Here is a 72089-nt window from a genome sequence, read left to right on the forward strand (position 1 = left end):
AAAATCCCAAATTCGGAAAGAAGATTAGAAAATTTAGACCACTGCCTTGGTCTGTTTCTTGAAGTCTTCTAGTTAAGGGTGGTATGAATCTTGTTGACTAATCAAAGTACATTGTTGCTCCCCTCGTTGAGTTGTTAGTGAGAATGGTTCAAGTGTTGGTGATGGTCCACTGAACCACCCAGGCACTGTTTATATAGGCCATGGTTGCTGACCGTTTTAGTCGAAGGTCATAACTCAATATGATCGTTATATGATTGTTAGAGAGAAACTATCCATTATTGGTAGTTTCTGACCGCTACGCATGTGGGACAACCAGCTACTGCATGCTAGCCATTTAGACTAACTGGCTAACCATTTTATAACTGTGCCCGAGCCCGTGTGCACAATGGAACACGTAAATGCCGGTACTCCATGGATTAACCAAGCAAATAATAAGGTACTCCACACCCCATATATAAACATAATTTTTTCTTCTCTCCTTTCCGATATAGGACTATTAACAAAAACATCAAAACCACAAGTTTTTCAAACAAATTTTTAATTACACATATATTTTTATTATTAAAAGTATTTTTAATCAATATTTTTCACAAGCATTTGCATAGGTGGTATACAAGTACTCATTTTAAACCATCAAGTGTAGATTTATCATTAACTGATAATATTATCATCTGAGTACTGCATTGATGGACATTTATTGAGTGGTTAAAATTGAAAAATATCTATGGTCCTATTTCCACAAACAAGTGTCTACAAATTTGAGGTTAGGATTGTTCAACCAATCTTATCTTGGGATTGTTGCTCGCTGCACAATTTATTTAATTTTGTTAAAGTCTCTTGATATACATTCATACACCATCCTTGGCTCGAGCTTTTAGATAAAGTGATTATTTAACATGATATGAAAGCAAAAGGTCTTATGTTCGAATCCTGTGAATAGCACGTATGCCTCCCTAATATATTCTCTTACAATAGTCCATTTATGATGTGAGTTATGAGTGTCCCTCCACCTTTGCGTGGAGCTCCACCCCGTGCGTGCGGGAATGTTAGAGTCCCTTGATATACATTAATACACCATCCTCTAACCGTTTAAGCTTTTAGGGAAGATGATTATTTGACTGATTTATTTGAGTCTCCAACATTCTTTTGGTGTCTGCTTATATATCAAGCACCATCGACCGCCGGAGTATCATATAACTTCTTTTGTATCATTTTTAGGGAATTGAAGAGTCTTAAAAACCTATTTTACATGCATGAAACAACCAATAAAAACTCTAATGAGCCACATTATCAGAAATAATGTAAAATTACTCCAAGAAAATGTAATTTCACATGATATTTCATGCTTAATAGTTGATTTTTGTATTTTCACGCCATCCCGGTGACACCTTGTTAATGGGTCCGGTGAAAGATTACACCATGGTGATCCCACACATAAATCTATGGATGGTATCTCATTCCTATTGTTCATTGTGGCGTGCCCCACTTCAGTTGTAGATCTCAATGATTCTTTTCTCCCTGTTCTAGAATCGAGTATACTACTTGATGGACATATTATAGATTTTATATTTACGGCAACGGTTCGATCCCCCATAATGTTGGGTAAGCTCTGTTTTGTTGTAGTGACCCCACTAGCATGGGTTAAAAAAGCGTTGCAAAGGAATCCATTAGGGATACGTAGAAACAAGAATAGCTTTCGAGCGTAAAAATATGATTACCCATGAATATTATTTGAGCCAAAAAATAAAAATTTTAAAATTTAAACAGTCTTTTAATGAATTTATTTTAGTAAATTTCCCTTATTTGGGAAAAATGATCACGGCCTGATGGTGACCAGACAATATATATTGTCAGCTGCCTTTTAAAGATAAGAAGAATACTTAGATGGGGTCTCTACAAGGAAATTCTGTGACATTTCCTCATGGTACACAAAGCTAGTATTTTTTTAGTTAGAGTCTGATCATTACACCATGGCCCACTAGATCAACAGCTCAGATTACAGAATCCTAGTTTTATATAAGAAAAACCAATCATGTTAACCATTAAATCTATCATGGGTGTGAGGAAAAAAAATAATTTATCATAAAAGATTAATAATATTTTAAAAATTATTTATTTAAAAAAATCATTTTCAACATTCAATGATGTACTCATGAGATAGGTCACACCAATATCTTGGACCAGATTGACAGTTATCCGTTGCTTGCCACGTCATGGCCCACGTGATGAATAATCAGCATGATTTTTGCATTAGATGGTCTTGATGGTGGGGCCAACCATTCAAATGGGTTGAAATTTCGTACAACCATGACATGTGGACAATTAAACATTGGTTGGAGGATTATAATATCACTATCGTCCAAATAATTGTGTTAGACCTTATGTGAGAGATCCTTGTAAGTCAAAAGATGTGGGCCCACCAACATTAGTCAATCAAAAGAGAAAATCTAATTTAAAAGATTTACCAACTTAAAACTCCTATATTTCTCAGAAAAGACATTTATAAATCATATCACTCTTACCAACTACGGGATGTAAGCACATTCATTTTTAAGTTATTATCTTTCTATCTATCTTTTACGTCGACGGTACATGTATCATGGCGAAAGTCACAATGACTCTTAATCCGTGGGCCATCAGGGAGATAAGTCCTGTCTTAATTAATCATGGCCATAAACGAATCTCACCCAAAGAATCTACTGTTAGGACTAAAAGTTAAATTCTTTGGAATGTCGGATTTTACCAAATAATGCCTGGACAAATTGAAATTACCGACTGGTGATTGAGGACAGAAATTACCTAAACATCCTGATTTTAATTTTAGTTTTTTTCATTAAAAAGTGGTAAATCAAGATTTGTGGGGCCACCAAGTATATGTCTAACATCCAACCTGTCCAACAAATGTATCATACTGTGATTACCAGAAGGTCCAAAATTCTGGCAGATCAAGTACTGAAAGGATGGGCAAAACCATTAGAAACTAATATGCAGCATTCAAAAACATCAAAAATCACGTATAGCTCAATTGGTGATTTGATTGGCCAGATTTTTGGGTGGTTTGAACATCTCATATGTGAGATGGATTGGATGTCATATACGAATGACATGGACCCACAGTTCTCAGCTTTACTACTTTTAAGACTAAACAATTTTGGTACTTTCACTCCTGGAAAAGCATCTACCAAACCAAAGTTAAAACTTATTACAAACTCAACTCTGGCAGAAAGTCATGCGTTTTTTGTTAAAAAAAATTAAAAATTAATTATTGAATAATTAATGAATCATTCTCAACTTGTGTACCCAAATAATAAATATTGAGTTGACCTGAGAAAGCAATCTTGAATTAGAATCAAACAATAAGAGATCAATCAACCCAAGTATAAACGGAACACAATGTTTTACATGAAAAACTCCTTTTGGAAAAGAAAAAAAAAAAAAAAACTATGGGACAAAGTGACAACAAATCTATTATGAAATTAATGTTTACAAGAGATGGAAGACGTTGCCAGTAGAGAATACACATCGAATATCACAAAACCCTAGCTTTGAATTCTCTTTGCTCCCCAAAAGCCTAAGACACATTTTTCATACTCTAACCCCTGATTACAAACCCTTTAATAGATTAAAAATCGAAATAGAAAATAAAACCCACAATTCCGCAAGTCGATGGGAACTTCAATCATATCTAGTGCCATCGACGCCTGTCGATAGGATTAAAACCACCTTCGATCATATTAAATTTGGACCTATAAATTGTCCCGCGATTAAAGGCCTAAAAATGTGGTTTCCTCAACTGCTTGATCGCATCGACAGAGTTGGTTATGGACAAGTTTAAGATTTCAGACAACAATAAAGAGCTTTACCAAGCATGCACACGGGTGCAATAAAGCTCGTAGACACACCACACATGTGCCAGCATGGCACATAATTATGAGATCCAACCATCCATCATGTTGGTTTGACCTTTGACGTGTTTTCCCAAAATATATCTGGTCTAGTCAGCATGTGGACCCCAATGTCGGAAGTAGGTGGACGGGTTACAAAACTTTAGCCAAATTTTTTAGAGATGCACACACACACACACACACACATATATATATATAATATATATATATATAATATATATATATATATATATATATATATATATATATATATATATAATATAGATATATTGCAAACTGCAGTACATCTGACCAATGGATCTATTTGATTCTTAAGTTAGGGCATCAATGTAATGGTGCAGTCCTAATGGATGGATTGGATCTTGGGCCTATCAACTTCGATGGCATAGGTGTGGCATGTACATGAGTTTTATTGCACTCCCACATGGGCTGATTATAGCTCAATAATAAAGGAATTATTTTCCAAATTATTCAATAACTTAGAGTGCATTTATATGCACCAAATACCATGGAATTCAAGGACAAATGCTCACACCCACTAGTTGCACGTTCGACTAGTTGGTGTGTGGATTTTACCATGGTGTCTGTGTGACATTTCGCCCATCTAGCAAGGTTGTACTACTTTGAAAATGGGATGCCTCAAAAATCAATAACATAAATGTGAAAATTTTTGAACGGTTGTTTATCTTTTTCCATAGTTTGAATTCACCCACAATTTTATTTTATATAGATTAACGATGGCTTTTGCAAAAATAGTTTAGAAATTACAAATTGGTAGTCTGATCATTGCTTAAGCTGAGCCAACTCAGATGAACCACATCAAACTCATCCGAGTCTTAAAACCATGCTTGCCACCTAAGCCATTTGCAATCCTAATGGCTCCACAAGTGGGCTTGCATGCACCCTCTTCACACCACTACGATCTTAGTCTTTTATTCTATGTGCGTGTATAAAATGAATGAATAGAATGGTTTGGCATTTATACGAGGCATTAAACATCTCTCAATAGACAGTGGGATTGCTTGGAAATTAGTATGTATAACCATACTTGGCATATAATTTTCATATCATATATATGTCCATGTCTGTAACATTATGAGTGCTCATATCCATAATTATGCTTGGTTCCACTTCAATAAATGTAGCACAACTCTAATGGTGATATGTCAGTAGTTTTAGTGGATCGGAATATTTAAGATACACCTTATGATACATTATAAGTATTTAGAAAAGTTTTCAGCTTGCCAAATATATTTAATCCATCACATATCATAGTGCCACATGTGACTTAAGGTAAGAGAATATTCATAACATTTTCCTTTAAAGGTGGTCCACATGCAAGACTCACATAGTCTAAACAGTGAGCTTAGATGATTTGGATCCACTTCATAAATGTGGTCGTATACAAATGTTTGTGGTCCTGATCAAGAGTAGCATGCTCCTATAAAAGAGGAATAAAAACACAAGAATTCTCTCTCAAGATGTGTAGCAGAAGTGGAAACTTTCGATTTCCCATGTGGGAATGTTTTAAAAGATTCATACCTTTAAATGAGAGTTCTTGTTCTCAAATATCTCTGCATGCAAGATTGAAATGATTGTTTTCTTTGCAGTGGTGCTTCGGGGTATAAAGGAGGAAAAAAACCACAGGGAGCATCGTATCATCCTTTTTCTAAGCTTTAAGGTCTATCAATGACGTAACACAGGTATATATATAAAATTTCTATTTTGCCATAATCTTAGCACATATGATATTAAAAAACTATGGTTTATAACTCTCTTAATCCATGGAACTCGCTTGCAAATTTCGGATGAAGTATAATCCAAAACTTACACTGACAACATCATGATGTGCATGTAATTTTTTCCATTGCACTTTGGACTATTTATTATTTCACACTTAACCATTCATGCAATAACCATCAATTAAATGGTCAGGGTTGCTGCCAGCAAGGTTTCTATTAGACGGTGCCATGTGAGCACACCATAATATGTGCTTCATCCACACTGTTCATCTATATTTCCATATCATTTTATAGTATGAGCCCAAAAATAATCTAAATCCAAATCTAAATCTAAAGTAGACCATGACACCAGAAAACATAAGTAATATTTAAACACCCACCATTAGAAACTTCTTGAGGCCCATTGTAATGTTTGTTTGTCATCCAACCTGTCTATCGGGTCCCAAAGTCCTAGATAACAAAAAATACAAATATCAACTTCACCCACAACTTTTTGGCCTGCTACGAAGTTTTCAACACTTTCTCTTTTTTCTAACACTTACACATCTCATGAGGAGGGGCATCTAGGGCTAGCTCTTTCTTTCCTTTGGAATATAATCATATAAATAAAGAGGTATTGAGGTTTCAGGGGTGCACCTAGTATGATGCCCTATCATTCTACGGACTTCAGTGTAACCTACTGTGAAGGAAGCTTGTTATTCTACATCATCTATACATATACTTATTATTCAATCCCTCCACTAGCATGGCGTATCCATTAATGACCATAATCCATGACAATCAGCAGTGGACCATCAGGATCCAAACCATTAGGCTATCATCGAGTATAAATCAAAGTAGTTTTAATGGTTAAAACAAAAATTTCAACGGTTAAAAACGTTCGAAATTATGATTCAAACATTTAAAGTGAGAGGCCTAATAAAAAAATCACTTAATGAGTTCCCGATCTATCCATATCAAAGCCATAAACATATTCATAAGCCAACCAATAGATTCTTAAATTGGCACGTGTAAGAATCAACAGCTCTTAATGGAAGTACCTAAATATATCCACTTTATTGGCCCCTGCATGAACTTCGTAAGAAGAGCCAAAGCCAATCAGTCAAGATCGTGATCCTTACGCGTCCCCAAGTTTAAAAATTAAAAAATCTTTCATGCATCATCAAGTTATGATCTCATAATCATAATCCGGGATAATTGACTCATAGACTATTGACTTGACCTCGATCCACCAATGTGAGTAACCAAATGTTCGAACCTGAATTCTTTGTACATGACACACTCACACTCTTGTGTAGGGTAAGGGCAATACATAGATAGACACCAAGTCGGCTCCCAATGGCGAAGACCATTCATCCTAACTCGAGTCAGTCTCCTCACATAAGATGATCGTACATCTAATGAATTAATGTCCATAGGTGTGTCCCATGCACATGTGATGATCATGGTCTTACAAGATACTGAGATCCATGTATCACAATTTTTCCAAATTATTGACCATCGTGTTCAATCTCAAGCTCCCAAAGACTATCAAATAAATAACCCTCCGTTGAAACCCAATAAATGAGAAAATCACTAAATCTCTCTAAAGCATATCTCATGTCCAATCTAGAATCCATGGTTACCACAATCAACTGTTTAAATTCACCCAATCACATCCACATCTTTAGTAAATAAAGACATAAATAATTTTCTGGGACACTAACTCCAACACATCCATGTGAGGCTAATCCCAGCCCAAATCCTGGTAGGGTGGGCTACCCTGCCATTGCCACCCTTTTCTTCAAGCTGCATCAAACCATTTCCATCATCTGTCGCAAATTTTGGATGGTTTGAGCAACTTTACATCCGTGACACGTGTCAGGAAGATGAGCCACCACCCCTTTAGTAACGGTCCTGAACTCTTCAAAAAGAGAGATGCTCTCGAGCACTACAAGTTACAGTGCTCTTGTTGCATTGGAACGCTTAGATAGTCCAGTACTCCAGTCCATTGATCTAGAATTTCATGGGCCACTGTTCAAACATATCACTAATCTAACGAATACTAACCATTTGATCAAAGGAATTTAAAATGGATGGTCGAGATTATTTACACAAAACAGGTCCAATCAACTGTTTGATTCTGTCCATTTGTTAGACCCATGATGGATTGCTTATGATTTTAAAAACTCACCTTTTAAGGCAATTGTAACCATCCAACCGTTGCTTGGAAAAGGGATGGCTAGAGAAAATAAGGCCAAACATAGAACCGATCGGATCATCTAATCAGTGAAATTTTTATTTGATGGACCATGAAATATTTTCTGAAGTGAATAGACGTTTCAGATTGATTGATTGGATTGTTCAAATGATAGAATACAACTGGGAGTACCAAAACTTATAGTTCTTAGAGAGCACTGGAACATTTCTCAGATTAATCCGTTGCTTTTATTTAATTTTATTAAATTCCCACACTCAGATACCTCCGCCACTGTATCTGTCTCTGCATCTGATTCCGAAACTAGCCCTCCGAAATTCCTAAAATCCCCTGCAAATCCCCGTTTCTCTCTCTCTCTCTCTCATTTCTTCAACGCCTTTTCTCCTCTCTCTCTGAATTTAATTCTAAAACTACCCCTGAGATTCTACAAATCCCCTGGAAATCCCATTTCGTTTCTTTCCTTCTCTCTCCAGGGTTTTGCTTTTCTCTCATTCCTAGCTCGATTTGGAGTCGAAAGTCGGACAGATTCCAGATCTCTTTTCTACAAATCCCGCTTCCAGTACATGTTATTGCCGAGTTTCCACGCAACGAGACACCAGCTTTTGGTCGCGGAGTCTGGGTTCTCGAATTCGGAGGAAATCACCGTCTTGCCACTGTCTGATTTCATCGGGGGGCGTTCCCGCAAGTTCATTTGCTTCTTCGGTTGGTTTCATCCATCCTCGTCATTTCAATGGAAGTTGAGTCTATTCATTGAATTTGAATTTTTGATGATTTTTAGCTTACTTTTTCATGTACGGATGGAATTTCGTAGATCGGATGTGAAAGATTACACCTTTTGAAATATATTTTGCGGGCAGTTTCACAATTCTTTTTTAGCTGAGAAATATCAGTTTCGGAGTCTCTTACAGTCTAAAAATACCAAAATTTGGAACAGATAGTAATTTTAATGGTTGGATTTAGAGAGTGCGGTTGGTGAAATTCAAAGTCGATGAAACGTAGGAAAAAAGGCATTGAAATTTTTGTGAAATATGTTTTTTTTTTGACAATCAAATCGAATTCTGGAAGTTGTTGTGAAAAGAATTTGTTAATTATTTCAAAGTGTGGTGGGTTGTTCAGGTTGAATTTGATGTTGAGGTATATGTAGAATGGAGACGTGAGGATCAAGATCATTGCAGAATGTTTTTTCTCTTTCTTCTTTGTAATTTCTGACAAAGACTAGAAGGAATGAGGGAGTGAGGAAGTTTGACGGTTTCAGATTTGATGGGTTAGGTGGAGAAATTTTACAAAAATATTAGGTGGGGTCCATGCTGTTGAATTGGAGTTAATTGAGATTATTGCATTTTTAGGTGATTTCCAACGAAATCTGTAAAGGAATGAGGGAATCCAGAGATTAGATAGACTTGGATTTGATGAATTTTGGTTTGAGGATGAGGAGTTAACGGGTTCTGATTTTCTAAATTCTGACTAGTGCGCCCTATGTTTGATGATCCAGAATGTTGGTCTGATGCGCTCCACCATAGATGGGAGACACCCAGATCTTCTAGATTGAAAGTTTCTAACCCTTTGATCAGTGGCGTACAAATGGATGGATGAAAAAATGAATACAGCAACATTCTGAAAAGGGCCAAAGATTGGCCAGCTAGGAACTTCTGATAGGAAAGATCTTTTGGGTACCCTGATCCGTTGTGGGGTCCATCATATCATCTTTCTTGATCATTGAACCATGGATCTCACCTGTGTAGAATTGGAGCATGAGGATACTTCATATCCTGACGTGGTTTTTAGACTAGGTGACTTGGATTGACTCGTATGGTCTTACAAGTGGGCCCCATGGATGATGATCTGGAATGTTGATATGATGTGCTGCACCATGGATTGGAAGGCACCCTGATCTTCCAGATTGAAAGATTCTAACCCTTTGATCAGTGGCATGCACTTGGATGGATGGAAAAAAAGAAAACAGCAACATTTTGAAAAGGGCCAAAGATTGGACAGCTAGGAACTTCCAATCTGAAAGATTTTTGGGGTAAGTGATCCATAGTGGGGTCCATCATATTCATATCATTGTTCTTGATGATCGAACCATTGTCCCCACCTGCATAGAATTGAATCATTGGGATACTTCATGTCCTGACATGGTTTTCAGACTCGGTGACTCGGATTGGCTCATACGGTCTTGAGCTGAGTTGCGACTCACCCCTGTTGAGGGTGACTCGGGGGGCGTCTCATGGCATCAAACTGGATTGGTTAGTACCCAATCCAAGTCAACTCGGATGCATCAGGACCCAATAACCCCTCTTCGTTAAGATGGGTTTTTGTTGGAGTCATGTGTGATATGCAGGCATTTGGTTTTGTTCTAGCATACCATCTGCTCTTTTCTTCTTCTTCTTCTTCTTCTTCTTTTTTTGGTTTGCCAAATGCTTATTGGTTCAGATCAGCTAAATCTTGTGATTCTTCATTTTCCTTCTTGGCATTGGCTTTAGAAAACTTAACAGTTAAATGCTGATTTGATTCTAAAAGGCAGACTCTTTAATATTGGGCTTTAGAAAGATCGAAAAGTGCAATCGCAATTTGATTCTACAGAAGTCTAAGTGGTCCCAATTTAAGGGTTCCTAACTTTTGGTCTATTTGATCAATTTCTTGTTATTTTCTCCTTTCACATAATTGTAGTTGCCAAACTGTTTCCACATGGTGGTGTGCAGTTATTAGTTTCCACTTGCTTATTTTAAGTAGCAAATTAGCAATAAGCCAATAACATATTCTTCTGTTGGTATCATCTTTCTGGAATTCATGTTACATATGGCTAAGCTACTCTTGTAACAGGAGCTCTTATATCTCTAACGTTTTGATAGCCATTTAAAAAAGTATAATCCGGTTGTTTTATTCAGGTTATTGCAGAGAGCTCTGTGTATTCTGAAGTACATGAGCGATCTTCTTGATTTTCCATGTAGAGGTTTCTCTTCTGTTGAAATGGTCAACTAGGGATGCACTAAAAGTTGAAAGGCACAGGTCATCATTTCTGATTGTTACTGCGTTTGAAAGATGCATTGGTGGTGGGGGAAGTCTTCATCCAAAGAAGTGAAAAAGAAGACAAGCAAGGAGAGTTTTCTCGATACATTACAACGTAAATTTAAGATTCCATCTGAAGAGAAAGGAACTATCAGATCAGGAGGGTATCAAAGGCGTAATAGTGACATAGCTTCAGTAAAGGGGTCTCAATCCCGAGCAGAGTCAAGGTCACCATCACCCTCCACACTGGTATCACGTTGTGAAAGTTTTGCAGAGAGGCCATGTGCACAACCTCTTCCACTGCCTAAAGGGCAATCAAGCATAGAACGCACAGCCTCTGGAATCAGTATATCAAGATCGGAGATTGAAAAATCTGGCAAACCGTCATTGATTTCGCCTCTTCCAAGACCTGATAGAATTTTAAACAGGCAGGATGCTACATATGTTGATGGAGATTTGGCTAGTGCTTCTGTTTCTAGTGGCAGCTCAATTGACAGTGATGATCCCATTGATTCTTGTCTTCTTACCCCCCTAGAAAATGGGAGTAGAGCTGTGGTAAACAGCCCTTCAAGGTGAGTTTGTGTGTGCTGTGATTGAATTCTGTGATATTCAGATGAAGGCTCTGAATTGCAATTTCCTATCCTTTTAATTGTTCTGATTTTAAATTTTGAACCCGGCCCTAACATTTTATTTTTTTCTGTGATGAAGATTGATGCATAAGGATGAATCCCCTGTCATCACCCGAAAGGACTCGAGAGAGACACTGCGACCAGCGAATCTGTACATCAATAATCAAAGCCTCTCTTCATCACCCAAACGGGGATTTCTAAACACACGCCCATCCAATTTACAAATTCATCAGCATGGTGGTTTTGGAATTGGAAGTGCTCCAGACAGTTCAATGTCAAGTCCTTCTAGAAGTCCAATGAGAGTGGTTGGCCCTGAGCAGATTATGACCTCTGCTTTCTGGGCGGCTAATCCATACCCTGATATTTCGATACTTGGATCTGGTCACTGTTCCAGTCCAGGATCAGGCCATTATTCGGGACATAATTCAACGGGAGGAGACATGTCAGGACAATTATTTTGGCAGCACAGCAGGGGAAGCCCAGAGTGCTCTCCGATACCCAGCCCCAGAATGACAAGTCCTGGACCTAGCTCCAGAATACAAAGTGGTGCTGTCACACCATTGCATCCACGGGCAGGTGGGACAGCACCAGAGTCACCCATGAGCTGGCCCGAAGATAGGAAACAACAAAGCCACCGGTTGCCGCTCCCCCCTTTAACAATTTGTAATTCTTCTCCTTTTTCTCCATCAAATTCAGGTACAGCAATCTCACCCTCAGTTCCACGGAGTCCTGGAAGGGCTGAAAATCCTACAAGCCCAGGTTCGCGCTGGAAGAAGGGAAAGTTGCTAGGCAGAGGCACATTTGGCGATGTTTATGCTGGTTTTAATAGGTGTACATCTCATCTTTGGAGCTCTCATTTGAGAAGTGTGATTCCCACAATTAGTTATTCTGGTGTGAGCCTTGCAAAATGACTACCTTCATGATTTAGTATGGTTAGCATGTCAGAAATTTGTTTTTGAGAATGATTTAGTCCTTTCTCTTCACACTGTGTGAAGTAGTGTATACTTGCAGTCAATGTTCGAAATATCGGTATCACGTTACGTATTGCACCCATGGGATATAGAATCATAGATACATATCGGTTATCTCACAGGATATATCGTTTGTATTGGGTAATTTATGGCACTTTTTGGGAAACATGGGGAAACATTGAGAAAATGGTTGAATTTTTCAATGAAACTTCAGGGATTGTTAAAAAAAGACCTTAGTGCATACTTTTAAGTTATAACATCTTAAAAAAGAAGTGCACAGTGGGTTTCCTTTGTATAGGATCCTAAGCTATTTGTTGTTTGACTGAACTAAATACTTCGAAATTAGTCTCAATTTAACAGTTGGTTGAAGGTAAATTTCGAAAAAAAATCATATTTTATTAATTCTTAATTAAAAAATATTTTTATTGTTCAAAAATTGACAAGGATTTAAAAAATCAGTAGATCAACTCTTAAACATGCTCGATTTCATGTTTGGAGTGCAACATTGCAAGCAATTTGGGAGAAATTGGGGAATTTTTGAATTTTTTTCTAAATTTCCCAAAATTGGACCACCTATACTCAAATTTTAAAATTAGAGTGTACGTGATGATCATTTCATCAAATACTCCTAAATACTTCAAAATTAGTCTCAATTGATAGCTGGTTGAAGGAAAATTTTGAAAAAAAAAATGGAGAACATGAAGAATCAATGGATATTGAAATCAAAGCTCCAATTCCATGTTTTTTTTTTTTTTTTCATACAAAACATGAAGAACCAATGGATTTATAACCATTTGACACTGATTTAAAATAATTTCAACAAAAAAAAGGGATTGGAAATTGAAAATGCTCACCGGATCGAATATATGGGATATATCGACATTACCTGCGTGTTTCGTATCGCACAGGTGCGATACAAGATATGTTGTCGGATATATCGGTTAATATCGTCGATATTTAAAACATTGCTTGCAGTAAATTACTGTATCTTGTACTCTCTCTTTCTCTCTCTTCACACACACACACACACACACACACACACACTGAATACTTAAACCCATTGCATAGTCCTGTCTGAAAAGAATGAACCGTCATCATTTGTTAGTTTTGGAATTCTTTTGGAGAAGCCATTTTCCAGTTATTACAGTAGTTCCCACATGGAAGTACCAACTGTGCTGATTTTGAGTCATGTATACTCCTTGAGTTATAGGTTTCTTGTTTTATTTATGCTTCTGTTGCTTTGGTTCTAGTGAAAGCGGTGATATGTGTGCTATGAAGGAGGTTACGCTATTCGCCGATGATGCTAAGTCAAAAGAAAGTGCAAAGCAGTTGATGCAAGTAAGTTTTCTTGTAGAGTTAATTTGAAGATTGCATTTCATGTTTTCTTTTCTTCGTAAAGAACTTTGCAATTTCTTTTGCCATGACTCTCTTTTAGTTTGGGCCTGTTTGGATTGGTGGAATCCAAAAAGTAGGTTTGTGAAGGAAAACGTCACATATGAGGATATATGTGGAAAATAATCCAACCAAATCTGCTCAGCATTCCATGGAAATGTGGGAAGGTCAATGGTAAAAAAGTGAGAGCTCTCTCTTGAAAAAATGTGGAAATCTCAATTTTTTTTTAAATTTTTTTTAATTTTTAATTTTATTCTTTCCTATTGAAAATGGAAATTGCCCTTTTCCTATGAAAACCGTGGAAATGGAAATCAATTTCCACAGCTGACTTTGTTTTTGCAAACGGTGAAAACGTCACATCTGAGGAAAATAATTTCATCCACAGTAGGACAAAAGATTCTACCAATTCAAACAGGCTAAGGGAATTGTTCTGATTCTTATCTACTTGTTCTGGCAGGAAATAACTCTCTTGAGTCGCTTGCGGCATAAGAATATTGTGCAGTATTATGGATCTGAGACGGTACTTGTATTGATTTCTGCAACTCCCAAAATTTTCTTTGTAGCTCAGTGATGCTCTTTGTATATCATGCAGTTTCCAATGCAATGATTTTCAATTTCTAATTGCCATTTGAAATTTGGTTGAGAAAATACTGTGTCATTATGTTCATGATTTGGTGTTTTTTTATTACGGTAGTGCCTGATTCATTCAATGCTACTCTAGCTGTGGTAATTTCTCACCATAGGCCATGTTTTAAATATCGATGATATCGGCCGATATATCCCACGATAAATCTTGTATCCCACCTGTGCGATACGAAACACATAGGTAGTGCCAATATATCTCACATGTTCGATCTTGTGAGCATTTTCAATTTCTGTACTTGTATTGATTTCTGCAACTCCCAAAATTTTCTTTGTAGCTCAGTGATGCTCTTTGTATATCATGCAGTTTCCAATGCGATGGTTTTCAATTTCTAATTGCCATTTGAAATTTGGTTGAGAAATACTGTGACATTATGTTCAAGATTTGGCATTTTTTTAATTATGGTAGTGCCTGATTCATTCAATGCTACTCTAGCTGTGGTAATTTATCACTGTAGGCCATATTTTAAATCTCGATGATATCGGCCGATATATCCCACGATAAATCTTGTATCCCACCTGTGCGATACGAAACACATAGGTAGTGCCAATATATCTCACATGTTCGATCTTGTGAGCATTTTCAATTTCTGATCCTTTTTTTTATTGAAATTATGTTAAATCAGTGTCAAATGGTTACAAATCCATTGTTTCTTCATGTTTTGCATGAAAAATCATTTGAGTTAGAGCTTTGATTTTGATATCCATTGGTTCTTCATGTTCTCCATATTTAATTTAATTTTTTTTTTCCTTCAACTAGCTGTCAATTGAGACTAATTTCGAAGTATTTAGGAGTATTCGATGAATTGATCATCACATACGCTCTAATTCCGAAAATTGAGTGTAGGTGGTCCAATTTGGGAAAAATTGGGGAAATTTTAAAATTTTCCTAATTTTTCCAAAATTGCTTGCAATGTTGCACTCCAAACATGAAATCAAGCATGTATGAGGGCTGATTTACTGCTTTGTTAACTCCTTGTCAATTTTTGAAAAATAAATATCATTTTTAATTAAAAAAAAATTTAAAAAAAATTTCCCGAAATTTCCCTTCAACTAGTTGTCAATTGAGACTAATTTCGAAATATTTGGAAGTGTTTGATGAAATGTTCATCATATATTCTCTAAATGTTATGCATTCAATTTGAATATAGTTGCATTAGTTCAATCAGACAGCGCATAGCTTAGGACCCTAGACAAAGGAAACCTATTATGTGCACTTCTTTTTTGAGATGTTATGATTTAAAAGTGTGTATTATAGTCTTTTTTAACAATTCCTGAAGTTTCATTGAAAAATTCAACCATTTCCCCAATGTTTCCCCATGTTTCCCAAGAAGTGCGATAAATTACTTGATACAAACAATATATCATGTGCGATAACCGATACGTATCTGTATCCCAAGGGTGCGATACGTAATGCGATACCGATATTTCAAACATTGACCGTAGGTAAAGGCTTGTAAAATTTATCGTCTGTTTTTGTCTTGAACGTATGACTAGTTTTAGTCAGTACTCTAGATGGGACAAGGCAACGATGATATAACTATTGTTCATAAGGGTCCGTTTGGGTAGGATCTCACATAATCAGGATCAAGTACAATCCTGATTTTGGCAGGGCCCATGCTTTCCACATAGGATTCGGTGCACTGAACTGGTACCTTTCCTAGCACAAACGCAATTAGCTGTGGTTTTGTTTTGTTTTGTTTTTTTTTTTTTTTTACTCAAAACTTCCTCAATTGCATTTTTTTTTTCGGAGGAAAGCACTGCTTTCATGCTGTTAATGCTAAGTGGAGCGCATGGAGCCCGCCAAAGTCGGGAATAGACCTACTCAAATGGACCCTAAATATTGTAGGTTCTGGCAGTTTGTTAGTACTTCTCTCTTCTGAAACCTACATTATCTTCTTATATTTCCTGTGTTTGTTCTACTGCTTCTATTGAGCAATCTCTCCTTTATCCTTCAGTGGCATTAGTAGCATTAAGCTGCTGGAGAGCAGTTCTCTAGAACCTAATTTTCAACATCTGAATCTGCTAGTGAAAATAAGGTAAATTTGAATTTATATCTTAGCGTTGATTGGAATGTTTCTGGAATATGGTGGACCCATGCATCCAACAATTCTAATTAGAACGCAGTGAGGATAAAGAATGGCTCTAACCTACTATAATTGCATGCACATTCTTCCGCCGTTTTCCCTGTAGGGGAACATTAGTGAATCCCGCCATCTACTTTTGTCGGATGAACCAAAGTCCCTTGCCTTCACTAAATGCTGCCATCTGGGCCTCAATCTCATTCTGCCACACCTCCAAACAGGCCCAGACATTTTGAAGAATATCAAGACTTCTCTGTGGCAAAATTATTTGAGAATATAGGCACTGCATGCTGCTCTGCAGCAATGTGCTGCTGCACGTTCATGCCAAAAGGACAGCAGTGGGGCACACCTTGGGACCCCACCCTGATATATGTATATTGTATCCAATGTTTTAAATATCATTATCGCGTAATGTATCGCACCCTTGGTTTACGGATACATGTTGGTTATCACATGGGATATATCGGTTGTATCGCGTAATGTATCGCTATTGTTGGGAAACATGGGAACATTGGGAAATTGGTGAAATTTTTCAATGAAACTTCAATGAATGTTGAAAAAGGCATCAATACACACTTAGAAATCAGAACATTACAAATAATAATAATAATAAATCACATTAGGGATTTCCTTTGCATGGGGTCCTAATATATGTGTTGTACAACTGAACTGATGCAAGTATATTCAAAGTCTATTCATATAATTTATAAACATAAGAAGACATTTATGGAAACACAAGCAATACTTCAAAAGCAAACGAAGAATCATTAGATCAAGTTACAATCATGTTTGATTTTGTGTTTGGATGCAAAGATTGCAACTGATTTGTGAGAAATTGAGAAATTTTGATTTTTCCCAATTTTCAACGACTTGGCCCATCTCCCTAAATCTCAAAATCAAAGCTCCAAATCCATGATTCTTCATGTCCAAATCTATGATTTTTCATGGAAAACAAGAAGAATCATAGATTTGTAACCATTTGACACTGATTTAATATGATTTACAACCAAAAAAAAAAAATGGGATCGGAAATTGAAAATGTTCACTAAATCGATTAGGTGGGATATATCGGCACTACTTGTGCATTTCGTATCGCATAAGTGGGATACAAGATATATCATGGGATATATCGGCCGATATTGTTGATATTTAAAACACCGATTGTATCCACTCCATCCATCAGAGTTGCGCAGCGGAAGCATGGTGGGCCCATAACTCACAGGTCCCAGGATTGAAACACATGGTTTTTCTTTTTTTTTTTCACCTGAATGGTGCCAGTCAAGCATTTGTACCTCCTGATCAAGTCACTTAAGCCAAACATGGTATTATCTCACTTGAATGGTCACCTTTGTACTGAGTGTTCTCGTTCCAGACATTTGGTCCAATGTCTTGCACAATATGTAACTGCCAGTGCCTCTAGTAGCGGATGCTCCAAGTTCTTTAGCAATGAGATGTGGAGATGCACACAGAGTCAGAAGTTATGATATGTTGTTATCGCGGGGCTTCATTGGCTTTCTTTTTTGTTCTACCATCGTGTTAGCATCCACCATCTTGATTGACACTGACTGGGTTTTGGGTCTTTCTTTTGGTGAATTTGGGGTATCTGTATAGAAGATTCTTTATACAATTTTCTAACATAATATATTCTTTGGAAGGGTTTCATGGCTATGCAGTTGCTACCTTGGAAAATGGCTTATGTCTAGAAACTTGATTTTTGGAGTGATGTTGGAAGCTACATCTGATATGATCTCTCTTTTCAATTGAAAATGGATATTGATATGGGATCTTGATAAATGTTTTTAGTGCTTGCAGTTGTGTTTGACAATAATGCATTTATAGAACTAAAGTTCCTATCTTTTGTGTTATGATCTGGATCTTTTATGTTATGATCTGGATGTAGTGTCAATGCATTGTTAACTACAAATAAAAGATAAACTATGATATTATTGATATCTTGATGGGTGTATCTGTGAAGTTTCTTCCACATAAAGAAGAGAGATGCTCCAGTTCTCTCAGAGCACTATAAGTTATAGTGCTCCTAGCTGCATCAGTTCAGACTGTCCAATCGATTAATCTGAACTGTCCACAAATCCTGAAAACATTTCTCAGGATGCCTTGCAAAAGTTGTGCTCATAAAATGATCCAATCCAGCCTTGATTTGGCCTTATTTTCTATAGCCATCCTTTTCCCAAGATATGGATGGGATGGCTATGATTGCCTAACAAAAGTGATTCTTTAGAATCACAAGTAATACATAATGATCTCTAACAAATAGATTGACCAAATTGTTGAGTGGATGTATATTTTGTGTAAATGATCTTAACCATCCATATTGAAGACCACTGATTGAATGGTTAATATTTTTCAGATTAGTATGATACTTGCATGGTTGCCCATGATACGTCCAGTGGACCTAATGAACCATCTAGATCAATGTTCTGTGCTTTGAGAACTAGGAACTCAATAACTTCCAGTGCTTTGAGAACATTGGAGCATCTCTTTAAATAATGTTAATCAACATGCTTAAAATGATTTAATCTTCTATTACTGACTTGACTAGGAACTTGTACTCCTTGAACAGATGGATGACAAATTGTATATTTACCTGGAATATGTATCCGGTGGTTCCATCCATAAGCTTCTTCAAGAGTATGGGCAGTTTGGAGAACTAGTAATTCGTAGTTATACCCACCAAATCCTTTCAGGCCTCGCATATTTGCATGCCAAGGATACAGTTCATAGGTGGATATACTTACCAATCCTTGATTCTCATTTTGAATTGATGAAGCTTATTGTATGGTCTTCTCATCATCTTGATTCTTGCTATTGTCCATGCTCATGTTAAATTGTTTTCCTGCACAGGGATATCAAAGGTGCAAATATACTAGTAGACCCCAATGGACGTGTTAAGCTGGCGGATTTTGGGATGGCAAAGCATGTAAGCTTTTGTACATGATGTTTACTTTTATGATCCCCCCCCCCCCCCCTTTTTTTTCTAGTTAATGTGGGATGGTCAATGTCTCTAGTTTTCTAATTAATGTGACATGTGGTCGATATATCTAGTCTTCTTGATATCCGCAGGTTTGTGTGCGCGCGTCTGAGTGGGTGGGGGTGCGCATGTGTGCGTGTGTGCATGTATGTCTTGACAAAAAAACTTGGTAATAATTAATCTTAGAATTTATAATATTGTAGAGTCTGCACTCAAGTTCTTCTTCTTCTTTTTTCACTCCAAGTTTTTTTTTTTTTTTTTTTTTTGAGTTGAGTTGAAATGAGTCAACTGAGTCATCCAAGGTTTTCAATGATTCTTGACCAAACTGAGTAATTGTTAGAGTCCTGATAGAGTCATCAACTCAGCCTAGTCAAGTCATTTTTGTTTTTATTCTGAGTTTCTATACATGGGTTAGAAGAGAACTAGCCGAGTTCATGGCACATATATATGACAGCTAGAAAACAATTTTTATACAAGGACATGCGTTATTTGCTTAGAGGTCTTGTGTTTGCATGAATCATGATTTAGTATTTGGAACTTCTTTATGGGGCGTGAATCAGCTACCTTAATTTCCTCTCTTGATACATGACTAAACGATATATTTGAATGGGAAGAAATTTATTAATGTCATTATGTCACTGATAATAAAAATCGCCTCAAGGCTTTTGATTCAAGGAGGACCCACCAGTGGTGTTATGGGAGTCCCTTTCCATGATCAGAGACAGGAAAAGTGAAGTTGAAGATGCCATTAAAGATTAATTGCTTCTCTAATTCAGAAGAAGCAAATATTGAACACAAGAAATGCATATTTATTGTTCATAAGTATCAAGGCACGAATTGATATGGTCAGCATAGTAGCAACTTGCCTTGAGCATCTTGATGCATCTAGGTCACCGATTCATCAAACATACCAAAGAGGTCAAAGAATGGACCCTACTAGCTGGCCAATTGAAAATAATGGCCAAATAGTGTCTGATTGTACTGTGTGGCCTATACAGATCCAACAAGTGACTATAAATAAGAATTTGTTGGATTGTAGGGGCCCACAAGTCCAATCAACAGTAATATTGGAATAAATTGTGAACCACATCTCTTTGTATTGGGTTCAAGAAAAGCGTATATCCTATGAAGGCCACATGGTCGGAACGATTTTGTATTTTTAGAACTTGGAGTCTTGTTCATTAGTTTCGTTTTTGGGATAGTTTTCTTTTCTTTTTCTTTTTACAACTTGCAAAACAAGCAACGAGTTCTTAGTTGGTCAAGGAAAGTTAGGACCAATGGGAAGATTCTCGTTGGCAGTCTTTGTAATTAGGCCTATAAACAGCCCTACAGGCACTGCTTATGAAATGTTCTACATACTTTGAGTGATTGTGGACAAATTTCTCTCAAGGCATTCTTTGAAGAATGATTCTTGTTTCTTTTTTAGTTCAAGTCACCGGAAGGCTGTTGGATAAGAATTAGACCCGGCAATGGACAGGCCTGGGTTTGGTTCACGCCTGGATTTTGAACTTGCCAGGTTGGGCCTATTCCTAATATTGATTTTTCTGGCCCATTGCCAGCCCTAATGATAATCCACAGTCCATATCCCTCATTTGGGTTATTTTCTTGGATATCCTGTAGAATCTAAGGGTGGAAAGTACATTTCTAAGTGGTACATATACTTCAACACACATGCACAAACACATCGTAATCGATAAATGAACCAAATTCCGGACATTAGTGAGAGAAACTGAGAAAAAGAAAAATGAAATGGTTATGACCTATGAGAAACAAATAGTTTACACTTTGTTGCAATAATCTGTAATGCAGTATCAGCCAAGACTGATGTAACTTGTTGTAATAAATGACTGTAGATACAGGCACTAACTTCTTAGTGCATGCTGATTGTGCTATTCGTGTGGTTGAGTGAAAGCTCAAAGAGACACCCTGATCCATAGCTCAAGTGGTAGACTGAGTGAAAGATACCTCGTTTCAACACTGAGGTCTTGGTATCGATCCCTAGTGGGGGTGGCTAACAGTGAAGTGTCAACTGACAGTGGGGTGTACTAACAAGCTAACAAAAAAAAAGAAAAAAGCTCAAAGAGGCCTTCTATGGGTGCCCTATACATGGATACTTATTCATACTTCATACAATGATCCTAAGGCTGCCCTTGATTACTCGTTTTTAGAAGATTGTTTCATTACTGTTTTTCTGCCATATCTCAATTTGTGCTTATTTTTGCCTTTTTCTCAGATTTCCAGTCCATCATGTCCACTATCATTCTACGGAAGCCCTTACTGGAAAGCACCTGAGGTTATAAAGAATTCAAATGGCTGTAACCTTGCTGTGGATATATGGAGTCTTGGATGCACTGTTCTGGAGATGGCTACAACAAAACCACCTTGGAGCCAATATGAAGGGGTCAGTTTTTGGATATTGAATTTTTAGGGATTTTTATAAACCAGCAACTCACTATTGGGCCTTTTGCATTCTGGTCCATTCTTTAATTTACTTTGCTAGAAGATGCCTCAATAATCTGAATTCTTGTATCTTATGTCAAATTTCTCGAACGTATGTTAGTTTATGTTAGTTTGATGGCTGTTTTTCTTTAGCAAATGACTTACCCATGTGATGCAGGACAACTAATCACTTGCTCTAAAAGCTCAAACTGATAAAGTATGGCGAATCAATCCCTTTATCTCATAGCCCAGGCCCCACATCCCACGGGTTAGGTCCTCGGCCGAACCCCCCTCACATCACATGGGTTTCGCCTCACACGAGCACCTGCCTCACATGGGTGGGGCTCGCCTCACCTACCTCACACAGGCCTCCCACCCTGAGTGTGCCCCTGCATCCCACAGGGCACCCCACTCAAGCCTGGTGTGAAAATGCCCCTGCATTACCATGTGTTTAAATGACAACCATCTTGACTATCCATTAAATTCAATTAATTGGCTAGTTAGAGCATTGTTCCCAAAAGGGCCATTGTTTCTATGAACCATCCAAAGTGAGTCCCATTATTGAAACGTTAGAATTTGAGCCATAGGTTGCAACTATTACTCGGTATTTTGCATGCATGTGTATCATCCATCACCCCTTGCTGGAGTATCATTTTTTCAAAAAAATCTAAGATAGCATCACTTCTAAGTCCTCACACCACACCTGTATGAGGAAGTTCTTGTACGCACCACAAATATGCCAGCACATTGATCTTGTAGGAAACTTGCACCATGGTCTAAACTGCATCTCCAACACTCACAATCTAGATATTTGTTGATATTTAAAAACTCTTTGCTAGGTGGATACCCTTTTTTATTAAAGAGTGCTTGATGTCCGTCTAGTGGGCCCTACTGTGTCATCAAATCTCTTAAAAATATTGCTACTTGCGGATGCTGGACATGCATTTGTTGTAGTCAAACCCAAATGCCCTCATATGCAGCACTGCTCACGCATGTGATATCTGAATTGTTCACCAGGAAAACTCCATCCTTAATAAAGAATTTCCTTGGAGGTATTCTCGTCCCCTTAATAAATAAAAGGGTATTTTGTTCATTTACTTTTTACTAAAAAACAACCATTTAGACTAACGGATAAAACATTCTGATGGAAGGTGCCTGAATTACTGAGGTATCATTTTGTAAAGTTAATTAAAAAAGTTACCGGAAGGCAAAAATACAATTGGCGAGGTATCGATTTATAAAATTCCCTTTTGAATTTTGAATTTTGTATTCTATTATATAGATTGAGTCGATATTGGATAGTTTCTCACATGAGTCATGGCTGAGTTCAAATACCTGCTCCTGTAGAAGTGCTTATGTAGGGGCAGTATACAGTGTTCCATTGACCATTTAACAACTGCATGTGGTGATTAAAATCCAAGGGAATATGGACTTTGCTCTGATTTGTAGTATGGAAATGGGTATGTGGTATGCTGGTTTCTCCAATACATGGTATGCTAGGTGAAGGATCATGTCTCCCTCTAGCATGCTTCAGCTATATACAATATCTTTGTAAGGAGTTGATGGTATAATTTACATATGTAACAAAGAATGTTATTATTATAGATCCTGCATGAATAGTATTATATTATATGCATGCTACTGCATAAATTAGAGTATGAATATCTACACTAATTATACACATACATTACAACTTAATCAGCACCAAGAGTATAAAACAAAATTTTCAGGTCACTAAAAATAGCAATTCAAAAAAAAAAAAAAAAGTGATACCATGAAATGAATCACATGATTTTGGAATGGAAAACATAAGGAGGTTGGCAATTTAGGTAAAGATTGTTCAAATCATTCAGATGGGGGGCCCATGGTGGATGGGAGAATCTCCCCATCGGATAATTTTTCCAACTGGGGCTCTTTCAAATCCAGCCCTTTGGATGTAGTTCTCCATTTGGATCTAGTTCTCCATTTTCATTGGATGGCTAGCAACATCTGATAGGGAGTGGTGGGTGCCTGACGCAGGACGAAAGCCCTAAATTAGAATGAATGCATTGAGATCATCAAACAAGTTAACTAAAGTAATTAGAACGCAAAATCAGGCTTTCCTTCCACAATGTAAGAAAATTCAGATTTACAACTAGCATGAAATGCAGACCATAAATGTTCTCACAAAGAGATAATCATAAGATAAAGAGGAAAATGATCCTATGGGAGATGGAACTCCCATCTAGCGGAGGCAATAACTTGATTCATGTGTAAGCCCTGCATGCAAATTAAGAATCCCACAATAACAGGGCTATTTTGGATGGGAGGGGTGGTTCGGGTTTTAATAAATTCAAAACTATGATTAGGATGATTGGAATTGAAGTAAATTAAGGTTTGGATATGCTAGAATTGGGGGATTAGGCATTTAGGGTTAAGGTTTGAAATTAGGGTCGGGAAATTTAGGGGTTTTGGTGTAGAATGGGGGAATTAGGGTTTTGGATAACTAAGGGTTAAGAATTTGGAAGATGAGAAATTAGGGATTTAGAGGAATTTGGGGATTTGGCAAGTTGGGGAAAATTGGAATCCTCAGTTTAGTTGGTTTTTTTTTTTTTTTTTTTTTTTTTTGTTTTTGTTTTTGTTTTTTAAAGAAAAGGGAATTTAGGAGGGTTAGAGTAAGGGCCCCATATGTGGCTGGCCGTACGGACGCATTTGCGTGGATGCATACGTGTGTATGTGTGGGATAGTTTGGATGTGGGTAGAGGGACAGAGATTGGATTAATGCGGGGGCATTTTCACACCAGGCTTAACTGGGGTGGCTTGTGGGATGCGGGGGCACACTCGGGGTGGGCGGCCCGCGGAACCCATGGATTTGGGGCCCATTTGAGGCGGGTGGCTCGTGTGAGAGGGAACCCATGGATTTGGGGCCCGCGTCTGGGTCTTCGTCCTCCGCTGGTAGACACGATAGGATGATGCTCTGATGTCCTCATCAGTGCCACCTGCACATTACTAAGTTTAACAACATATAATGTTTATTTGGTCAAGCATCATGTAATGCCTTGCATATTTGTTGGGCAGAGAATTTGCTTTGCTTCATTCTTGGTTTGCTATGTTAATGTTTAGCATGTCTTAATCCATAGATTGCTGCTATGTTTAAGATTGGGAACAGTAAGGAACTTCCGGCAATCCCCGATTATCTCTCAGATGATGGCAAGGATTTTGTAAAGCAGTGTCTGCAACGCAATCCGCTATACCGTCCCACAGCTGCTCAGCTTTTGGAGCACCCTTTTGTGAAAAATGCTGCACCAGTGGAAAGGCCCATTCTCAGCTCTGAGCCTTTGGAGTTGTCTTCTGGAGTTATGAATGGAATGAAATCCATGGTATGAGAATTCCTTTTTTTGCAATTCACGTGCCGTCCTTTTATTTATCTTGCTGGTGATTTATGTCTTTCAGAGCTAGTAAAGCTAAATGAGACATTCCTATTACTACATCTCTTATACTTGTGAAGTGTCTTTGATTGCTTTGATATCTAAACCTTTTTGATGAGAATAAATGCAAGTTTACTCTGATGCCATTGGCAGAGTCTGTATGAGGTATTGATGGGGATTTCTACGCTCCTTAATATGTTGAATTCATGTTAGTTTTATAATGCTGACTTTAATGTGCATCATTCTGGTTGGAGGTGTGCAAGAGGAAGATGTTTTGAGAAATGAGAATTGCATCCGAGGGAGTGCACTTTCCAAGGGATCCAACAGTAATACATGCCAACATGGCAAGCAAGTGCATGATCCGATATACTCATTAGGCAAGCCCCGCCCTCAACATGGCAAACACGTGCTTGATCTGAGGCACTCTTTAGGCAAGCCCCGCCCTCAACATGGCAAACACGTGCTTGATCTGAGGCACTCATTAGGCAAGCCCCACCCTGCATGTGCCCCTGGCTAAGAATCCGAGCAATCTGTTTATCCATCGGCCACGCATATAGATCGAGTTATAGTTGTACGAAGCATGAAGCAAAGTGGCAACAGATGCGGGTGTGGTAGCAGGAAGCATCTGTTTCAAAATGTTAGCAAGTGTAAACAACTAGGAAGCGGGAGTGGGAGCATGAGTCTGAAGCGGGAGGTGCACCTAGTTGGAAGATTGTACAACTGACGATTTGATGTGGATGGTCGATCAATTTCTTTCAACCATGCCATTTCTTTTGTACACTCGTGTGCTCTTAATGAGCTGACAGTCTTGACTTCTGGTCCAGAGCATCTACATGATGGGGCCATCTAATGAGCACTTGTGTGACCTGTGCCATGTTGGCACATGTGAGGCATGATTCCCTTGGAAAGCAACTGGGCAAGCGTCTCTATCAGGTCTTGGTGTTTATTATCCTTTGTCAGTTGGAATACTTTGAAATTTTGAGTGCTGTGTATGTGAAGCAATGCACCTTCATACATTAGCTTTTATTTATAGAATTTACGAGGTTCAGTTCTGAATGCCATCTGTTGCTATGGTATTTTCCCAGAGTGCGACCCACGTGAGAACTCTTTCTTCCTTGGACATGGAAGAGCTTGCAACCCATCAGCCTACAGGGTCAAAAACCTCTCTAGCATCCAGGTCAGTTGCATATTTTTTAATTGCTTGTGGTTTTTTGTTTGTTTTTTTTTTTTTTTTTTCTGGTTGTAATACTTACGAGTTCACTTGAGTTGGATATTGTTGGTTGTTGGGCACTAAAATCTGGATGTTGTTGGTTTTGAGTTCCGTACCATGCCTCATAGAACTATGTTTGCCACATGGTGGCCCATTAGATCAATGGTTCCAATCACCATATTATTTTTCCACACATGTCATGGGGACAACACCTTCATCGGACCACTATGAGGCGACATCATAATCAAGGTATTTGGTAATGGCCGTTGGACTGTTACGATGTGGGCGACAGTGGCCATTACAGCCTTGTAACTATTGATAGTTTTTTTAAAAAAGAAGAAATTGTATCGGCCTCATATTGGCCTGTTACCAGCACATTATGGCCATTATAGTGCCCTTATGGGCCCTTTTTTTTTTTTTTTTTCCTGAATCGGGCATTACAATGTTGTATCACGTAATGGGTACCACCGTTATTGTTAGGTAACAGTCGTTATCCTTTTTTAATACCTTGATTGTAATCTTTCATGATATAATGGCTAGATCACACTAACTTGAGAAGATTTGGAATGGTTGCAAAACAGGTGTATGATTTTTTAAAGGTTGAATGATTATTAAAACCATGTGTTCAAGTGAATATAAAAGTATGTAACTGCATTTTATGATTTCTTTCAGTGATAGCCATAGGCCGCTGAGGAACATGTCTTGTCCAGTCTCTCCCATTGGAAGCCCTCTCCTACATTCTAGATCTCCACAGCATATGAATGGAGGGATGTCTCCTTCTCCCATATCAAGCCCAAGAACTACTTCTGGTTCATCCACACCTTTATCTGGCGGCAATGGTGCCATCCCATTTCATCACCTGCAGCAGTCAGCCTACCTGCATGAAGGCTTTGTTGGAAGCATGCCGAGGAACCCAAACAGCCTCTACATCAATGGATCCACTTGTCATGACCCCAAGCCCGACATCTTCCGAGTGATGCAGTCAGGTTCTCATGCCTTCTGTGAACTGATGGCATCCGAAACTGACATTCTCGGCAGGTCATTCAGAAGGCCGGTCGATGGAGATCCTCAGGAACCGTACGATAGGCAATCAGCGTTGGCTGATCCTGTGGCTCAGCAGCTCCCGGGGGATCATGTGAAATTGAACCCATCGATTGACTTTAGTGCTGGTTCTTCAATGCTTGGCCGCCTCAATGGGAAGACATAACATGAGCCTGCATGCACAGCAGGTTTTTGAGTGTGCATTGGATTATTTTGTTGTCCTCGCACAATTGGTGGCTCACTATCGTCTAAGTGCCCGAGGAAACCCATTTGTACACAATAAGGACCCAAAGTGGAAACCTGTGGAATAAGGTTTGAATTTTGGAAGCTGACGTAGCTGAGGAGATGTACGGCTCTTGTCAATGGCAATGGGCATTCACTTCACACAGTGAGCTCTCTCTCTCTCTCTCTCTCTCTCTCTCTCTCTCTCAAAAAAGATGTTTGAGAAATGCAAATTAAACATGTCTCTTTTCCAAGGGACTCAGTCATGGTTCACCCCAGGCCGGTTGCCCAGATCCATCATGTTGATACATTGGCTAAAAAACTGGGCTTGTCTGCTCATCAGGTGGGCCACATGCAATGTTTTAAATATCCATGATATCGGCTGATATATCCTATTATGATATATCTTGTATCCTACTTGTGCAATACAAAGTGTACAGGTAGTGCCGATATATCCCACATGTTTGATCCGGTGAGCATTTTCAATTTCTAATCCCCATTTTTTTTTTTTGTTGAAATTATGTTAAATCAGTGTCAAATAGTTATAAATCCATTGGTTCTTCCTTTTTTGCATGAAACATCGTGGAGTTGGAGCTTTGATTTCGATATCCATTGGTTTTTCATGTTTTTTGTGTTTTTTTTTTTTCTAAAATTTTCCTTCAACCAGCTATCAATTCAGATTAATTTCGAAGTATTTAGGAGTATTTGATGAAATGATCATCACATACACTCTAATTTTGAAATTCGAGTATATGTGGTTCCGTTTGAGAAAATTGGGAAATTTTCCCAAATTACTTGTAATGTTGGACTCCAAACATGAAATCAAGCATGTTTGAGGGCAAATCTGTTGATTTGTTAAGTCCTTGTCAATTTTTGAAAAATAAAATTTATTTTTGAATTAAGAATTAATATATATATATATATATATATGAAATTTCCCTTTAAGCAGCTGTCAATTGAGACTAATTTCAAAGTATTTAGGAGTGTTTGATGAACTGATCGTCACATACACTATAAATTTTATGCATCTTATTTGAATATAGTTGCATTAGTTCAGTCAAATAACGAATAGCTTAAGACCCTATACAAAGGAAACCTATTATGTTCACTTATCTTTTGAGATGTTATGATTTAAAAGTGTGTATTAAGGTCTTTCAAAAAATAATAAATAAATAAATCATCCCTGAAGTTTCATTGAAAAATTCAACCATTTTCCCAATGTTTCCACACTTGTTTCCCAAAAAGTGCGATAAATCACCTAATACAAACGATATAACATGTGCGATAACCAATATGTGTCTATATCCCAAGGATGCGATACGCGACGTGATACCGATATTTCGAACATTGCCCACACGTAGGTGTGCCCATTGTTTGAATTATCTCCGATATTATCGAAATATCTCCGGTATTATCGTTATCTCTAGCTTGGTGATACCGATAACACTGGTATTGTGCCACATGTACATTGAATATGGATTGTCACTCACTCTTTTTAAAGCATTTTTTTCTATTACATGTGTGCCCACCTGATTTGCAGGCAGCCTGATTTCTGGGCCAGAGCATCTCTACATGGTGAGGCTCATCTGATGGTCAGCCGACTCAGCTTGGCTGTTGCATGCATATGTGGTGTTTGCACATATGAGATTCTGTTGTAATGGGATGCAACTTGCATGAGTCTGCTTGGCAGATTGGAAATCCGAGAACCTTTCCATTTCTTTTTTGAAGTGATTGAAATGACTGTAAAATTTGACCAAGCTTCCATGATGAAAATGTTGCACCTGTATGTAGAATGTGTCTCTGCCATTTCTCTTTAACCATTCATCTTTTTGTGCAATGGGACCCACCTGATGAGTGGACCTGCCTGATTTTTTAGCCAGGGGATACGCATGAGGGCCCACTTCTATGAATGCACCGGATCTCGCACACACAGCTGCCACCTGCTATTAGGATTCTAACCCTACTTGTGCGAGAAGCCAGACCTAGCTGGGTTCTTCTCCATTTCAAAGATTTTTATTAAGCTTTGCCCATCAATCAATTTCGATGATTCTTGATATATGGGAGTGGGTGAAGCTGACTCTCCTTTTGTTATCAGTGGCATAGCATGCCATAGTTTTTTTTTGGACTGGGACTTGGTAGGACCCAATCTGGTTCGATTCCACTAGTCACTACTGACTCAGGTGAGTCGGGCCCATGGTCTTTAGACTCAGATTGACTTGTTCGGTCTCAAGTTGAGTCGTGATTCACCCAAGTCAAGGGGTATATCCGCTTGACTCTCTTGAGTTGGGGGTGACTCGGGGGAGCTTACTCGTGGGGTTGTGCTGGATTGGTTAGTGCCGAATCTGAGTCGACTCATCAGAGTCACACCCAACTCGGACGAGTCTTAAAACCATGGTTGGACCTATTCAGCCTCGGCTCGGGCAATTCCTGACTTGACTCAGGAGAGTCAGGACCGAACTAGTCATCTGAGTTGCAGAGTCTTTTTGACCATGCAGTATACTTGTCCATTCATGCAGGAGAGTCAGGACCGAACTAGTCATCTGAGTTGCAGAGTCTTTTTGACCATGCAGTATACTTGTCCATTCATGCAGAATTGAAATCCTAAAACCATCAAACAATGCATCAACCGATCTGAGAATTTCTTAACTGTCTTGTTTTGTAGAGATGATTTTCCAATAATTTCCAAAATTCAGCAGTTCCAAACAGCAAGAGCTTCTCAACAGTTGCTAGGTGTGGAAAGAGCTGTATATTTTTCTTAGAACAACACAAGAAAACAAAAAAAGGGACCAGGCTGGAAGAGGTAAGTTGTGTTTAAGGATACCTCGTTACTATAGATATGCATATATTTTTGGGATGTGGGGCCCACTATACTGATGCTGGGGAACAGGATTAAGGGTCCAGATTTTAAGCCACATGAAGTTCCAGGTTCTGACAAGCCTGTGCACTTCTCGTGTGGCTACCTCGGCTTAGGTTTGGTAAAACAGTTTCTCCACAGACTCTTTTTGTATACTTTTGTATGTCCACCATCACATCTGCAAGAAATTCAAGAAAATCTAATTCAAGCCTTCTCATTTTTGCTCTTCTTCAATGTTCTCTCTCTCTCTCTCTCTCTAGTCATTTTATTTTGATTGTAGAGCTCTGCTAATCCCACACGCATGTACAAGTCGGTTAATGCACACGCCACCACATGCCAGCAAGGCAGATATTTTCAATATCCAAACCATCCATCATAAGGGTACCACTATGTAGATTCCCTACCCCAAGAATCCGGATGGTCTACTAGTCAGGTGGGCCACAATTAACTGAGTAAATGTACCATTGTAAAAAAAAAAAAAAAAAAGCGCCATGGTTTTTTAACCCATCCACTCATTTCTAATATCATGGCACGCCGACTGAGTTGTCGGCTAGCATCCATCTTACCTGATGGTTGGTTTGGATATTTTACATGTCTACATATGGTTTAAAAACTCAGGACGAGTCTATGTGACTCATCAAAGTTGACTCAGACTAGAACCCTTCTGGTCTGATAGCAGGGGTTGCGGCCCGAGCCACTCCCAACTTGGGCAAGTCAGGCCATCATCTGGTCGATCCGAGTCACCGTGTCTTTTAACCATGTGTCTACCATGCTGGCATATGTGCTGGTGTGTGCATTAGTAGCCTTGTACGCCCATGCCGGCTTAGCAAACCTCTTCATTGCAATTTGATAATCTGGCAGGGTGTGATGATACACACTATCGTCAAAACACATGCATGCACAATGGCGGTTGTTTGCTGGCTTCAAAGCTTATTACTAAGGTAAAATGCGCTAGCATGCTAAGCATTGGAATTAGTGTTGTAACTTAAATTAAACTGTCCAAATCATGGGCCCATCCAAGGTGGGCCATGAACCAAAATACCAAAATCAGGTTAGTTGAATGGTCCTAATGTCAGATTAATAGACGTTTGTTGGATTTGAGTCATGGTGAGTATTTTGCATTTTAGTCATCCATTACATGTCCATTAATTGGCCAATGAAAATATCTTTTCAGCATTATTTTATTTCAATGATTCTAAGTGGGCCACCATGATTTGAATGGTTCAGTTTGAGTTAGATATATGCTATGCGTTCAATATCTGTGTTCAGCTGAGTATATGGTTGTCTCCTACGTTTGTAATCTGCACATGGATGTGCGTGAAAATCTGAACCGTCCATTCATCATAAGGCTCAAAAAAATGAACCATTGGCCAAATATTACAATGATAGGCCAATCTTAACCATGTAAAACTGCTGTACAAAAATCGTGGCTGGGTTGTGGTGATTCTTGTGTTCCATTTTTGAAAGGGTCTGGAGTTTTTAGGCGATGCAAGACAACTACTTACTCTAAAAGCTCGAATTGATAGAGCTTGGTGAATCAAACATTTTATTTAATAGGCCAAGCTTCAAATCCATGAGTTAGGTCCTCAACCAAACCCTCCTTGTAGCCTAAATTCATGAGTTTTTATGGCCATATTCCTGTATTGATCACCGCCAGTGAGAAGTATCGAACATAAGATCTACTACTCTGATACCAGTTTGATGCAGTTTGACTTTTGGAGCAAGTGGTTAATTTTCCCGCATAGAGGAGTTATTGATACTATGGCAGCGCATGGTGCTTGATATGCAGGCACTCAGAAATTGTTCATGTGGTATAGGTTAACCTAAATTGCTGAACGCACGGTACCAAGTCAAATTCCCAAAATCATATTGTTTTAACAATTCATGATTCATGGACACTTGTTTGCTGAAACAGGACTGTTAGATATTTTCATCTGAACCGTCCAATGTCTGCCAATCTGATAGTAATACAATCAAACAAGTGTAATTTCCTGTCTATGGTGAATCTAAAATGGGACCCATGATTTGAATTAATTGTACACGTGTTGATACATCACACTGCCGGAGTATCAAAGTTCTCACCTCTCGGACCTGGGATTGAAATGACTGCGCATTAGTTTTCAGTTCGGTCCACCGCGGTAATCCAGACCATTGGTTCTGTCCCCCACAAGTGATGAACTTTGCCTAAAAAAATCATAAGAAAATTTTAATGCATGCAGTTTTGAGGAATGGATGGACGGTTCTGGATGGAGTCAATGGACAGATGATCTGGATTACACAACCATGGGCCCCACTTGCCAGAATTGGAAATCCATCTATGTGAATGGATGTGGGCTGCAATTCATATGATTTGCTGTCATTCGTTGTGCACATGGGTGGTCTATTTACAGTGGTCCAGATCATTCATCTGGTGATCCAGTGGAAGATGGGCCCAGGATTTGTAATGAACAATGAGGCTGTCTGAATACATCAGACGGTTGCGATTGTCTAATTGGTGGGCCAGATGAATGGTATGGTTGACTGATGTGGGCCCCACCTATTCTGGACTGAGAACACTGCCATAGCAATTCTAGCAGTCCTTGCACAGGTTCAGCCTCTCTAGGAGAAGTTTATGGGGCACACATGGTTGGTGGGAATCTTAACACATTTCATAATGGGTTTTTGAGAATTTGAATTTTTGGAAATGCGGTTTAAGCTTGCAGCTTCCAAGCCCTCAATGTGTGCGTGCCAACGGACCAGAGAAACCGACTTAATCATGCTGTGTGATCAATGGCATGCAGATGAACAATCAGAAACAAGATGGCAATGGCCCACTTTCGATGTATAAGCCCTCCGTTCGGCTGGCTAAGATCGTGGGCCTTTGTCACGCTTGGGCGATGACCCACTTCAAAGAAAATATCCTACTAAACTGCTATCAACCAATCAAAGTCTATATATACTATACATATATAAAACCTCCAGTGCTTTTCTTAATTTTCAGTCTTGCATTCCGTTCATTTCCTAGCATTCTTTGCTTGTGCCCCACTCCACAATAGAATCAACGGGTCAAATCCAAGCTGAAATCCCACAATTTTTTTGCCAGCTCCGCATCGGTACCCTGGGAGCTTGGGGTGGCTATGTTGCTGTCCATAAAATACTTGCCGCTTACTCCTTGGACCTGCGGATGCAATGCCACGTAGCATGTCGTTGCAGCCCCCTGCAGCAATGATCAATGTAAGCATCTTGATTAGACGATCAGTGCAAGCACTTTGATTAGATGGTGTGCGAGAACAGATGGACCTTCGGCTGAGCAAAACCATGCAGCCCCCGCAATTGGAGAAGTAGATTGTTCATCTGGTGGGCCCCATTATAGATGGGTCGTGCTGTGGAAAATTCTCTGTTGGATGATTGGAATGGTCCCACTGATGGTCTACAAAAAGGACGGTTTTACCAGTGGACCACATGCAATGGAGATATCCACTGATCATGTGACTATAGATCTGCATTGGGTGAGATTTTCAGGTCATGACCTACCAAACAGAGCCCACCAGATGAGCAGTCTGGATTTAAGTGGGACCCACCCTGTAAGGTTTCTGGTAGGAACAAAAGGTTAAAAAAAAAAAAAAAAAACCTGCTTTGATTGATTGAATGTATTATAATTCCTCCATGCAGGGTGTAATAAACAAGCCATCAAAGGGATGATATACCTCACTAGATGCTATGGTAGAGAATTAATTACCCACAGGCAATGGTATAGACTGTGGCAACATACCACCTTTACCGCCACCATTGCATTTATTTAGGAAATCAGCACCACAAAAATGACAGGTCCTACCATAAAGATTGCCGTTCTAAAAAATCACGCCGACCTGCTTACTAGGTGGGCCACAATTGAATGTTGAATCAGATGGTTGTCCATTGATTACAGTGTGGCCCACCTGATGAACAAACTGGCCTGATTTCTGAGCCAACGATTTTCATTCTTACACAAGTGGTATCTACGCAGTAAAGATGCTACAGTAACAAAAGCTGTGCCGCCTTGCCTAAAGGTGATAAGTTCTCTTCTTGTATGCATGAATGCATGGTCTGCTCGCTCACACACATATGTATGTGTGTATGCATGCAAACACATGCATATATGGTTTAAGCAGCCATGAATTGAAGCACGTGACTATGGTTGAAGCACTTGGAAAGAGGATGAGGAGAAGACCTAGAGGACTTAGACCCAGGCAGTGAGGATGGTGCCTTAAACATGAACGGTGGGGCTATAACTTGGGTTTCGGTCAACCTGAACCGATTAGGGTCTAGTTGTCAAGGTCCTCAAGTTGGGTTAGGGCTGGAAAATGGCAACCTGATTTGAATCTGGGTGGAGCAAATTCCTGTTAGGTTGGGTTAGGAACAATCACATGTATTTGGAACAGGTTAGGTTGAGCCTGGTTAGGTATGGAGGAATTGGGGTTGGGCACGTTGGGTTGGATTCGAGTTGGGTCGGGTCCTGTTGGGTTTGGATTGACCCTGAACCTGACCTAACCTGGCCAAGCAGCAACCTAGGAGAGAGACAGATGGCACACTTGAGCTTTAGATCTCCCTCGTTTTTGCTCATGTTTGGTATGGATTTCACACAATTATCATAGTGGGACCCACAGAGCCTTTTTTGTATGGCCTCCCTACTACTATGTTAGTGCCTACTACATGCAAAGAGAGAAATTTGAGCTGGCTACTTGCATCAAAGAATTGTAAAGATGTGGGTAAAATCTAAGCTGTGGAAGGTTTTTTAAGGATGAAATCTAAATGGTACGCTGGACCACATTTTCCAGTTCCCAAAATACTCTTAATTTTATTTAAAAAGTCTTCCCATGTCCTTTTAATATCCAAAGTTTTCCACCTTACAATACTAATTGCGGGGGGCAAAAATATCCAAAAGCAGCTCACATTATATACAGTATGGATGACAGGTGAATCTAGATCTATAAAACCCAACCCCAAATAGCAAGCCATCTATGATGATGGGACGTTGATCATGATACATGTATGACAAAGCATGCATGTTTGCATATCTATGCATGCACTCAAATGCATGTTCTGTAGTGATTCCAGATATATGTACGTTTTCATGCAAATGCTTTGGCAACAAGGACGGTCCAATGGACTCCAAGTCATAACTGAAAACTCACCTGGGGAATGTTTTTGAGTACGTATTTACCAAGCATATTAGCAATGCCTGCATCAAACGACAGAAGAGAGTTGTTAATATAACCTTAAAACGGAAATTACATGTGGTATTTCTTAACTTATGGACGAAACATGAATGGGCTAATCTAGCACAATTTTTCCTTAAGAGTCAACTCGAGAGAAATTGGAAAAACTCTAGTCTACTCACCAAGACTATATTTCCTTTAATGGCCCAAGATTCATGTATTTTTCATATTAAATATTAGATATTACCCAAAAAAGAGAGAGAGAGAGAGAGAGAGGTCGAGTTCCCTGTTTGTTTCAAATAGCGAACTTCCCTGTTGCGCACGTAGTTTGTTCAGATGGAGCCCTTGTTGCTTTATCCAAGCCATTGATCTGACCGCCCACATCATGGATGATCCATGCCCCCTCTTTTTTTTTCCTCACAAAATAAGGCATGGGAACCCTTGCATGCCCACCCCTTTTGCTTTTATACTTTAAGAAATTTTAATTATAAAATTGCCACCACACACTTAAGTAAAACGTGACCCCACTCTAAAATAAGCAATCCAAACCAAATAACACCAATCTAAAGTATCCATCATGTCCAAACTAAATAATAACTAAGAAAAATTAAGGCATGGGAACCCTTGCCCCAATGTTCTCCTTTATTGGAGATCAAGGAAAATGCGTACCTATTAGAAAACCAGTTCGGGAAAGTTTTGGGTCATGGTCCATCCATGGTGGACACATTAAATCCATGGTATGAATCATGAAACCATGGGTACACATCAAATCAATGGTATGGATCATGAAACCATGGGCGCATAAACATCGATTTGGCTACCCTGTAATTCCTTACAAGTTAAACTACAAGCATGAGGATTTGTTTCTGTATGAAAAAGGATCAGGTGCTATGAAGTACTTTTGTCTCCATAAGCATCCAAAATGTTCTTCATTGGGTTTGTGTATAAACCATATCTCAAAAAGTTCAGACATCATGTGGGATCATTTCCCCGCGATTGGAGGACTTCTAATGATTCCAAATGGACACTTTGATAGATGTCCAATCAACAGCTGAAATCAATGGCCACAAATTCTCCAAACAGTGGCTATGATCACCCATGTGTTTGATTTTTTGTGTCTGGCACATCCATAGTAGGGCCCCATATCTCAAAAAGATCACACATCATGTGCGATCATTTCCCCCCAATTGCGGGTGATTGCGTGCATCTGCAGGGAATAGTCTCAACTCAAAATGGGTTTTATATATATATATATATATATATATATATATATATATATATATATATATATAGAGAGAGAGAGAGAGAGAGAGAGAGAGAGAGAGAGAGAGAGAGAGAGAGGCCCAACAGATTAATGGTCTGGATCTCATACACGTGTGCTTCATATCTAAGCATAAGCATCTAGCACTAGACCCTTTCCGTTTGTGAATATTCAACATGAAAAATCCAAGGGGATGAAATTTACTATAGAAAATCATAGCAATTTACCATTTAAAAAACCATGATGCCGCAGAAGATTGGTGACGATAGCTCCTGGATGGACTGAATTGGCAGTTATCTCCACCCCTTCTTCCTGTTCAAACAAAGAAGGATGAGCAACCACAGCCAGCAATACTCAGTGCAAATATTCAATAGAAAAGAGTCTGATGGATTCTGAACTGAATCCAATGCATTGAGATGAGGAGTTGATATACAAACAAAATAGGATTATACAATCTGAGACACCCTAGATTATTATCAAATTGTGGGGGGGGGGGGGGGAGGGCGGCTCCAGTGGTACTGGGCAGACGTGGGCCCCAGTGATTTGTCCACAACACCTAACCCATCTATCAAATGCATCACCTCAAAAAACCCCTGGCACCAAAAACTCAAGTCTGATCCAAAACTAAGGTGGTCACAGAAAAGGAAATAAGCCGGGAGGGAATGACCAACCTTGAATTTCACAGCGGCCCACGTGTCACAAAACAGCCTGAATCTTCGCCATCTGGACTGGACAAAACGTCTGAATGGCCTTGATTATATATACAACAATATGGTTGCCCCCCATGCAAAACAATGGTGGGCGTTGGTTCTCAACATGTTCCCTATGCTGGGGCCCATCTGAGTTTTGAAGCCAGCTAATTTTTTGGGCTCTGGAGGTTTTCTGAAGTGACGTGATGGATGGGTTGAATTCCATGAAAAAATCACAGGGCCCCACATCTCAATGTTACCACCATAAGCTTACGGTGGTATTGGTACCACCGGAGCAAGCCCCCGTCGACGTGTCTACCGTCCAGGTGCTTGACACTCTAGGACATGGCTCATATAGCAAGGCTTCAAATATTGGTATAACCCCAAAAGAAATACATGCCACTACAGCCCCATATCGGCCTGTATTGGACCCCTGTATCACGTATCAGGAGGTGACATGGCCATATCATATTGGATATTTAAAACCATGCCATATAAAAACTTTCTACTAGTCAGCTAATGCACACGGCACCCCATGGCAGCGTCATGAACAAATGCAATACCTAGGGGTGCAAATGAGGCTGATCAACCTGATTGGTCATTGGGTCCAACCCAAGAGGGTCTGGGTCCAATATTTAGATACATGGGGGGATCTAACCCAGACCCAATGGATCATACTTAAATGGGCCAACCCAGACCCAAGAAATAGTTAATTGCATACGTGCGTTTTTTGTTTTCTTTTTGGGCTAACACTATAGCAATAGTTCACCACCTTTTTTTCTAAAATGTGGTTTAAGCAAACCACTATCTGTGACAATTTGGACTATGCAATATGGAGAATACAACGAAAATCATGCTACTGAAACTACCCTGACCACTTGAATTTACCCGTTGAATTTGGACCGTTGGCCCTTTTAATTTTTTACCATCCAATTGATAGTTACCACTAATTGCACGGTATGGAGCATTATTTGTGTGAAAAGTCAATTGTAATTTCTATACCCGACCCAAATCCACCCCATCCGATAAATGAGTTGGGTTTGGGTCAAAGAGGACTCATACTGTACGGCCACACGTGTGAACCCATAGGGTTGGCTGTACGGCCCCACCTTTACTCGTTTGGCCTCATAATATCCAAACAATAAAACCCTGCCTTCTTTTGTCCAAACCCTAACCGTAAACCCAGAAATCTCAAATCTTCCTATTTTCCCAAATTACCAAACCCTAGATCTTCTCAATCTTTAATTAAACCCAAATCCCATTCACTCCATCCAAAACCCTAATTCCCTTATCCTAGTACCTAAACCCTTTAACCCCTTTACCCAATTTACCCCATTAACCCTAATTCAAAATTTTCTCAAATTTTCCTAAAGCCATAATCTCACCGTAGGTAGTATTAGACCTTTCTCTTTGAAATAGGCTTCACCCTATGCTATTTGGATGTTTCAACATCCATTAGATTCTAGTTTCCCCTATTTGATCTTGTAAGATGGTGCTTGGTAACCTAGGCTTGAATTATGCATGATCTCCTTTTGGAATCTTGGTATTTGTGATGATGGTAGCAAGTTTTGTGATTTTTATTAATTAATTTAACTTTGCTGATTGATCTCTCACAATATTTGAGTTCATGCATCGGTCCTACATCAATTTTGGATCCGCCTCATTTTTGGGCTTGTCCTAAAATGAGTTGGCGAAACTGATGGACGGAGTTGATTTCTCATGAACTTCTTGGTGGGCCCCACACAACTTCCACCTTCAAGAGCTCCAGGGGCATAGGAAAGTCACACCCTGCTATATGTTAAAATCCTCTTCGCTGGAATACCTCTTCCATGATATTTGGCATGTGGCAGGCTTACAGCAGCCTTTATAAATTGGTCAGTTCCATTTCTTGTATGCAGATTATTGCAATAAATTTCTGTATCTCCATCTATTATATAATTTAATATAGTTTTTTCCTAGTATTTCACTTGGTTTAATATTTAGTGCCTGTATATTCCTTGTGTCCACCCATCCAGCACTGTGGACTGCCCATATCAGATACCATGTCCATGCTAGACAGAAATCTTTGGGTTTGTCAGTTTGGTGATAGACGAGAAATGCGAACCAGACTTGAAAAAATATTATATAAAAACAGTTATAGAATCCTCTCTGGGGCATTCAAGACCGGGCCATTCGTCAAGTAGGCAGACTGTGAACACACCTTGGCCCAAGGATCAGGCTGGCCCATTCATTAGGTGGGCAGTAGGATGCACAAATCCGTTAACTGTGGACTGTTGGCCAATTTATTTTAACTGTTAGTTTTTATTGTACATGTGTGGCCCACCTGATGAGCAGTCGCACCTGCTGTTTTTAGCTGACGCACATACACTGGACCACCTGATGAACAACCAAATGTTGCACGCATGTCCCACTCACATGGGTGCTGCTAATAGGACTCCCAATCCTCTATGAAATGAGTCCGGTTAAAGAAATCCATTCTAAAAACCTACATTGACAAAAAGGTCTCAAACAATATGCAACATCTAAGTTTTAACTTCTCATGCATCATTTGAGAGATTGAAGTTTTTGAATAAATCGAATACCTTTAGACGTCTAGAAAGCTCATTCGCATGCAATATATTGGAAAGCTTTGACTGGCCGTATGCGTAGATGGTACTGTACCTGTAAATAGAGCAAATCCAAAGTAAAATAAAGAAAAAAAACATATCTAATTTTTCCATAGGGTGGAGCATTTCCACAAAAGGGGGCTATATTACATTGTGCATTTGTTGCACTAGACTAAATGTGGTGACACTTCCATGTGCATGTGGCATATTGTGACACAGCCACTACTCCCAAAGGCGAAATATAATAAGAAATAAAGAGTTAAGACAGGAAAGATATGTGAAATACCACCTTACCGGTGTTGATTTCATGTCCCAACATGCTCTACCAACAAGGTTTACACCAAGAAAACCAAGCTAAAAACTTTTACTAATATGCAAGAATTACCAAGGTTTGGTTTCCCTTTTTCCAGAGTCACATACTTTTAAGCGGAAAAACATGAATAAAAGAACCTAGACACAATCTACATTCAATGAATTTAGACACAATTTAGATACAATGAATATAGACACTTTATTGTAGATAAAACGAATTTAGACACAATCTAGATACAATGAATCTAAAAATAACATAGACAAAATGAATCTAGACAAAATCTAGATACAATGAATACGACAAACTTAGACACAATCTAGATACAATGGATCTAGACACTTTATTGAATAATGATCAAATAAGGGGTATGTTTGTGGGTCCCCCAATTAGATCATCCAATCTAGCCATCCAATCTCAAATCAGACTCTTTCGAGCCTTTTTGCTATTTTCAAAATGATCTAAGAACTTCTCTACTAATGCCATCACTCGATCTATCTCGTCATCATACTATTGGAAACAGAACACAGGCTAGAATTGTCTTGATATGTGCACGGCTACAACGATTTGGTCCGGACAACAAAGCAGAGCAAAAAAAGAATGGAGCAATCCGACAATCCACAAATGCCAAAAAGTGTTGATGTGCATGGCTATATAACAATTTGATTCAGACCACAAAGTGGAGCAAAAACAATGGAGCAGCCCAATAATCCACAATCCAACCATCACAGGAAGGAAATGAACTCCTTAGATCCAACAACATAGATGGAGACAGACAAACCTTGATCTTGATTAATGCACAAGATTGCCGCAAGGCAGGTGAAATCTGTTCCTCCTTCTATTTCATGTTCTCTCACGTAGGGACAGGTTTCAGGTAGGGGTGTACACGAACCGAGCTAGCTCGGTTAGCTCGCTTGACTCGACTTGAAAAAGCTCGATTCGACTCAGTTCGAAGCTGAGTTCGAGCCGAGTCGAGCTGATTTTTTGAGCTCGAAAATGAGTTCGAGCAGGCCCCAGCTCGACTTGACTCGGATCGTATCCAGCTCGAATCAAACTTGGATCGAACCAGTTCGGTGACTCGGTAACTTTGCCATTGATGTTGCTCACCAAGTGTTTGATAAAATGACTCAACGAAGTGTGGCTGGTGGTAGCTCTTCAACTTTGCCATTGATGTTGCCCATGCCAAACTTACCAATTTGCATTCTTCTAAAAATGTCCATCATTTAGTCACCGCTGTTGTTGGTAGCTCTTCAACTTATTCTTTTTCCCTTCTTGAAGATAGGGTGTTACTGCTGCTACTCTCCTTCTTTCTTTTCCTACCTTGAGAAATATGCAATCCAGGGCAGATATTCGATACTTCCCAGTAGACCTGTAAATGTTCCTTAACTCATGAAATGCCTCAACCATTGCCTTCAAATGCCTTGTCTTTGCATCTAATTTAGATGCCAACTTTGCATTACTTGGCGTCTATTCAACATAGAATTCGGCAAAGATTAGTAGTCCAGCAATGTAAGCCAAATCCCACAAGGTGATACTCATCTCCCTCCAGGCAGATGAGTACTATTCATTGAGTGTGACCATGACTCGACCAACACCTTCATAGTGTCAACACGTTGGTTGATGTCTTAAATCTGAAAATCAACAGGTATGTACACGAAACAAATACCCTTTTTTTCTTGGTTTTTATGTTGCTTAGAAGGTGTTTGATAAAATACCTGTAAAACCATTGCTTCTGTTTCACATACAGAGGGATTTTGAAGGTGCAATCCAGGTGTTTGTGGAAATGCCTCAATGGCGAACTTGGCTCGATCTTGGCTCGAACTCAGCCCAAGCTGGCCCGAGCTGCTCACTGAACCAAGCCAAGCTGGCTAGTCAGGCTCGAGGACCGAGCTGAGTCGAGCTGAGGCCAGCTCGACTCGGTTCGACTCGATGTACACCCCTAGTTTCAGGATTGTAAAAACACCCAAAACCTCCCTTCGGTGTTTTTAATAAGCAGCTCATCCATAATAAAAGAGTTGTATTTGGAAACTTACAAAAAGAGAAAAACCCTCCCGAGGGCCATGAGAGCTCTCCTAAAATGGGAGGTCGTATAGCTCCCTGAAGGAGCATATGTCACACACCAAATATCATGCACATTAATCTGGACAGTTTAAATCGTTGGCCCATTTGTTGATAGAATATAGCCCAAAATTCACTTTGACCATCCAGTTTCATTTGATGAATTTGGACCGATGATTATCTTAGATGTCCACTTGATGCCAACCAATTGAATGGTTAGGATTGTCCTGTCAGTGCAAGTTTCTATGTGATGTCTTCAATGGGGCCCACAATTCTAGATACTCTCTAATACTTTCTACTAACATCTAAATTACGCCACATGTGGTGGATGAGCCACCACCATGTTTACACAGCATCACATGCACAAAAGAGTCAGCCGCCCTGGCGGGAAAGAACCAAGAAGCCTTAAGAAACTGTATATGGTATGGCAGAACATTACCCGGACTGGTCATTGATTTTATCTTTATCAAAATGGATTCCTTCACGGTATGTAAACTTGTGACCTTCAGACGAAAGGTTAACAATTCTTCCTTCTATGTTACTTTCGCGAGCTGTATTTTTCATGGTCTCCAACAAAAGCTCTGTCAAAAGAAAGTGACCTGCAAGATGCAATACAAACGTGCAATCTAGATTAGTTATTTACATTGAATATGAATGGGACTCTAAAGAGATGTAGCTAAACATGAGATTTTCATTATACAATTCCAAGAGAAGAAAATTTATAGGAGGCAGAGTTCTCTATCCGTAATGAATAGGGAACTTCGATACTCAGTAAGGACCCTTACATGTGGGGTCCAAGGTTCAGTGATACAGCTGTTGATTTAGTGGGCCCTGTCATAAATGGACCATGCCACAGAAAACTTGTTCCAAATCAGAACATCCTAGCCATCCAATCTTTGCCCTCTTTCCATTCAATAAGAACTACTTTTTTCTTCTTGTTTTCTTGCCTTATTTCAATCCAACAATCAAAGGGTCAGGATTGTTCCATTGGGGAGATTCTTAGGGCATAGTCCATTCATGGTGGGTCCACTGGATCAATAGTTTGGATTGCCAAATTGTGAGTTTGCATGTACAAAACTGGTGTTGAATAGGGAAGTTCCCTATATGTTACAGATGGAGAACCATGCCTCTATTTATGGATATTAGAAAGAGAATTCACATCAAATATGACTTGATTAAGGATTTCAATGGTACGGGCGTATAGTTATGTGAAGCATGAAGGGAAAAGACAACAAATTCAGGTGCAGAGCGAGGGAGTATCTTTTCCAACAACAAATTCAGGTGCAGAACGAGGAAGTATCTTTTCCAACATGGTCTGAACTTTTGAAGCATGGACCAACATGTACATGACCCCATGTTGAACATATAAGCTCCCCATTCTATTTATCGATGTTAGAAAGAATACTCAAATCACATCCGATTAGATAAAAGGTGTCAACAAGTTGGGCTGGCAACAAATTGGGGGCGGGAGTTGGGTAGTGTCTGTTTCAGAATGTCAGCAAGTATAAACAGCTAGAAGTGAGAGCGAGAGCATGAGTTTGAAGTGCAACTCAAAGAGTGAGAGGCAGCTGGGTGGAAGGTTCATGTAACTAAGGTGGGGCCAGCCTGTTGGGTCCTTGGCCCCGGCTTGTCACGGATCAGGCTTGGACCTAGATCACTCAGGCCCCCGTATGGTCGCATAATCGTGTGTGGCTCGTGTCAAGGTCAATGATCTGTTTGGTTGAGTTGGGTCGGGCTAGGCCAAGATGACAACAGTGTATGCAAGTCCAATATGTATTAGATATCATTAACATATGTATAGAAATAGTATAACGGGTTCAGGCTCGAGAAACTTATTAGTAGGGTCAGGCGCATGCATTGTATTATTAGGTCATGCTCAGGCTGTCGTTGACGGGATCCAAGCCCGGCCTGTTGACAGCCCTAGATTAAATATGCACCATTGCTGGAAATGAATCCAAGGGTACAATATCATCATCCCTGCCTGTAGGATGAGCAAATTGGCATGTAAGAGCTCATCAAGAACGTTACAGGCTAAAAGCACAGTAGATAAGGTTTTTCCAATAATAACCTTATAGTAAACAAACAAATATGAAATTGTGTTTATTTATAATATTATTGAATAAAGTTAGTGCTTCATCAGCAGCACATAGATTCTAATGAGAACTTCTCAAATGTCTTGGATCGTCATCATCTAAGCCTCATCCCAATTAAGTGGGGCCAGCTGCATGAATCCTGTTCGGATGTCCACTCTATCACAGGCCAGGCCTTTAGTTAGGTCATTGGCCATCCAGTCTTTTCTTACTACCTCCATGCACATCCTTTTGGGCCTTCCCCTTGCCCTTTGACAGACTTCAACTTGTACCAACTCACTATTACATGGTTCTTGGTCTCCGTTGCACAACAAACCATCTAAGTCTACTTTCCCTTATCTTATTACCTATTGGAAGTACTGCTCCTAAGTTCCCTTGAACTCATTCATTTCTAATTCTATTCTTTCTCGGCTTGCCACTCATCCATCCCAACATCCTCATCTCAGCTACACTCATCCTATGAACATGTTGTTCTTTAACCACCCAACATTCTGTCCCATAAAGCATGGCTGGTCTTATAACTATCCTATAAAATTTCCCTTTTAGTTTGAGTGGTACATGATGATCACATGAACTTCAGATGCACATCTCCATTTCTTCCACCCAACTTGAATTTTAGGCAAACATCCTTGTCAAGCTCTCCACTCTTATGAATTATTGAGCCAAGGTATCGAAAGTGGTCATTTTATAAAACTTCTTGATCAACAATCGTCACTAATTCCTCTTTTTTTTTCCTTTTGAAAGATCTAATTCCTTGTTTTCACTCCTAGTATTACTAAAATTGCACTCCATATGCTATGTTTAGTTTGACTAATTTTGAATCCTTAGAGATTCTAAAGCATCCCTCCATAAATCTAGTTGTGTTTATACCCTTCCTTGTCTTCTCAATCAAAACTATGTCACCTACAAACAACATACACCATGGGATCTTCCTTTAAAATGCCTCATGAGCATATTCGATCAGGTTGGGGTAAGATCGAGTTTAGTTAGGCAGTGACCGTGGGGCCCACCTTAATGTATGTGATTTTACTAGCTCATTTTAGGGCATGGGCCTAAAAATGAGGCAAATCCAAATCCAAATCCAGGTGGACCCCACCAGAGGAAACCGTGGTGATTCAACGGCCACCATTAAAAACTTCATAGGGTCTACTGTAATGTTTATTTGCGATCAAGGTCACATAGACCTTAACCAAAGACACAAGTTCAACGCCGACCCCTAGTGTAAGCCTACAATAATTGGTTACTCACTTGTCTCTCTAATAGTGATCCTCACATTTGTTACCACTCCATCATACATATCCTTAACAATGTCAATATATCCTTTGGAGACTCATTTCTTTCCCAACACCCACTAGATTAACTTTCTAGTCTTGTGCTTTCTGGAGATCCTTCTCTCCCTAAATTTTTGGAGATCCTTAGTCTTTGCTTAATCACTCTCTCCCAAAGTTTCATACTATAGCTTATAAGTTTAATCCCACAATACTTAGTGCAGCTTTGTATGTCTCATTTTTCTTATAAACAGGTACCATGCCACTTTTCCTCCATTCATCTGGCATTTTCTTTGATCTTACAATCTTGTTGAACCACTTTGTCAACCAAAATAATATATCTCCCATACACTTCCAACCTCTATTGGTATACCATATAGTCCAAAGGCATTTCCTATTTTCATCTTTCTCAAAGCTTCTTTCACTTTAGATATTCTAATCCTATGAAAGTGTCTATGGTATCTAACATCATTTCAGCTTATGATTCCTTTTATCCTAATGCTTTCAAAGTTATTGTCATTTAATAAGTTTTGAAAATAGTTTCTTTACCTTTCATTGATCTCATTGTCTTTTACTAGTACCCTCTGGTTATCGCTTTTAATGCATCTAACATGATCCATGTCCCTACCCTTCCTCTCTCTCATTTAGACAAGTTTGAAGACGTCCTTACCACCTTTTCTTGTTTCCAACCTATTGTAAAGATCATCATAAGCCTTATGTTTATCCTCACTATTTTCTTAGCAGCCTTTTGGCATTTCTATATAATTCAAAATATCTATAGGCATTGAAACATGAACGTTTTATGTGAATAGATTTTTTTACATCGTCATTCCATTACTAAGTTTTCTTATATGATTGGCTTTTTCCTTTAGATACTCTTAACTCTTGCCACTTTTCTGATGCACTCAACCATCTCATTCTACATAACATTTACTTCTTCCTCGACATTCCATTTTCCTTATTCCATCAATTTATTTCTAAATAACATTGTTCTCTCCTTTTAAATTCCAACATCTTGTTTTTGGACAACTATTAATTTAACTCCATTTCTTTCATTCTTCATGTAAATATTCATAACCATTAACTTATGTTGCACAATCAAACTCTCTCTTGGTATAACCTTGCAATCCTTACATATTGATCGCGGTGTTTTCCTAAGTAAAAAGAGATCTATTTGGCTTGTATATGATTCACTTTTGAAAGTTACTGAATTTCATCTCTATTTTTTAAGTATGCGTTTACTAGAGCTAGATTGTATGCTATGGTGAAATCAAGGATGGCATCCCCCATCTCATTTGTTCTTCCAAAGCCATATCTCCACATATGCTCTCATATCCTCGACTTCCTTCTCTTACATGACCATTTAAGTCTCTTCCTATAAATATCCTTCCTCCGTTCGGAATTCCTTGCATTAGTCCATCCAAATCCTCCTAGAATTGTCTCTTGAATCTATCCTCTAAGCATACCTGCAAAGCATATGCACTAATAACATTAATTATCTCCTCTCATAACACAAGCTTTATTATTAAAATCTCATCACTTACTATCTTAACATCTACAACTTTATCCCTTAAATATATACCTATCAATATACCTACCCTATTTCTATTATTGTCATTTCCTATGCACTAAAGTTTATATCTATTTCTCTAGTTTTGGCCCCTTTTCACTTGGTCTCCTAAATGCAAGCTATGTTAACTCTCATTCATTTCATTGTATCTACTAACTCCATACTCTTACCTGTCTATGTTCCTATATTCCATGTGGCAAGACGAATCATATTCTTGGCGTCCAAAATGGTGTGGGAACCCTTGCCTACTTCTCACAACAACCGGGCGTTGTTGTGGCATGTCATTTCTGAGGGACGCCCTATCTTAAATGTCTTGGATGACGACTGGATATTCATTAGTGTATGATCAATCAGGAGTTCTAGGTTTGATGTGACAAACCCAAAACTCCAAATGAGGTTTTAGATTGTGTTTTTATGCAGTCTAGAAGTGGACCCCACAATCTTCCTAATCAATGAAGTGGACCCCACAAATACTTTGATCAATCAGTTGGTGTGTATGGCCATGCTGTTGGATTATTTCATGTATTTAGTAGTTTTTCTAGAAAAAATAGACAATTCAGCAACTGTCTATGGGCATCTTTATATTTGTCACTTATTATTTGGACCATTTTTTGGGTACTAAACGTCTGAATGACACAATTAATCCTCTTTGAAATCCTTAGTTGGCTTCCAGATGAGCCCAAGATCATGCAATTTTGACATGAATTGAGTGAGTTATGCCCAGAATCTCCGAAGTCTTCACAATTTTCTAATACATAACTGTATGATGACTGTAAACCCCAAATGGAAACTAATACTCCAATAGAAATGACGCTTATACTCAGAATCCACATACAGTTCTGTGCATCTGGAAACTCAGTCTATATCCATGCCCGGAATCCTGGGATTTCAGATTTAAATGCCAGTCCTGCATCAAACAGCCAATTTGATACTGGACCACCAATTCAATGGCGAGGTTCATTCCATCATTGTGATTTTGGTGTAGGATCTATGCACAATGGGGTCCATGATTTAGATGGCATGGATTGACATACATGTATGAAATGCGTACAGTGGATTAGTCACCGTCATTTAAGAGATGGTGTGTAGCAGTTTAACTCCAAGCAAAAGGTCATTTCACAGGCACAAACAATGCAACACATACCTAAGTGGTTTGTCGCAAACTGCAGCTCTATGCCATCTTGGGAGAGAGTAAACGGACAAGCCATAATTCCTGCATTGTTACTTCCAACAAACAAGACAGAAATTACCTTCTAGTTTATAATAATACTGAAATCAGTTTCCTAATTCCACGAATGGGCATATCAGGCCCTGACATCACACAAGATATCCAGGCCATTAATCAGTTGGGGTCACTGGGCCTGTCCTAAGAATCAGACCGGTTAACTCAATAGAAGTGCCAAAGTGTATGAAAAATAGTGGACAGCTTAACATACACATGCAACCCACCTGTGAAAGTTGACTGGCCTGACTCTTGGACCAGAGCACATATATAGATGCACCCACCTGATGGATGGTTTGAATATCACACACATGTGCCCTGTTGGCACATTTGTAGTGAGTGGGAGAGCTAGGGATCGACTCATTTAGCAGACATCCCAAAAAGCAGGCTAGAGAACTACAGAAAAGATAAGGAAATCCTTTTTTTTTTTTTAATAATCTTTTGTCAATGATAAGGCATGGTTCAAAAACCCACAACTCAATTCAACTATGCATTTCGCCAGGCAGGTCGACTTGAATCAACTCGATATTTAAACTATTATAAATTAAAAATAAAAGGAAATCATTATTTCAGATAGGTCTATAACATATATATATATATATATGAAACACCACTTGTCATGTTGGTTAAGGGCAGTGTTTTCATTGTTGGAGGTCAAGTGTTCAGATCATGCTCTTCCCATCTATATGTTTTCTAAAAATCATTTTCACCATGTGAGTGACTCGGTTCAAGTCACATCGAGTTGACCAAGTGATTGAACCAACTCGTCAAGTCTTCCCGAGTCAATGTCAAGTCAGTTACAGTAATGAGTTCCCAGTGACTCTGCTTGGATCTCACTGAGTGAAATTGACTCGGCCAAGTTTTGACTCGAGTCAGCGAGTTTTAGAACTATGTGATAAGGAAATCCATGCTCATAACTGCACAAGGCAAAAAAATTTATTAAAAAATGATGATTGCAGTCACTACTATTCTTCGAATATCTTACATTAGAATGTTCAGTGGAAGATCCAAGGAAATGAATTCCGATGCGAATTTCCTCACTGATTCCATTGAGCTGAGATCTAACTCCATTACATCAACTTTAGCAGCAGGTATTTCCTTGATGATGGTTTCTTTGGCATCCCTTCCAGCAGGCAAATTCCTAACCGGCATCACCACATGAACGCCATGCAATGCAAGAACACGTGCTGTCTCAGTGCCAATACCGCTAGATGCTCCTGCAATTATGATTAAGATGAATGGATATGATCATATGAAAACAGACTTATGATTAAGATGAATGGATATGATCGTATGAAAACAGACTTACATGAATACCAGAGACTTGAACGACATACCAATGCCAATGCTCCACATGTGTCCAAGATCCAAGCTTTCCATGTAATGGTCACATTGTCTAAATCATCTGGCTCATAAATCAAGCCAGTTTACTCCCAAGGCAGGCCAAAAGAAATGGACAGGAAAAAAATCATTTGGGCTGTCCTTTCAGTTTATGGGCTCGGAGCTACCTTGGATGATCAAGGAATGTCGCCTATCTCATGGAAACATCAGATCTTGGACCATGTCCCATATAGGTACACGTCCTAGCATGCAGATCAGCAGGTCAATGCACGTGTGGGCTTAGCAAACTTACACAAAGAAATAAATCAGATCATCCATGAATTTACAAAGCATCCACCAAAGAGGTGAACTCCAGTGGTACTGAAGAGATGGGGCCCACATGGTGTATGTATCACATCCAACCCGTCCATCAGATACAGTCCCTCAGTTTACACCCAGGGCCTGAAAATCAGTGATCCAAAAACCTAGACAGGGACAGCATGAGGAACAAGGGGATAGGGGACGCCTACCATTGATTCTCACTAGGGTCCACCTGTGATGTAGAACAGCCCGATTCTTGTCCTAACCTTTTGTATATGGCAGATTAAGGGTCTGGACAGCCTGGATTCTCTACACAACATTCTGGGACCCCACACAAATCAAGGTTGGGTGTTCCCTCTCAACTTGTCCCCTCTTCTATGGCCTACCTAAGTTTCCATTGTGGCTATCTTTTAGCCATTATTGTAGAGGAAGAAGGCGCATCTAATGGAAGGATTGGATGTATTGAATAGATCACATGGACCCCACTTCTGCCCAGTAGAATTGTAGCTTACGATAGTACTGGTACCACTAACGCACCCCCCTCCACCAAAAACAACAAAGGGAAAAATATTGCATTTTCACATGGAACAAAAGAGATTGCATACCGATGATTCTCACTTGCCCATTAATGGTGGATGGAAATTCCCATCCACATGCAAAGTGGGGGGTGGCAGGATTCTCACTTCGCACATGCATAGGGATTCCCGCTCAACATGAATGGGCAAGTGGGAGGCATTGGTACACAATCTCCCGTGTAGGAATTGGAAAACAAAGTCGGACTTGCAGCTGAAAACTTTTAACTTTTGTTAGATGTTGCAACTTGCACGTGATGTTTAGGCAATTACTTCAAGAGGAATTATATAATCCTTGACCAGAGAATATTCATGAATTTCAAGTTTTCAGTTTGTGGGTCCATGATCTGTTGATCCAGACTATTCATATGATGGTCCAAATGTAAATAGCGCACACCAAAGGATACTCCAAACCCGTTGATTTGTAGCCAGCAACGAGACAGAGTCTTTCTACATTCAACTGAAAAATTGCCTGAACTGAACCATGCACTAGGTTCGCTAGCATTGCATGAAGTGCAGACACCTCGCACATGTGTTGGAAATCTGAGCCATGTACTGGGTCGGACCAACTACGAAGATCACTTGACCAAAAACTCGGGACGTTCAACTATTAGCTAGGTCACAGGTAGATAGTCTGTTTCATCCAGGCCACACATCACATGTGTATCAAAGGAGGGCCAAAACATACCCCAATTACGCTTACGAATCTCTGGGGGGTCCACAAATCCAATCGGGTGATGTTTATAAGCCTTTATATCAACCAGATTGTTACATTGAGGCCTTTATACAACTGTACAATAAATGCATGCCATACGGTTGTATACAAAGTCCCATACAGTTGGAATAAATCGAGTCAGTGTTGAATTTGGAATCTTTATTTCAGATTCCTTATTTAAAATACATTCTTTATTTGCAACATTGAGTACAATGAGATAACTAACAGTGGTCCAATAGGGTGTAAGCATGAAGGAATAATCTCTACAATATTCTAGAGATTGTAGAGAACTGTATAAAAGCCCAGGGCCAAACGACCATAACAACTGATATTTTATTAAATTCAATTGAAGTTTTTTGAGGCTTCTTTCAATTTTGTGGTGTGTGAGTGTGAATAATGAATACTATTTTTATGCTAGTAAGATCTCGGATTCATCCAACAGTCCCTTGTTTGGACTTTATAATCAATCATGCAGCGTATTAGAGTAGGTGCAACTTGGGCAGGTTGGATCAGGTTGAGGTTCAACCCGAGCCCGACCAGACCTCAAGAGGACCCAACCCAAAGTCCTCAATTCAAATCAGGTTGGCGTTTTCCTATCCAAACGCAACCCGAGGACCCGAAGTCAGGTTGGGTCAGTCGGGTTCAGGCTGACGCAAACCCAAGTTGCAGCCCTACGTTGGAGGGAGATTTGAACTCCAATTTGATTACATATCCATCACAATTCTCTAAGGTTCAAGTTCTTTCCCATTTAATGCACCACATCCATTGTTTTTATACACATGTCACCTACCTGATAATTGAACATCCTATTTTTGGCCAAATGATCAACTGCTGGGCCCACCCAATATGTGGCTGTGGAGAGGAGTGTGGGTCCCTTTCGATACACAGCCGCATGGAGAGGTGTGCATGCGTGGAGAAGGGATACATGTGGGGATAGCAACTTTCAGCTTATTCAAAACAATGACCATTTTCAAGCGGACAATGCCAAACTATCGAGTCATAATTGTGGTAAATCACAAAAAGTAGAGTCTTTTATACTTTAATCGCATTCAGAACACATATCTACATCTCCATAGTTTCCATCAACCAGAACTAGTAAAATATACATACATATATGAAAAGGCACTAAACGATCAGCAAACAGAACACACAACAATCTACTGTTAGGTAGAGCAAAGATCCAGTACAAATTGTCTGTACCTTATTAAAGAGCAAATTCAAATGCAGGGGCCCAACTGTGATCAACAAAGACCATTGGATATGTGAGGTCTAATGTAGATTGCGTACGAACCAAAAAAAGAAAAAGATGATTGGAGAATCACAGCCATAGAAGGGCAATAAAATGGAGGTAAGTGTTAAATGGTCATAGCTCCATTTGCAGACCCTTATTTGAACGCATGCAATCATTCACTCAGAGTGATATTGGGCCCACGTGAAATCCATGATGGACCCCTCAGATACAATGGTCCATCATGATCATAGGTGGGCCCACTTGGGCCCCACTTATAATTAGTTCCATGCTAAGCTGCAAAGAATTTGTACTGGATCATGGCTCTGGGTAATTAATGACGAAAACAAACTTTTTTCTATTTTTTTATGTCCAAGCACAGATATCTTTGCATAAATACATAATAAATCCAATAGCAACAAAAACAACAATATGATAAATACAAAAATGACAAAAATAAATAAATAAAATAAAATAAAATAAATTCAAAGAGATGACCAGCAAACAGCATCGAACCCACATGTAATAATGTAAGAAAAAAAGAAAGGATAGAAAGAAGAAGATTTTCTTAAGAGAACTCATTACCTACATGCAGTGATACCACAACTTGTGGTAGCATACCATCTTTCCTAGGGGTGCAACTTGAGTGGGTAGGGTCAGGTCGGGTTGAGGGTCAATCCAAGCCCAAACTGACCTCAAGCTGGGTCAACCCGTGGCCCGGCCGAAACCAAGACCTAACCCTAGGTAGTAGGTACCCAAACCGATGTACTATATCATCAACCCCAACCCATCTAAGGTTGGGTCAAGCCCATAGTACTCTTTACTAATAGTAATAATTTAGTATCTTATATTATAATTACATTAAATATAATGATTTATACCATATATGAAATAAAGGGTCATGTCCGAATCCAACTTAACCTCAACCTGACTTGATCCAACACGACCAGACCAAAATCTCAGATTGGACCAATCAGGTTTGCATTGAGTTCGACCCAAGTTGTGCCCCTAGTTGGGTTGGGGATTTCCTGCCCAAATCCAACCCGACAGACCAAAATTTCAGGTTGGGCCCATTGGGTTCTGGTTGAGCTCGACCCAAGTCGTGCCTCTAGTCAGATTGGGGATTTCCTGTCCAAATCCAACCCAACCTCAACTCAACCTGAACAGACCAAAATTTCAGCTTGGACCCATCGGGTTCTGGTTGAGCCTGACTAAATTTGCACCCCTGATGTCTGCCAGTATGCCACTTTTGTATGAAATCAGTACCATGAAGGCTTGTTTCCCAAGCCACCCTACTTAGGGATAAGGCTTAGATGATAACAATGAAGATGGCTTGTTTGGCAGCATGGACTTAGAGGGATTTGCAGGGATTTTTTTATATTTTTATTTTTTTGATAGCAAGGATTTTTGAGGGATTTAGATTTAGAGGAATCAAAATCCCTCAAAAGAGCCTTCTTCGCATTCCCACTTCAAAGCTGATTTGCAAAATCAGCTTGATTCCACGGGTTGCAAAATCCACTTGATTACATACGATTTAAAATCCACGCTACTAAACGAGCCAGAAAACCATTGGCCCCACCAAGAGCTTCTCTAAAATCAGGCTGATCTGCTCAATATGTAGGCCACACTTGTATGTTGATTCAGACTGTTTGTTGTCCGTTGATTCCAACGGTGTGGACTACCTGATGATTGAACCAGCCTAATTTTTGTGCTAGATGATCTTCATGGTGGGACCTACTGTTTTCATGGTATTGATGTCCTACACAAGTGGCATGTTGGCGGGAAAGATGGTACAGTATCTTGTCTGTGGGTAATCACCTTTCTTTTCTTCAAACATCCAAACACCAAATATCCATAGATTTTCAATCAACCCAAATCCCAAAAGAAAAACTCCAGCCATTGACCAGCAAACAGCACCGACACAATTCTAACCATATCACAAATTTTAAAAAAATGCAATCTTTTCACTCTAATCACATAAAAACCAATCTTTTCTCATTCAAAACATCCAAAAGCCCATATCTCCATACTTTCTCAATCAACCCAAATCCAAAATAATAATAATAATAATAATAATAATAATAATAACAAATCAACAAAAAGACCAGAAAACAGCAACAAATACACAAAAAATTACCCAAAAAAAAAATTTCATTTAAAACATCCAACTCAATCAAACCCAAATTCCAAAAGAAAAACTCCAGCGACTGACCAGCAAACAGCACCAACTCAATTCTAACCATATCACAAATTACAAAAAATGCAATCTTTTCACTCCAATCACATAAAAACCAATCTTTTCTCATTCAAAACATCCAAATCCCCATATCTCCATACTTTCTCAATCAACCCAAATCAAAATAATAATAAATCAACAAAAAGACCAGAAAACAGCAACAAATACACATAAAAATTTACAAAAACATGCAATCTTTTCTATTCCAATAAAAAAATCTCATCTAAAACATCCAACTCAATCAAACCCAAATTCCACCACCAACCTTCCAAAAGAAAAAGAAAAAAAAAAAACAGCAAATGACCACCAAACACCTCTAAGTATATCACAAGTTACTAAAAATACAATCTTTTATAATCAATTCACATCGAAAGAAAAAACACAAATCAGCAAAGCAAAAAAAAAAAAAAACTATCTAATGGCCAGAAAATGAAAATTCAAAAAAGACCCACCAGTAACAATGGCAACCAGGCCAGTTCCATCAATCCCATCTGTGACTTCCTCAGCCGTTGAACATGCTGAATACCCAGATTCACCTTTTCTGCCGAAAATCCACATACCTTCCCTTCCGTTTCTTCTCCCAACAGACAAATGTCTACCCCCCACTCAAGAAAAAGAAACCTCCAGAACCCCACTCAAGAAATACAAACTGCATGTCTGCATCATTCTCTGGCCGTGTACATGCTCTGGTTTTCATTTTAACCAAGTAGGGTCCACTTTTGGTAATCCGAACCGTTGGAAGGACGGGCCCCGGCATACAATGTGGCTGGTATAAGAATCGTAACTTGATGTCCTAGGATAAGAGGATCAAGAGAGAAATGCTATATTGGAGGATGGGATCTTCCTATACTTGATATTTCCGGTGCATGGGCTATCCATGCCAGCTTGCTTCAGATACATGGCCTGGATCACTGAAAAATGGACCCCACTTGTTGAAGCGAGAACCCGAGTGAACTGTACCATCCTCGGGTCGAGGATATAGTAATCAGTACCTCTGAGCTACTGTCAACGGACCCGAATTTTCCACAATAGTTGGTGTAGAGACCCATCCAAAAGAAAGCACGGTGGGCCCCATAGTCATTTTTGTGGCATCCAATCCGTCAATCAATTGAGACAGATCATGATAGGTTGTGGGCCAAAAAAATCATGCAGATCCGAAGCTCAAGTGGGCCACATCACGGGAAAAAAAAATGAGAATGCCGACACCGTCCATTGAAGCTTTCTCAGGCCACAGAAGTTTTAGATGAAAGGATGTGGACTCAAGTCTTACTATCAATAGGTTGGATGACATCTGAACATCAAGGTGGGCCACCCCACCGGCTACAATAGGAATGGAATTCCAACCATAGATTTGTGTGTTGGCCCACCGTGTGATATATCTTTCATCAAACCCTCTAATCAGATGTAAAATCACTGGATGGAGTGAACATACAAAAATCAGCTTGATCTAGAACTTAGACGGGCTACATTTCGTCAACGAGGTTTAGGAACAATTTTATATTTCTCCCACTTCTGTGGCCCATTTTAGGTTTTTAAATGGATGATATTTTTTGTATTTACGGTTTAAATAATATTTATAACCTGATGGACGGTGTGGATTTACATATACAACATAGTGGCTACCACGTAGCTTGGGTATTCGACACAGATGCGTACAACAGGTGTTGGAGACGATTCTGGTCCGTCACGAATCGTTGGATCCTCCACCCAATGGCAGTACTCGGTTTTTTTAATTTCGTGCAAGTGTGCCCTCTTTTTCAGATGAATGTGGACCGTTATCTCTACAATCTATTTTCAGGACAAAGATTGGAAGGTTAGGATTGCCTTATCGCGTATATTTCAAGGTTTTGGCCCATACATGATGCAAAACAACCGAACAATGGTCTAGATTCTTGAAACGTGGGGTCCACATACACAAACAAAAAGCCGAGTATATTGTGCTAGGGTCGAGGATTGTATTGATGTAATTCCTCGTTATTGGATCCGTATAGATTTTTAAATGGGGAGCGATTCCTATGCAACGTTCGTAGAATTAAGTTTATAATACAATGCGGTTTGTGGACTAATCGTGAGGTAAAAATTACATCCAATCCGTCCATCATGCGAACCCCATTATTTTATCCATGGATTTCAAAATATAGGCCTATCCAAAACTGTTATTGGCCATGCATAGTAAAATCATTTATAAAATTCTAAAATCACATGGTGCGGCTGATCTGAGTTTAAGAAAAGCACGATTTTGGGATGTTTATTTATTGTAGTGGGCCACATCTTGTGGATGGAGTGGAATTTTAGTTTTGAATCTCCTTAAGCCCAAAGTTCTTATGCACTTGTGTAGAGTTTTTGAAGATGAGTGGAATACTAATCGTATTAATCTAAGCCGTTCAAATCTATCATTTGAATATGAGTGTCACGTATCCATTCTCCACTTCAAACGTTGATGATGAGATGTATAAAACATTGTGGGCCTCACACTTCGTTAGCAAGGATGTTAGGGTGACCGCACGATCTCAACCGTTCCTATCCTGTTACATACTTGTTTTTTTGGATTAATGTTATTTTTATACCCAAGAAATATGAATTAGGAGCTCAGCTTATAGACGGATTGGATGTGGGTTATTCATCATGGTGGGCCTGACACCTTGCATTGCAAAGTAAACTTATCCTACGTATTGCTGTAGAGGAACGGACGAAATGAATGGGAGCATATTTCTAAATACTTAGCACAAAGTACAAATGCGGAATTATATAATAGCAAAGGAAACGGCCGAGTGTACTTGCTTCTTCAAATTTTACAAGGAAACGGGCGAGTGTACTTGACTCTTCAATTTTTAAACAAAAGGATTGGGAATGGGTAGTGATTAGTAATATTTATCTGTGTAAGTAGGTTAACATTTGTTGAAGTTTGTTAAAGCTCGCTAAAATTTGTCGAAGCCTATCAATATTTATCTTTGTAAACGAAATATCTTAATAGTAATTCAACGATGCATCAGGAAAATATTATGAAATTTTCATTCCTCCAAATTATAAATTTTTTACAATTTACTCATAAAATTGTCAGAATTTTACTGGTATATACGTGTGTGTGTGAGGGGGGGGGGGGGTACTATGTGGTCGAGGGCATGCAATGTTACCATGAGGTCGAGTTCCGTCTTCTCACCAGCCGTGGAATAAGAGTTTGCAAAGTTCACAGTATAGATGCCTCCCAATGATAAGAAAGCAAAGACGGCAAAATCGGCTGTTGTTTTACCCTATCTCGGCTTCTACGGTGCAGAAGCAGATTGCGTGGTGCGTCGGTGATGTGTTGACGTAACATGTTAAGTGGCCTCATCATGATGTATGTATTATATCCAAACCGTCTATCCATTTGAAGATATCATTTTAGGGCATGATCCAAAAAATGAGGCAGATTCTAAGGTTAGGTGAACCAATACCACATAAAATAGTAGGGACAATAATATCCATGGTTGAAACCTTCTCAGGATGCACCATGATATTTATTTTCCATTCAACCTGTTCACAAGGTCAAACAAACCTAAATGAAGGTACAAAACAAATATGAGGTTGATCCAAAACTTCTTAGGCCCCTAAAAAGTTCTGAATAGTAGGCATTAAATCTCCAACGTTTTCTATCTTGTGGTTCACTTGAGCTTTGGATCTGCCTCAATTTTTGTATCATCCCCTAAAATGATCTTGAAAAATGGACGGACGGCATAGATATAACCCGTACATCATGTTGGGTCCATAGAACTTAGTGACATAAATATACCGCCAAGTCCGGGTGTGGCACACCATGCAATCCGCTTCCAAGTTCAGACTGGACAACATCTCGTCCCTATAATGCATAGGTAAGCTTCTGACCAGAGGAAGGTAGGTGGACCACAATTTGGATGGTCTAGACATACAATCCTCACCGTATCCCTCCATCTAGGTCTTTTTGACATTATCAATAAGTTAGATGAAAAATAAACATTATAGTGGGCCGTAGAAGCTTTTAATGGTAGGAGTTCAGTCACCGTTTTTTCCTAATATGAAGTCCACCTAAGTTTTGGATTTGCTTAATTTTTGGGATTATATCCTAAAATGTGTTAGAAAGACGGACGAATGGCATGGATATGCAAAACTTCATCAAGGTGGACCCCATGGCAAGGGTAACTGTTCACAACTCCAAGTGTAGGGTCACGATGTACTAATAATCTCGGTGAGAGCAAGGTCGAATCCATAGGGACTAATATTGTATTTATTCTGAAAGTAACTAGAACTAGAACTAGAAGAAGATATGAATCTAAATCAGAATTAATTGAGAGAGTAATTGTGATTAAAGTGATTAAAACTAACAAATTCAAAGGTGGTAACTAGGGTTTCAAAGGATCCACTTGTAGAGATCAAGGAGCCCTCTTACTTTTTTTTTTTCTTTTTCGCTTAGCTTCTTAGTGCACACCCATGTCAGTACACACACTCCATGTTAGCCACCCCCGCTAGGGATCGATACAAGACCTCAAGTGTTGAAAGGAGCCCTCTTACTTAATTCAAGTCACACGATTGGAATTAGAGTCATATCTTATCCAATTAGAAAATATACAATTAAGATCAATCTGAACTTTCCTTCACCTAATTCTCAGTGGAGGAGAATTGTGATAATTGAAAGAGATTCCATCACCAAACCATGCCCATGAGACGATGGCTAACAACAACATTTACCAATTCCATAATCTCAAAATCAGAAAAAGAAGATACTCAAAGCTATTGCAGATCTAATGTAATTTGAGTCACAATAAACCATTAAGAACTAAAAGTATTCCTTTAAAATCAAACTAGAATCAAAGAAGGTTCAACATAAACATAAATCAAAGTAAAAGAAATATCCCATCAGGCTACAAGCTTTACCTTTTAGCCTTAGCTAAGAGGTTTAGCCAACCATAGACATGATTGAACTAAAAATCTCTTAAAAAAAATATAAAAACAACTAAGGAAAAGGAAGAAAAAATTTTGGTGACGGCTTCTCCACCCTTTTGCTTCACTCCTCAAACTCTAGAAGATGCCTAGGAACATCCTAAGGACTTCTATTTATAATTTTACAACTCCAACTTTCGCATTGAGTTAGAAAAATTCGGAAACTGCCTCAAATTTACACAGTCTGTATGTTGTCTGCGTAACCTTAGCCGAGTTGAGGAAAACCTTTGATTGGTCGAGGGTTTCCTTCGACTGGTCGAGGATGACGGGAAATTAGAGGATTTTGTTGCTGGAGTTCGAGTCGAGGAATCTTCGACTAGTCGAGCAGGATCCTTAGACTGGTCAAAGGAGGGCCTAGACTAGTCGAAGCATGTAGATTTTTAGGGTCCATTTTTTTCACTTCAAGTCTTCAATTCTCTTTATTCCTCACTTGGTTTTCTTGGATCTTTGGCATGTGAATTCTTTATTTTTTTTATCTTCTAAGATCCAACCTTTGGCTTAATGATTCTTCAGCGTTAAATCTATGCTTTTAACACCCTTTTCAATCCAAGCTCTTAAATTCACCTTGTAACACAAACATTATTAAAATATGGCATTAAACATTATCATGTTCATAAAATCAAGTAATAAATGAGGTCCAATATGCAATATTTGACCCTCAACACAATTCCCAACCAGCATTTTGCCGGTCCTGAGCAAAGTATGTGAAAAATAAATCTTAATGCTTAACGTCAAAAATCTTTTTCTGAAATCAATCTTTTGTGCACTCAAGGATGATGGGTAGAATTAAGATATGAAAGTTAGATTTCGAAAACCTAGAACCCAAGCACATAAGCAACCAATCAAATAAGTTCTTAATCCACTAAATCGAAGCATAATTTGCATATCAAGTTTTCAATATGCTCAATGAAAGTCAATTTACTTCCCGTACGAATACTATCAATTCATCATGTTAGCTATGCTCATCACTTCAATATCAATTTGAAAGTCAAGTACTAATTCTGAACTTATCCCCTTTTCCTTCTTTTTTCAGTTTTTTATTTTATATCAATAATCACTTTTTATTCATTTTTTTTTATTTTTGAATTCTTTTTCAAAATTTTCATTCTTTTTCATGACCTCTCTGTCGATCTCCTGTTTTTTAAATGGTTCTTTTCTTCTTTTAAGGTGGATAAAATTCTCTAGACCTGATTCTCACCATTTATCAATGATTTACATATTAATAATCAAACTTCTAGTATATCTTATAGAAGCCAATTTGATTGTATTTTGTGATTTAATATGATATTCAAACTTCCTCTTAATCAATTGAGTGCAAGTACTTAAGTGATAAATTACTTAAATGACTAGACTTCGGTAATTCAAAATTCAATCTCTATCTTATCATACTCAAAGCATTTTTAAGTACACAATCATCTCTTCTCAAATAGATTTCAACTTAAAACATTGAAAATTTTTAAAAATTTTGCTCAAAACTAAGAAAATACTGATTAGGTTACCTAATCCCTCATTCTCAATCGAAAAATCTACATTGTCCTCAATGTAAAAGAAATAAGTATGTAATGTCAAAAAAGCAATGAAAAGAAAAGGGAAAGTGATGGATAGATAATACCTGAAGAAAAAATTTTGAGGCTTTTCCAATGATCTCAGTGTGAAGATGGGTTAGCACAAAAGATTCAAACAGATGATAAGCAAACTATCCTAAAACAACGGAAAACAAACTATCTTAAAACGATGGAAAATAAACTATCCTAAACAATGGAAAGTAGTAAGCCTAACTACACCTCTGTTAGACTAGGAGGTCAATCCTGGTAAACAAGATCATTCAGAGGTATGGACACGTCCTCTGAATCAAAATTTTCAACAAATGGCTTTAAACGATGTCCATTCACTTTGAAATCATTGTCATTGTTTGGATTCTGAATCTCGACAGCCTTATGAGGATAGACATTAGTAACAGTGAAAGGGCCGGTCCAATGGGATTAGAGTCTTCCCGGAAAGAGATGTGACCGAGAGTTGTAGAAAAAGACTTTCTGACCTGGTGTGAATAATTTTCTGAGAATGTGTTGGTCATGAAACACCTTCATTCTATCCTTGTAAATTTTCGAATTCTCATATGTGTCATTCTGGATTTCTTCGAGTTCATTTAACTGGAGTTTGTGTAATGAGCCAGTGTTGTCTAAATTAAATTTTAGATTTTTAATCGCCCAGTAAGCCCTATGTTCCAACTCCACAGGTAAGTGACAAGACTTCTTATAAACAAGTCTAAAGGGAGACATTCCAATAGGGGTTTTAAATGCAGTACGGTAAGCCCGTAAAACATCGATCAATCGGATTGACCAATCCTTTCGATCAAGGTTAACCGTTTTCTCCAAAATGTATTTGATCTCCCTATTGAAAATCTTAGCTTGCCCACTTGTTTATGGGTGGTATGGAGTGCTCACCTTGTGAGAGATGCCATATTTCTTCATTAAGTTCGCAAATGGCCTATTACAAAAATGTGAGCCCCCATCACTAATGATGGCTCGAGGCATTCCGAATTAGGAAAGGATGTTCTCTTTTAAGAATTTAATGATCGTTTGATGGTCATTGTTCCGGCATGGAATCGCTTCAACCCATTTAATGACATAATTTACGACGAGCAAAATATATAAATTTTTGAAAGATTGAGGGAATGGTCCCATGAAATCGACGCCCCAGCAATCAAATGCTTCAATGATCAGAATGGGTTTCAAAGGCATCATGTTTCAACGGGACAATACTCCCAATTTCTGACAACGCTCACAAGCTTTGCAAAACTCATGAGTGTCCTTGAACATAGTGGGCGAGTAAAAGCCACACCACAGAATTTTGGCTGTGATCTTTTTAGCCGAAAAGTGACCACCACAAGCCTGAGAATGACAAAAGGAATGATACTTTGGTGTTCATTGTCTGACACACATCTCTTTAAGATTTGGTGTGGACAATATTTAAACAAATATGAATCATCCCAAAAGAATTTGCGTACTTCGGTGAAATTTTTTTCTTATCTTACACGGTGTAATGTGTCGGCGTGAAACTTGTAGTAAGATAATTAGCGATATCCACAAACCAAGGTGAATGAGAGACTTTGAACAATTGTTCGTCAGGGAATATGTCATTTATATGTGTTGTCTCAAGGGAATCAGAGAGATCAAGGTGGGAAAGATGGTCAGGCACTATGTTCTTTACTCTTTTTTTATCTTTTATTTTCAAATCAAATTCCTGGAGTAGGAGGATCCATCTTATCAGGTAGGGCTTAGCATCATTCTTAGAAAAAAGATACTTAAGCACCGCATGATCTGTGTAAATGATAATCTTGGATCTCATTAAGTAGGACCTAAATTTGTCCAAAGTGAACACTACGACTAAGAGTTCCTTTTCTGTAGTATAGTAGTTCACTTGGAAAGGATTTAGAGTTCTACTTGTATAATGAATAGCGTAGGGTTTCTTTTCTTTTCTCCAGCTTAAAACCGCCCCAAGAGCATAATTAGATGCGTCGCATATAAGTTCAAAAGGAAGGCTCCAGTCAGGTGGCTACATGATAAGTGTGGTGGTTAACATGCCCCTGAGCTTAGTAAAAGCTTCCTGACATTGCTCAGTCCACTTGTATAGTGCATCCTTTTGAAGTAGATTGCATAAAGGACAAGAGAGGTGACTAAAGTCTTATATGAATCTCCTGTAAAAACTAGCGTGTCCTAAGAAGGATCGCACATTTTGTATGTTCTTGGGTGGAGGTAAGTTAGAGATAAGATCAATCTTAGCCTTATCTACCTCAATTCCCTTGGACAAAATGATGTGTCCAAGGACAATTTCCTTACGAACCATGAAATGATGTTCACTCCCCAAGTATAGGGTTGTAATGTAGTAATAAACTCGGTAAGACCGAGGTCGAATCCACAGGGACTGAAACTTGTACGTTTCCTAAAACTAGATAGAAATAGAATTAGCCTAAGATGCAATCTAAATCAAATAGAATTTCAGAATAATTGTGGAATAATTATCTAAGACTTTAAACAATTCAAGGAAGGGAAACTAGGGATTCAGAGGATCCACTTGTAGAGATCAGGGAGATCTTATGCTTGCATCAAGGATTATGGAATTAAGTTGAACTTACTTGATCTGGTTTTTAAGAGATGAAAGGTATATGAATTAGAATGGATTCCATCATCTAACCATGCCCAAGTGACAAAGCAAACACCAGGATTAAACTAATTACCAACCAATCAACAGTGCCTGAAAGTTAGGAAGGGTACTATCATCCAACCATGCCTAGGAGACGATGGTGAACAACAGGGCCTCCTGACGTCATAAACATTAAAAGAGAAAAAGAAATATTCAAAGCCATTGCAAACCCATTGTAATTTCAGTCACAACAGACCATTAAATACTGAGAAAACATTCCTTTAATAATCAACTTAAAAATTAAATTAAGTTCAGAAATTTAAATTAAATGCATAGAATAAACTCTCCCATCTCGCTACAGGCTTCACCTCTTAGCCCTAGCTAAGAGGTTTAGCCACACATAAATGGGCTGAATAAAACAATAAAATAAAAAATAACAAGGAAAAGAAAAGAACAAGGAAAGAGAGAAACCAGCTTCCTCCTTTTGCTCATGTCCCAAACCTTCCCTGTATTCCCACGGCCTCCACCTTCGATCCCCTACCCTTCGTCCAAAGCTTGTTTCTTATAGTCATCCAGCCCCCTGGAGAGGGAGTTACGCACTCCTCTTTACGCAGCCCGGCGCTGTAGCAGCGTGCGCAACAAAAGAAGCGCAAAAGGGGACTTGTGTTTGGATCGAATGCACGATGAAAGTGAAACCAGTCCGGTCGATCTGACCACCTAGGAGGAGTTTAGACCCCAGGATCTGCAACTTGAATGGTCTGGATCAACAAATAGATCGGCAGAGATGGGCCACCACTGTCCAGAACGTCCGAAAATTTCGGACGTGCGTAACATACGCACAAGAGTTGCGCTGTGCTGTCGGTGGGGCCCACTTTGGCTGTCTTCTGAAAAATCCGTGCCGTCCACCAAATTACTCTCGAAATTTCGGTCAGGAAGGAGTCATTTTCACTATCCGTTGATGTGGCCTACCTGATCAATATTACAACCGTTCAACCAGTGTTGGAATGGTTGAGATGCCATTATTGCTGTCTTTTTGAAATTACGTCACCTAGGCTTGGATTATAGGAAGCCTGGACTTATGATGGACGGTCTGGATTGGAGAGACAGCTCGTGATGGTGGCCCACAAGGAAGAATCGCATGCTCTGTTACGTAACAGAGCTTCAGCGTCGTTGCTGTGGAAGACGGTGGGCCCATGACCAAGGTATAATGAGAAATCCGATCCGTCCATTGGAATCCTTTCGAAAAACCGTTGGGTAAGGGCGAGAATGGGCTGATTTCGTTGTGGCCCACAAGATTTGGCATTACACCGTTCATCTTGCGTTTTGACGGTTGAAATCTGATATACGCTATCTCCTAAAATTCTATCACCTAGGCACTGGCAATAAGGCCTTTGCAATCTTAATGGACGGCCTGGATCATCTAAATACATGATGAGTGGGGCCCACTAAGCAAACCCACCAACGGACAGCGTTAACGCTGTTGCGTTTTTGAAGAAGTTGAGTTTATGTCGGTCAGCGCCTGCTGACCGACTTTGAGTGCACGGGTGCACGGCTGGTGCACGTGCACACTGTACACATGCAATGCATACGTGGGGTCCATCATGGTTTATGTACACAATCTCATCCGTCCATCTGATTCTTCACATGACTTAAGGCGTTGAGACCGAAGATGAGGTGTATCCAGAGATCAGGTGGGCCCCAGATCAGTAAATTGTGGGCTGATCTGTCCGTTGGGCGACTTCCACAGCGATCCAATGGATGAAATTTTACATGTACGGTTAATTTATGGTCCTCGGGCGATGTATGAATTTTCGAGCTCAACGGATGGTGGGAACCCTGTGATCTTGCATTCTGGATGTCTTTCGGGCCACTTGAGCTTCAGTTTCTTGATTTTCTTGAATCCCTAGCGTGCACATCCGTCGATCTTGGTCTCCTGGGGTCCGTCGCTTGCCTTGGTGACTTCAGACCGTTAAATCTATGCTTTTATCATCCTTTTTCAATCTAAGCTCGTAAGTACACTCTGCATCACAAACATGATTGAATCAACCATTAAACGGTATTATGTTTGTAGATCTAAGTAATAACTGGGGTCTAATATGCAATATTTGACCCTCAACACAACCCCTAACCAGCATCTTACTAGTCCCGAGCAAGGTATGCGAAAAATAAGCTGAGAATTACCAGACAATTTCTATAAACTCAAGTGATTTTTGAAAATAATCCAGAAATAGAAGTCTGAGATTCATGATTGTTGGCATTACTTTTCCTGAAATCAAGCTCACGGTAAACTTCATAATCAAGCTCAAATATTAATCCATTAATTAGAACAATTCTAAACATCGAGTTCCATGGGTGTATAGTGTAATCACGGCTTATCATCATTAAGAGATTCAATTGTCAAATTTCTATGATACATTGATGTTCGAATGAGCATTTAAGACAACCAAAACCTAACCTAGAAATTGCCTTACAATTCTCTCTCTCTTTTTTTTTTTTCTTTTTTTTCATTCTTCCAGCTTTTGATTTTTCCATTAAGGGGAAAGGGAATCGCATCCACACTTATAAGGAGCAAACCTATGATGAAGATCGTACACCCAACCCTTTCCTGATGACAACTGTTTTTTTTAGCTGGGTATTCTTTTTATTTCTTTCATTCATTCATTCTCTTTTTTTTTCTTTTTTTCTTTTTTTTTTATTCTTTGTATTAAACAAGATGGACAATTCCCCGGGTTGGTTCCTTCCATGCTTAATGATCACCAAGTTACAATTCAATATCGAACTGAAACCTTAATGTGCAACCAAGATGTGACCTGTGAATCCATGACTCAATCAATGTTTACAACTTTTAATAATGGATTAACAATTCAAACTTAGCTGTGAAATTCAATAGATAACTGAATCCAAGAGTCATAAAGTACCAACATCACGCATCTTGAAATTCTAAGTGCCCTAGATGACCATCAAAATCACTTCGAATTCATCAGAAATCCTGAAAAATTAAAAAAATTTCACAACTTTTGCTCAAGACCAAGAAAACACTGATTAGGAAACCTAATCTCCCACCCCCAACCAAAAATCTACATTGTCCTCAATGTAAACGATATGAGCATGCAATGCACATGAGATAACGAAAGTAAAAAAAAGTGATGGGAAAATAGTACCTGGATAACGAATCAAGAGACTTTCTAAAGATATCAGAGTAGGTTAGCACAAGAGAGAAACCAACAAAAGCAAACTATCCTAAAACAACGTATCAAGCAAACTAACCTATCAGCATAAAGTCGTCTATCCTAGAACAGCATAAAGCAAACTACCGTAGTCTTATGAAAGTAGGGAAAAACTACTCGATCATGTCGCAAGGTTCTTCTTCCGGCCAGTATCGTGAAAAGTTTCTCAGTAAGTTCCTCAACAGGATCATCCAAAAGCCCTTTTTACAATAGGCTTGGATGCCCTGGAGCTTGACTTTCCAGAGAAACTTATGTACCTTATTAAAATTTTGCTGTTGATTCGCTTGAGGTATCCAAAGTATATATGATTCACCTGTGTCAGAAAAAGTTGCAAAGTTAGTATCCCATGGTGCATCAGAGACTACAGGTAAATCAAATTAAGAAAAAATTTCAGGAAGTGGTGTAGTCTCAACACATTCCGAAGTAGCAAACTTCAGATCAATTTTCAGCTCCTCCTCCCCTAATGGTAAATATTCAGGATCTGTGGAAGAAGGGGCTTCAGAGTAAGGGTTTTCTCGGTCAGTGATGACTATCGAGATGTTGTCTTGCAAGGCATTCACTATGTCTCTTATCATGGGATCATTTGAATCTGCAAAGTGTGCCAAACAATCACCCAAAGAGTTGAAAAATTTAGTTGAGCATGACTTATGTTCCACATTAAAGCTCGTGATGATCTGCCCAAGGAATTCATTGTCTTTAAAGGTAAACGGAGGTGTGCTCTCTTGCTCCAGCCCTACATAGATAGATTAAGAATCAATAGGGGAAGCATCGATGTGATCATTTTGTTCATTGAAACTACTCAATCGAGGAGTTGAATTGTCAAACGTGTACAGCTCAGATGGTGGCCTCAACTTAGTAGTTTCAATTTCCAAGGTCATAGCGAGCAACTCGTCCTTTTCCCGAATCACATCATCATTTAATTTAGAGGAGTAGTCCAAACATATTTCACAAGAGTTAAAAGGGTCGATTGTAAGGGGCTCATCCTCCACCTTAAAATCAGACATGTCAGGTGAGGGGAGTGGCTCATTATGACCGACCACTTCATATACGTCTTGATCATTGACCTGGACCAAACTTGATATTGATTCTAGGGGATTCTGGGCTGTACATTCATGATCATCATCCCAATACACATCATCGTCTAATTTCGTGCAGTACACACTTGGGATGGGGTCGCTCTCCTCACATTCTACACCTAAGTTCGGTTGAGGTTTGAAAAAACTAACCTCTACGTCATCATTGAGATCCTGTGTGTCATGTGAGGAAAGTGTGTCATCATCACTATATTTGAAAGATACCCACGCATCTTGACCATTCCTTTGAATAGTCATTGAGATCAACTCATCGAGAAATTGAACCATATGCTCATTGATAGAATCCAACTCCTCATTTGTAATTCCAGAGTTCTTCTAAAGCGAGTTAGGATAACTTTTCTCGCATTGTATTTCTGGAATGAATTGTGGTTGAGATAACCGAGCCTCCTCTATCTTATCAAGGCGCGAATTAAGCGCTTCCAACGATTTTCTCATTTCCGTGAGATAGGCCAGGTTACGCTGAGCTGAATCCTCTTGGATTGTTTCTGGTTGGATATCAATGGTAGGGTATCCAAGAGGATAATCATTATAACATATAGTTGGTTCATCTTCCATATTTTGATGTTTCCCCTGGTAATAGTCATACTGATCATACATGGGAGAATATGATGGTTGATAATAATCCTCGTTTCCATAATTACAATCATATACGGCCCTATTAACAGATGGAACATAATGTTTTAGTCGGTTCTCAATGTCTGTTCTTGATGGAGAAAAATCTTGAGGTATACGTTGAATTTCACAACCCTCAGGCATTCCCCAATATCTCTTATCCATCTCGGCATATGCACGTACCCACGCTTCCATGGTAGAACCCTAACTCTGAGTCTAATCCTAGAAAAAAAAAAGAATCCTACAGCAATACATAAAGTAAGAGGAGAAGTTAGAAAGATGTTACCAGACTAGAGATTCTTATATTAAGATCCTGCAAAAGAAAACAACAAAAATTAGTTTCTAAATCTAAAAATTCTAAAGTAACGTTAGTTTTTAAACAAAAAATCTACAAGTAGAAATTTCTAAAAATAAATTAGGAAACAAAGTTAGATTCTAAAAGAGTTAGAATTAGAAAATTAATTTCTAAGAAGGAAAGTTCCAGAATTAGAAAAATTCTAAAAATAAAGGAAAGATGAGTTAGTTTCTAAAAATTAGAAAGAATCTCTAAAAGAAAGGAAATAACTAACCTTGTTTCTAAAAACAAAAGAGGAAAGTTTCTAAAAATAAACTATTTTCTAAAAATAGAAAAAGTAGAGGGATTAGAAAGGGATTACCAATTTAAAAGTTTATGTCAGGATCCTACAAGACAGGAAAACATGTTAGTTTCTAAAAATAAAATAAACAAAAAACTTTAACCTAAAGTTAGTAAAATCCTAATCTTAACCTAATTCTAAAACTAATTAATCCCAAAAAACGTAACCGTCAGTCCCCGGCAACGGCACCAAAAACTTGTTCACTCCCCAAGTATAGGGTTGTGATGTAGTAATAAACTCGGTAAGACCGAGGTCGAATCCACAGGGACTGAAACTTGTACGTTTCCTGAAACTAGATAGAAATAAAACTAGCCTAAGATGCAATCTAAATCAAATAGAATTTCAGAATAATTATGGAATAATTATCTAAGACTTTAAACAATTCAAGGAAAGGAAACTAGGGATTCAGAGGATCCACTTGTAGAGATCAGGGAGATCTTATGCTTGCATCAAGGATTATGGAATTAAGTTGAACTTACTTGATCTGGTTTTTAAGAGATGAAAGGTATATGAATTAGAATGGATTCCATCATCTAACCATGCCCAAGTGACAAAGCAAACAACAAGATTAAATTAATTACCAACCAATCAACAGTGCCTGGAAGTTATGAAGGGTACTATCATCCAACCATGCCCAGGAGACGATGGTGAATAACAGGGCCTCCTGACGTCATAAACATTAAAAGAGAAAAAGAAATATTCAAAGCCATTGCAAACCCATTGTAATTTCAATCACAACAGACCATTAAATACTGAGAAAATATTCCTTTAATAATCAACTTAAAAATCAAATTAAGTTCAGAAATTTAAATTAAATGCATAGAATAAACTCTCCCATCTCGCTACAGGCTTCACCTCTTAGCCCTAGCTAAGAGGTTTAGCCACACATAAATGGGCTGAATAAAACAACAAAATAAAAAATAACAAGGAAAAGAAAAGAACAAGGAAAGAGAGAAACCAGCTTCCTCCTTTTGCTCATGTCCCAAACCTTCCCTGTACTCCCACGGCCTCCACCTTCGATCCCCTACCCTTCGTCCAAAGCTTGTTTCTTATAGTCATCCAGCCCCCTGGAGAGGGAGTTACACACTCCTCTTTACGCAGCCCGGCGCTGTAGCAGCGTGCGCAACAAAAGAAGCGCAAAAGGGGACTTGTGTTTGGATCGAATGCACGATGAAAGTGAAACCAGTCCGGTCGATCTGACCACCTAGGAGGAGTTTAGACCCAAGGATCTGCAACTTGAATGGTCTGGATCAACAAATAGATCGGCGGAGATGGGCCACCACTGTCCAGAACGTCCGAAAATTTCGGACGTGCGTAACATACGCACAAGAGCTGCGCTGTGCTGTTGGTGGGGCCCACTTTGGCTGTCTTCTGAAAAATCCGTGCCGTCCACCAAATTACTCTCGAAATTTCGGTCAGGAAGGAGTCATTTTCACTGTCCGTTGATGTGGCCTACCTGATCAATATTACAACCGTTCAACCAGTGTTGGAATGGTTGAGATGCCATTATCGCTGTCTTTTTGAAATTACGTCACCTAGGCTTGGATTATAGGAAGCCTGGACTTATGATGGACGGTCTGGATTGGAGAGACAGCTCGTGATGGTGGCCTACAAGGAAGAATCGCATGCTCTGTTGCGTAACAGAGCTTCCGCGTAGTTGCTGTGGAAGACGGTGGGCCCATGACCAAGGTATAATGAGAAATCCGATCCGTCCATTGGAATCCTTTCGAAAAACCGTTGGGTAAGGGCGAGAACGGGCTGATTTCGTTGTGGCCCACAAGATTTGGCATTACACCGTTCATCTTGCGTTTTGACGGTTGAAATCTGATATACGCTATCTCCTAAAATTCTATCACCTAGGCACTGGCAATAAGGCCTTTGCAATCTTAATGGACGGCCTAGATCATCTAAATACATGATGAGTGGGGCCCACTAAGCAAACCCACCGACGGACAGCGTTAACGCTGTTGCACTTTTGAAGAAGTTGAGTTTTTGTCGGTCAGCGCCTGCTGACCGACTTTGAGTGCACGGGTGCACGGCTGGTGCACG

At 39.0% G+C, this 72089-nt stretch overlaps 2 protein-coding genes across 3 annotated transcripts; one reads left to right on the forward strand and one right to left on the reverse strand.

The window, feature by feature from the left end:
- Nucleotides 1–8127: 8127 nt before the first annotated feature.
- LOC131231652 (mitogen-activated protein kinase kinase kinase YODA-like) lies at nt 8128–30950 on the forward strand. 2 transcript variants are annotated; one of them, XM_058227920.1, is made up of 12 exons: nt 8128–8546; nt 10733–11425; nt 11562–12311; nt 13704–13791; nt 14303–14365; nt 19153–19313; nt 19434–19509; nt 21794–21961; nt 25119–25358; nt 26492–26583; nt 27289–28045; nt 30542–30950. In XM_058227920.1, exons 2-11 carry the CDS (start codon nt 10887–10889, stop codon nt 27821–27823), a joined length of 2712 nt encoding a protein of 903 aa, XP_058083903.1. In that variant the 5' UTR covers nt 8128–8546; nt 10733–10886; the 3' UTR covers nt 27824–28045; nt 30542–30950. The 2 variants fall into 2 exon arrangements, with proteins under 2 accessions (XP_058083903.1, XP_058083904.1); XM_058227921.1 differs by lacking the exons at nt 8128–8546; nt 14303–14365.
- Nucleotides 30951–33644: 2694 nt separating this feature from the next.
- On the reverse strand, nt 33645–55994 carry LOC131230362 (short-chain dehydrogenase TIC 32, chloroplastic-like). The gene is made up of 8 exons (XM_058226244.1): nt 55829–55994; nt 49970–50201; nt 48907–48986; nt 43274–43433; nt 40443–40521; nt 37399–37483; nt 35887–35933; nt 33645–33929 (listed from the first exon to the last, which is right to left on the reverse strand). Exons 1-8 carry the CDS (start codon nt 55932–55934, stop codon nt 33771–33773), a joined length of 948 nt encoding a protein of 315 aa, XP_058082227.1. The 5' UTR covers nt 55935–55994; the 3' UTR covers nt 33645–33770.
- Nucleotides 55995–72089: the final 16095 nt, after the last annotated feature.

Source organism: Magnolia sinica, chromosome 17 (assembly GCF_029962835.1).
Source record: "Magnolia sinica isolate HGM2019 chromosome 17, MsV1, whole genome shotgun sequence".
Lineage (NCBI taxonomy): Eukaryota > Viridiplantae > Streptophyta > Magnoliopsida > Magnoliales > Magnoliaceae > Magnolia > Magnolia sinica.

Coding starts and splice junctions, on each gene's coding strand:
- LOC131230362 (XM_058226244.1), bottom strand. CDS start 55,934: ATGTGGATTTTCGGCAGAAAAGGTGAATCTGGGTATTCAGCATGTTCA. Junction 35,934..37,398: donor GCATCATGGTTTTTTAAATG/GTAAATTGCTAT, acceptor CGTTTGATGCAG/GCATTGCTAATATGCTTGGT. Junction 33,930..35,886: donor TACTCAAAAACATTCCCCAG/GTGAGTTTTCAG, acceptor TCATTGCTGCAG/GGGGCTGCAACGACATGCTA.
- LOC131231652 (XM_058227920.1), top strand. CDS start 10,887: ATGCATTGGTGGTGGGGGAAGTCTTCATCCAAAGAAGTGAAAAAGAAG. Junction 13,792..14,302: donor GTGCAAAGCAGTTGATGCAA/GTAAGTTTTCTT, acceptor TTGTTCTGGCAG/GAAATAACTCTCTTGAGTCG. Junction 19,510..21,793: donor ATTTTGGGATGGCAAAGCAT/GTAAGCTTTTGT, acceptor CCTTTTTCTCAG/ATTTCCAGTCCATCATGTCC.